The sequence below is a fragment of the Mytilus galloprovincialis genome, chromosome 3 (genome assembly GCF_965363235.1).
Source record: "Mytilus galloprovincialis chromosome 3, xbMytGall1.hap1.1, whole genome shotgun sequence".
Taxonomy (NCBI): Eukaryota; Metazoa; Mollusca; class Bivalvia; order Mytilida; family Mytilidae; genus Mytilus; species Mytilus galloprovincialis.
Window position 1 is genome coordinate 53,473,474 of NC_134840.1, and position 50,745 is coordinate 53,524,218.

Here is a 50,745-nt window from a genome sequence, read left to right on the forward strand (position 1 = left end):
ATAAGAGCATCAAGATTATTTTTTACATGTTTTATGGGCTGTTTTCTGTTTGACAATCCGTATTTTCATAGCTAGACCGGCCATCGGTCCAGAAATTAATGTAATGTTTACAAACACTTTTTTTCTACACGAAGTTTTTGACGCAATTTTACAAAAAAATGAGACGAAAGACATATGATTTTCATTGGATTTGCTGAATGATATGACGTTACGCACGGTATTGCGTCGCAAGACGTAACATGTATAATTGACAAATTTGACGCCATAAACTAACTTTCACATTTTGTTATCAAGAGCGGAGTACCTACTCGGTCGACTTTTATCAAAATACCATTAGCTGAAGAAATGTTTCATGTATAAGGCAATTAATTACGTAAGGATCGTTTTTATTTTCTGATCTGCGATTAGATGAAAACAAATGCAAATTTTTCCAATTTTAATTGGATAGAAAACATAGCAACCTGGCTTGAAAAAAAATCTTGCTTCCGGAGGGACACATGAGAAGATAAATTTAGCCTGAACATTTTTTTGACAAATTGACATAAAAATTCATGGTATTTATTTCATTAAAATGGGTCATATACTAATTTAGCAATATTTCTTTTTATAATGATTTTAGTTGAAATGATTTTTTTTGTTGAACCCACTTTTGTCCAATATCTGTATGTGTCTGTGACTGAGTTTTCCGACTATTTCTCTATCTTTTTAGCACTGATGGTTTCATTTTACAAATACGTATTTATATAGTTGTTTAAATTTTATAAGACCATTGTAACTCGGATTCTAATCGGTTTCTAATCTATAAAGGTGTTTTAGATTTGCGTGAAAACTTTTGTCCATAAGAAATTATCCCTCGGCCCATCCCCCCTTTTCCCGTGTGTCTATAAAGGGTTTATTCCTTATGTGTGTATGTTTTTCTAATCTGAGTGTTATTTTGATCCAGAAGACCATTTTGGAATGAACATTTCCCAGCATAATTTTAACTGCCTAAACAGTTCGTAACTAGTGTGTATTTGTATAAAAGACGCCACTGTGCAGAAACGTCAAAATGACACCATTGGACATAATGGCTAGACATAGGGAATGCTTTCCGAAAAAAAATGTAAGGTCATAATGTTTGTGAAAACACCCGACTCATTTAGCCATTTGTATGAACTTATAGTTTGTATCTTATAAATATGTTAGTTTTGTATTATAAATGCACATTTAGTATTTATACAACATGTTTCACGTAAGGAATGGACAAAAATAACGTTTGGACATTGTGGCTAGACATTCGATTTTTAAAAATTCTGCTTCAAGAAAAAGTTTTTTTTTTACATTTGAAACTTTGAAAATGTTTATCTTTTTCTGAACTTTCTATTGAGTATAGTTTTAATATGATTTGATTATTTTATAGGGATAATAATAAAACTGAAATTTTGATAAACTTTCCTCAAAACTCATTAAGACAGGTTCCTCTGCTGAATATTTCGTTGAAGGCTTGCTTCAAATTTCAGCCAATACCAAAAAACGGGTATGATGTTATAATATAAATCTAGTAGGAAGCTGATATACTAAATTTCGCAGATTTTATGTGCAAAATTACAACGGAACATAGAGAAATGCATTTTATTTAATCTGAAATGTTACGCCGGACATTCAATTTTTAACTCAAAAGTAAGATTTGTGAGTTCAATAAAATAAGTTTATGGTGCAAAAATTTATAGAATTAACTTAAAATAAGAAAAACATGTCCGGGCCTTTCTGTAGATATATGGATGTTGGTGATTTTATTTCTTTATGGGCAAATGGTTGCTGTTCTAAAATCATATAATAACGTAATTTTAATCCGAACGCATTACCGTGCGTAACGTCTATATGTACACAGTTTCAGAAAAGGTATTACTTCAAGCGATTGAAATTCTACTTTTAGCCAAATTTTGGGGAAATATGTGACATCTTTTCCCCCCTTTTTGCAATATTTTATAACAAATAAATGCAGATTGTTGCCATGGATACACCCAAAATAAATTATATTTTACCATTTTATATACTGGATATAAAATCTATGGAAGATTCTGATTACATACATATGCCCATACATGACACAAACAGTAAGCTTGATATTGCAAGAAAGCAATGAAAAGGGGATGGTAAAATTTATAAGGGCAAATTTTAATATTTTTTCCTAACTGTTTATTGCTACCAAAAATACGGAACTCCAAGTAAAATACGGAACTCGACCAAGTAAAATACGGAACTCCAAGTAAAAATACGGAACTCCAAGTAAAATACGGAACTCCAAGTAAAATACGGAACTTCAAGTAAAATACGGAACTCCAAGTAAAAATACGGAACTCCAAGTAAAAATACGGAACTCCAAGCAAAATACGGAACTCCAAGTAAAATTCAAAAAGGGAAGACATTAAAAACTGACAAAATTAAACTCCATCAATAAACGGAACAAATAAAAAGCATCTGTCATGTAACTTCGATCTGTTTGAAGAACAATTAAGAATTTTGAAAGATGTCCAAATTAAAATCTGACCGTGTAGCTGGTTTAACGGGTCTATGTATACTAAGTTTGTTTCCCTTTAAAGCGACCTGGAAAGGCTGATAATCGATTTCACACTCTTTTACAATAAACTCTTCTGTTTTTTGCTTAAATTACTTTCGGACCGAACAAATTTATATATCTTAATATTACCAATGGTAGTTGTTATCAAAAAGTCCGTTGTTATGTAATTGGCGCTTTGTTTTGTTGCAGTTCAGTGTTTCGGTTGTTCTGTATAGTTTTCCTCTTATATATAGTTGATGTGTTTTCCTCGGATTAAGTGTGTAGCCAGATTTGTATTAGCTTAATCTATTTATGATTAACGAACAGCGGTAAACTACTGTTGATTAAGCATACAAGAAATGTCGCATGAAAACATGAAAAAACAGTTTTCTCGATTCGCAGTTTCCATGGACTGTAATGTGTCTGTTGTATTTTTCGCGACAAGTTTATATTCTAGAAGTGTTTACATGATTTACATGTTTATAGTTGAAAAATTATTTCACATGAACTGGTAAATTGTAAATTATTATGTACTTAGACTTATATCTTTAAGTACATTGCTGTCAAAATAAGTATATAACCGAGTTTCGTGCATCAGTAGGACATACTTTACTTTTGGATTCAATCATCATCTTTCATGTAAATCATCTTCATTTTGATAGTACTATAATGCTACAACAAACTAGCAGAAAACATATCCATATTAAGTAAAAAAAACCTGAACCTGGATGTGCACCTTTGAAAGTCTAGCAATCGTATCATAGACACGAACATTAATTACAACCAATCTCCCTTTTGTACAGTAATGTTTCCAAAATCGACAGTAATGTTTCCAAAATCGACATTAATATTTCTGCAAATAGTAATTGTGGAGTTTGCGCCTTCTTTGAATGCGTTTCGAAAATATTTTGATTTGTATACAAAATGCATGCTCGAGTTGAATTTAATCTAGAGGCTCTAAGGAGCCTGTGTCGTTTACCTGCATCTTCAACAATGGCCATTGCAAAAGTCATTATATATAAATATCCTGCTGGTAACTTTACCTTTCTACAGTTTCTATTTGTGTATTATAATTTTCAGGATGAAATGTTAAACATGAAAAAAACGCTAACCAAAGAAAAGAAAACAACCCAATGCTAGCATCCATCTTTCAAATAATCACAAAGGCATTTCAAGCTGAAAAATTACCACCCCACATTCATTAGAATTATTTTCAATTGAAGAAAATCTTCCAAAATAATGTCTGGTTTAATAGCAAATGAAATACAAGCAATACAAACGATATACATAGGTCTCCGTTTGTAATAAATCACCAAGTCGGAATTATTTGTCATGAGAAAAATAGTAAAACTGGAAATGTTTTCTTTACCGTGTTTTTATATTGGGTTCCATGTTGTTTTTTATCAGTTATCTTTTCAATGTTCCTGTTATACCGATTCTTGTTTTAAAATCGAATATGCAAGAAATGCAATACGGGAATATACGGGACAAACCAATGAAGAAAAAGGAAATTACATGACATTTATTAAGAAACCTGATATACAAGTATTACAATATAGTGGTTAATACGATAATAAATGATAAGATTATCATAGAGAAATATATTTTTCAACTTATGAAGCTTATTGCGTCCGTCGTCAATGTTTGATGATTAAAACGATCCAATGTCACTTACTAGTATATAAATATCAATCATAATATCATATTCAATTATTCTATGTTCCATTAAAAAAAATGGAGTGTAACACAATTTCTATAATAAGCATATTTCGTTTTGGTAGAAAATAAATCAGGAAGTGATTCTTTTTATTGGTGTGATGCAATATTAGTACTCTAGCTCTAATCTGATTGTGCTCATTACTAATACTATAAAATCATTTTTCGCTGTCCAAATTTTGCTTCTGATCTTTCGTGATGAAGGTAAAAACAAACACACATAGTAAGAAGAGAAACATTTGGCAATATTTACATAGATATACAATTTGATTTCAATAATACATTATTATAACAACATGAATATGTTCAATGAAAAATGAAGATTATACAAGTTTATTTTCCCTTTACCGGTAAGCAATGCTTTGATTATGCATTGGAATAATGAATAAAGATTACCATCAGTAACATACTGGTACTCAAGATTATCAGTAAAAGGTAAATATTAAAGAAAACTCTGTCCATAATAACTGATAACTTGTGCCAAGTAATCCCGTCGCCATTTTCATCTTCCGTGGCTTCTACAACGGGGAATTCACATTTCTCAGATAGCTTTAGTTTCTTGATCTCTGTTTTGTCGGACATGGATGCCACTTTCGTTACTTTAGAATTTCTGCAACATTTTCCACAGCTTTTCATTAATGCCATTTTAAGGAGAACTGTGTTGGTAAGAGATTTCACCCATCGTGGTATTTCATCTTCTTCCGGTTTGTGATGTAAACTGAGAACAAAGATTGTAAGGACAACTGATATGCCTCCCAACGAAAAAATAAATGCCAGGTACAACGCTGAAAAAAACGTAAAAAAACGATATCATATTGGTATGGGAATATTTCTAATTCGAATAAAATACGACTGGAACTCCTGCCGACAAAGTTGAACTTTCACGTCTTGTTTGTTCCTTTAAACAAAATACTAAGGTTTAAAAAAAACAACCACTTAAAAAGTTCCTGACTTTGGACAGGACTGGCATACATACATGAGGTGGAGCCAATATCCGTGAGTGCTCAATCCTCCCTTTTTTCCCGAACAGAAGCGAAAAGGTTCAGAGAAAACCAGACAATACAGACCAGTTCAAAATCAAACCTTAACTTAATGACATCGATATATTACACGACAAAGCTAGTTTTCAATAACTGAAAGAAATGGACTTTGAGTCTTAAGTGTTTCTTTTTTAATTTTTTTTAACTTGGTATAGAGCTAGGCCCTTTTCAATTGATTTTTATAGTTTGTTCATATGTATTGCCATGTAAAAAGAGGGTTGGGCAACATCAACAAGTTTAACCCGCAATATTCTGTATGTGCCTGTCCCAAGTATAAGGATCCTGTAACTCAGTGGATATAGCTCGTTGCTGTGTACCGTATTTGGTTATTTTTCGTTTATTTTTTTTCAAAAAGAACCAGACCTTTAGTTTTTCTCGTTTAAAATGTTTTACATTTGTCATGTGGGATCCTTCTTTTATAGCTTCTTATGCATTGTGTGTTTTCCTCGTAGGATGACCTATAGTGGCTAACTTCTATGTAATTTTGTCCTTGGTGGAGAATTGTCAAATTGGCAATCATACAACAATTTTACCTTTTAAAACATGCAACGATAGGAGGTTAAATTACTTTTCCAGATGTGTTTATATGTTGTTTTTGGTATTTTGGTATTGCATATTGAATTCTGAACTCTGAATTTGTTTAAGGTATTTCTATTACTTTATCTACACAATATCGATCATAAACACTTTTATAGCTTTAAACCGTCCATTAATTTTATCATGGTACATGTATCTGTATGCAAGACACCATTGTAAGCATTCGAAACTAATATGGTAAAAAGGAAATATAATTTAACAAAACATAATGGCATATTATAATGAAAACTAAGGCTACATTCAAAACATTCTGTTTTTGCTCAATATTCAATATCTAAACCTTCTTAAATTAATAACATACTTTCCAAAAACGGAAGCAGATGTGATAGGAACATTATACTTACACAGATAACAAACAGTTACTGATGTACTTGGAACACTATATTGACACAGGTAACAAACAGTTACTGCTGTGCTGGGAACATTATACCTACACAGATAACAAACAGTTATTAATGTACTGGGAACACTATATTGACACAGTTAACAAACAGTTACTGATGTACTGGGAACACTATATTGACACAGATACAAAACAGTTACTGGTGTACTGGGAACACTATATTGACACAGATAACAAACCGTTACTGATGTACTGGGAACATTATAATTACACAGATAACAAACAGTTACTTGTGTACTGGGATCATTATACTAACACAGATAACAAACAGTTACTTGTGTACTGGGATCATTATACTAACACAGATAACAAACAGCTACTTGTGTACTGGGATCATTATACTTACACAGATAACAAACAGTTACTGATGTGCTGGGAACATTATACTTACACAGATAACAAACACTTACTGATGTCCTAGGAACATTATACTTACACAGATAACAAACACTTACTGATGTACTGGGATCATTATACTTACACAGATAACAAAGAGTTACTGATGTACTGGGAACATTATACCTACATAGATAACAAACAGTTAATGATGTACTGGGAACATTATACTTACACAGGGAACAAACAGTTACTGATGTACTGGGAACACTATATTGACACAGATAACAAACATTTACTGGTGTACTGGGAACACTATACTTACACTGATAACAAACAGTAACTGATGTATTTGGAACATTTTACTTACACAGATAACAAACAGTTACTTGTGTACTAGGAACATTGTAATTACACAGGTAACAAATAGTTATTGATGTACTGGGAACATAATAATTACACAGATAACAAGCGGTTACTTCTGTACTGGAAACATTATAATTACATGGGTAACAAATAGTTACTAATGTACTGGGAACATTATACTTACAAAGATAACAAACAGTAACTGATGTACTGGGATCATTATACTTACACAGATAACAAATAGTTACTTGCGTACTGGGAACATTATACTTACACAGATAAAAAACAGTTAATGATGTACTGGGAACATTATACTTACACAGATAACAAACAGTTACTGATGTACTGGGAACATTATACTTACATAGATAACAAACAGTAACTGATGTACTGGGAACATTATACATACACAGATAACAAACAGTTACTTGTGTACTGGGAACACTATACCTACACAGATAACAAACAGTTAATGATGTACTAGGAACATTATACCTACACAGATAACAAACAGTTACTGATGTACTGGGAACACTATATTGACACAGGTAACAAACAGTTTCTGATGTACTGGGAACACTATATTGACATAGGTAACAAACAGTTACTGATGTACTGGGAACACTATATTGACACAGATAACAAACAATTTATGATGTACTGGGAACACAATACTTACACAGGTAACAAACAGTAACTGATGTACTGGGAATGTTATCAGATATCATTGTCAAATACACAGCATAGGCCAAAAGGACAGTCAAGGCAAATCCGATCTTTTCACCAGACTCTACATCTAGCTTGAATACCATTGCTATTAGGAGCGCCATTAATGCGACCGGAAATAAGGTGTTGAGAACATGGAACATAGGTCGTCGCTGCAATTTGATCGTAAACGTTAAAGATGAAAACGAATCTGAGCCTCTTGTTTTATCACCAGATTTAGTACCACTAGATCCAATTAGATCCCATTCACCGTTAGCTGAATAAAAACTCAAATCAATCGGCGGATCACCCAATGTCAAGTGTACTTCAGTTGACGTGTAAGCCCACGAAGAAACCTTAAGAGAACACTCCTGTGAGTCGAGGGGATAATAGGTAGTATCCGATTCACAACTAACTACGTAAATACCAGACGGATTCCAATAGATAACCCCTCTACTGGTTATACGCATTGGAATGGTTTTATCGCTTATGATACTTATATCGTTCACTCTGAAATATACAATGTGATATTAATTTCTCGTATTATCGATTAACATTGAGTTCAACAGAAAGTTAGTACAGAAAAGATCTGATATTGTATATGCTAAATTTTTTTCAGTTTCTGTTTCCATGCATAAGTACCAGTGATTTCTACATCGCGGGAAAAGCTTTGTTAATCATACTTTAAAAACGAAATTTGTAAACGAGCACTTCTGAGAATCAAAATTGACTTGAAATGGCTGTATTAAATGTTTCATGGTTTTTTCTCTGTTAACGGGGGCGCGCAAAGGGTGTGACGTAGTCTGAATTCTCATACCCATATACATGTATAGAACCTTTTTATGAAGAAATTGTGTCGTGTTTGTGATAAACGTATTTCAATTATTTTAAAATAACTAAAGCAGTATCTGAATGTCGAAGATATTTAACGAATGACCAAGTAAAACATCGATTTCGGAATATACACGTCATCACATGATTGAGTTGTCAGTATTATTCAGTCACATGTTGTTCAGTCACATGTTGTTTGGAGCAATGGTTCTTTTCTTTTAACATTTAATGCAAATTCGTTGACATAGTCTTGAAATACCTTTTCTGTATATCTTCAAAGAAGGGAAATTTCATTTGTAAAGAATTGCCGGGGTTTTATTTGACTGTCTTATCTCTTTAGAAAACAACACGAATTTAAACCGCTCACCGAGTTAGGTTTTCAATTATAGTGATACGCAAACAGATACATGTATTTTCATCAAGATGCTAAATTATAGTTTTAATTTAAACATATTTTATTTTTCAAAACAAATCGATTAGACACAAGTTTTTCCATTTGTCTTGAACAATAAAATATGTTTGAACTAAAACTATAATTTAGCATCTTGATTTCAAGATTCAAGATTCAAAGTTTTATTATCCTCAGACACAACAGTGTACAAGAGGTCAATTTACATACATACATAAATAGACGAAATATCTGTACATGTATCTGTTTGCATATCACTATAATTGAAAACCTAACTCGGTGAGCGGTTAAAATTCGTGTTGTTTTCTAAAGAGATTTAATTAGACAGTTAAATAAAATATAGTGATGGTGTGATGTGATAAACATATACAGGATACACTTACGAATTTTCTATAATAAGGGCTGGTCTCCAAACATATTCTTCAGTACTGAACAAAAATTTGACATTACTATAGTCTTGCACAGTCGTGGAACTATTTGACCAATCAAGTCGATCATCTACCCAAGCCTGTAACAATTCAGTTATACATGTTACAAGTATAATCACACAAATACACTTTGATTTGCATTAATACATCCTTAGAATAGTACATAAATGTTCAAATGTCAATTTTCTGTCCAGTCTTTTGCAATTGCTTTAATAAGGTTTTCTCGAGGACTGTGCAATGCAATGACACTTAAAATTTCTGGGGTTATGTATCGGAAATTTGATTTACTGCCATTGTCCGTTATTGGGCAAAAACTTGAATAAGGGTGTTAGTAATGACAGTACAAACAATCTTATTAAGGTAGGGTTCTGTTCACGATTTACTTACAACACGTATATTTCATTTTAAAGAAGAATGTTAAATGGAAAAAATTAAGTGGTTATTGCCCTTAGACAGAAAAAAATATGTGCTTCTGAGGTGTTTGGACCGAATTTATTTATTTGTAAATAATCGGATAGAAAGTTATACTTCTATCTAGCAGTTACTAAACTTCAAGTTCACTGATTGATTTCACCAACATACCACCTAGTTACTTAAAGAATGGCAATAGTTACGAAATTCCTGGAGTGTTGCATTTTAATTGTATTTTTCAGTGGTCAAGAAATTCCTGGTGTGATGCATTTTAATTGTATTTTCCAGTGGTCAAGAAATTCCTGGTGTGATGCATTTTAATTGTATTTTCCAGTGGTCAAGAAATTCCTGGTGTGGTGCATTTTAATTGTATTTTCCAGTGGTCAAGAAATTCCTGGTGTGATGCATTTTAATTGTATTTTTCAAAGGGTCATGAAATTCCTTGAGTGATCTCAGTATTTTGATCGTGTTTTTCAATGGTCAGGAAATTCCTTGAGTGATCTATTTTGATCGTGTTTTTCAATGGTCAGGAATTTTTTTTTTTTTTTAAATCGTCAAGAAATTCCTTGAGTGATCCATTTTAATCGTATTTTCCAACTGTTTCTCAAATCCTCAGTGATATATTTTAACAATGCATTAATGATGTTTACAAAGAATGCGTTAGTAAGATTTGCTTACATCTATCCAATACCATACTTACCACATTTAAGTAGCCTGATATTGAAAGTGCTTGGTCTTTAATGCTCTGAAGAATACAATATTGTTATCTCTATTGAAAATGGACACTCTTATAATATACATTTTAATCTTTCAATTTACTATTTATCTTTCATAAAATATAGGGAAGTCTTGCGTTTCTTGAAATTATAAAGAATGAAAAGCAAAATGAAGTTATTCAAACTGCTATATTTTAATTTTTAAAACTGCTTATTGAAATATTGTATATTGTCATAAAACACATGTCACTATAATAAACAATCTGGTTTTGATATTATATTGGTATATATATTTATTTTTTTTAAATAAAAACACAAACAGATGACAAAATGCATAAATAGGATAATACTACTTTATTGTCTTCAGAATTTTTTATTTTTTTTGCCAAATCAGAGCATAACACAACGCACAGGGCAACCTGGTGAGACGGAGGAGGAGGTGGTTCAGGATACAAACCACAGCGACCACAGCCTCCATGTGTTGTACAATGAGGAGGACAGCATGGTAGAGGGGAATCAACAGGAAAAGGAGGGCTTAGACAACAACAGACAGCCACAAGAGCCAAAAAGAACACCAGACACAAGTGAGAACATAAGAAGAAAGAAAGTAAAATGGCCCAACAATAAAAGTAAAAGTGAATGGCAACAGTTTGATGAGGATGTGGATGCAATTTTGAACACAACATTGGCAGGTAACATAGACAGGAAGATAGAATCAATGACATCATTTATTTACAACATAGGTATGGACAGATTTGGTGCAGATGAGAAAGAGGTGGTGAGGCGAGAGGGTCAAAAGAACAGAAGAGAATCCAAAATAGCAAAGATGAGGAAAGACCTAAGGCAACTTAAGAAAAGATATAATCAGGCATCAGAGGATGAAAAACCAGCATTATCTGAGCTAAGGGACACCATCAGGAAGAAACTCAAGATCACAAGGAGAGCAGAGAGAACTAAGAAAAGGAGGAAAAAGAGAGAGAAAGCAAGAGCTCAATTTACATCAGATCCTTTCCAATTTACATCAAGATTGTTGGGGAAGAAAGAATCAGGACAACTAAAAGCTAGTAAAGAGGAAGTAGAAGAATATTTAAGAGAAATGCACAGTGATCCAAAAAGGGAAGACGAACTCCCAGATATAGAACAACTTATACGCCCGGAGGATCCAGAGCAGGTTTTTGATGAATCACCACCAAAGTTGAAAGAGGTAGTAGATGTTATCAAGAAAGGAAGGGCAGCATCAGCACCAGGTCCAAATGGAGTACCATATAAGGTATACAAGAACTGTCAGAGAATTACAAGACGTCTATGGAAGTTAATAAGAGTCATCTGGAGAAGAGGTCGACTAGCAGAGAGTTGGCACAAGGCAGAAGGGTGCTTTATACCAAAGGAAGAGAAGTCAGAAACATTAAAACAGTTTAGAACCATCTCACTGTTAAATGTAGAAGGAAAGATATTTCTTGCTATTCTTGCTAAAAGGATGACAAACTACATGCTGAGCAACGAGTACATTGACATTGCAGTACAGAAAGGAGGGGTACCAGGTGTATCAGGCTGCATTGAACACACAAGCGTATTATCACAGATAATCCGAGAAGCGAAATATTCAAAGGGAGAGCTCGCAGTTGTCTGGCTGGATTTAGCGAATGCATATGGGACAGTACCACACAAGTTAGTTGAGTTGATGCTGGAGAGATACCATGTACCTGACGGTGTAAGAGAGCTGATAAGAGAGTACTTCAACCATCTGCAGCTGAGATTTACCGTTGGGGATTTTACAACATCATGGCAACGTTTAGAAGTGGGAATAGTGACAAGATGCACGATATCTGTCATCCTTTTCTCCGCAGCAATGAATATGATTGTGAAGTCAGTAGAGAAGAAGAGCAGAGGTCCATGGATGAAGTCAGGAGTACGGCAACCACCAGGAAGAGCATTCATGGATGATATGACAATAAGCACAAAGACAGTTATCGAAGCTAGGTGGACACTACAAGAGCTTGATAAGATGATCACCTGGGCAAGAATGAAAGTGAAGCCTAGCAAATCCAGAAGTTTGGTAGTGAAGAATGGTAAAGTCAAGGAGGAAAGGTTTAAAATAGGAGACGAAATAATATCAACAGTCTCAGAGAAGCCAGTTAAGTGTCTCGGAAAATGGTTCAACAACACCTTGTCAGATAAGTTGAATGTGGAAGATACATATAAGCAGTTGGACGACTGGTTAAAGGCAGTAGATAAGAGTTGACTACCAGGAAAGTACAAGGCATGGATTTACCAGCATGGGATATTGCCTCGGCTGCTGTGGCCACTTCTTGTGTATGATGTACCAATGACAACGGTAGAGGGAATGGAAAGAATATCAAACAGTTACTTACGTAGATGGCTTGGAGTACCACGCAGTTTCAGCAGTGTGGGCCTATACAGTTTAGGAACCAAGTTACAGCTACCACTCAAGTCAATCACTGAGGAATTCAAGGTGACCAAGGTTAGACAACATCTGACGTTAAAAAACAGCAGGGATGAGAAAGTACGATCAGCAAAAGTAGAAATAAGAACTGGAAGGAAGTGGTCAACAAAGAAGACGATAGAAGATGCTGAGTCACGATTAAAACACAGTGAGATAGTGGGCAGAGTTGCAGTTGGAAGACAGGGGCTGGATGTTACACCTACAGCAAAATGGAGAACAGCATCAGTGGAAGAAAAAAGACATCTGGTACAGAAAGAGGTACGATCAATGGAAGAAGAAAGTAGAATGGTAAAGGCAGTGAGCATGAAGAAGCAGGGAAGCTGGTTAAACTGGGAGGGAGCAAGACAGCAGAAGTTAGGATGGAATGAGATCTGGAAGATGGAGCCACATAGGTTGCAATTTAAGCTGAAGTCAGTATATGATGTATTGCCAAGCCCAACAAATCTAGCAACATGGGGATTGATAGACGACCCAAAGTGTGTTCTTTGTGGTAAGCCAGCAAACTTGGAGCACATATTATCATCATGCTCGAGTGCTTTGAAAGACGGGAGGTATACATGGCGACACGACAAGGTATTAGGGACACTAGCAGACACCCTAGAGAGAAACATCAGGAAGCCAAGGAAAAACAAGGAAGGACTTACTTTTGTCAATTTTGTTAAGGAAGGAGAGAAAGTTCAGAAGAAGAAGGTGGAAGGAAGTGGTTTATTGGTAACAGCAACTGATTGGCAAATGTTGGTAGATCTTAGACAGAAGTTACAATTCCCTCCACAGATTGCAGTAACAAACCAGAGACCTGACATCGTCATTTGGTCCGCCTCAACAAAACAGGCAATCCTGCTGGAACTAACTGTACCATGGGAAGAAAGAATAGAAGATGCCTACGAAAGAAAGAGACTGAAGTACCAAGATCTACTTGCAGAATGTAGAGACAATGGATGGCGGGTTTGGTTATTTCCAGTGGAAGTGGGAAGCAGAGGGTTTGTTGGACAGTCTATGTGGCGAGCATTGAGAGCACTTGGTATTGTTGGAGGGGAAAGAAGTAAACTGATAGGGAACTTGTGTAAAGAGGCAGAGACAGCATCAATGTGTTTATGGAGGAAAAGGTCAGAACAGTGGAAGCAGTAAAGTGTAGAGGCAGGGATGGATAGCCAAGTGGTTTCGGGCTGGGACTTGATCATCCCAGTCGGCGCACCTCTGGAGGTTGTAGTGGACAGCGCCGAAACAGCCGAGGAAGGAGGATTCACCTGAAGACGGAACCACGCATCTTTCCAACAGGATGTATTAAGGTAATACATTCATTTATGGTTAGATATTAAACAAGTTCGTTCATTTAATTTTACCACACATTTTAAACAGATAAAAGTCTATCAATCTATTTTACTATAACTATTTTTCTCTCTCATCCTTTAAAGTAATACAATATTGTGTAATTAATATAGATATATAAACATAGAAAACTCATCTAATTCTAAACGGAGACTACTACAACACATGCCCCGATGTTGCTTTTTTTCTATAAATAAATAAATATTGAAATAGCCAAATATAAAAATAATACGACATGGTATGATGCCAATGAGTCAACTTTCCACAAGAGACCAAATGACACAGAAATTAACAATATAGGTCACCGGACGTCCTTTTAGAATGAATAAAACCAATACCGCATAGTCCGCTATAAAAGGTGTATTACATATGTTTTTTCGTTTATTGTTGTGTACATAAATCATACAGTTAGTTTCGTCCTTTTAACTGCTTATATTTGTCGTATCGGGCCTTTTCTAACTTAATTTGCGGTATGTGTTTTGTTCATTGTTAAGGGTCGTATGGTGACCTATTATAATAGTTTACAATAGTAACTTTTGGTCTCTAATGGAGATTTGTCTCATTGGCAGTCATGCCCGACATCTTCCTATATTCACAAATTATATAAAATAAAAATAATTCGATCTTTTAAAATAAAATGGAAAAAAGCTGGTGGAAACTGCAAAGTTAGTTGATATGAGTGGCAGTCACCATTATGCCTACATGTAATGTTCAGAAAAGTAATAAAAACATAAACTACTATAGATATATATATTATGAAGCAATATATATAATTTGAAATAGTAAGACGAAGGTCTATGTTCTTGTCAATGCACAAGCAAAGCTGATCAAAGCTATCTTCACAGCATCTAGTATACAGATAGTATCGAATTCATAACAGTGTGGCTATGGACATTGATTGGCGCACTTTAATATCCCATTGACTGGGACAGATTAGGTGAACGTTCGTCTATAACGCCCATTGCTCACGACGTCCTTAATATAAACATTTAAACCGTGGGGTCACCAAAGGTTCTCAACGCCTATATAAAATAATTCGAAATACTAATCAGGAATTTGTGTTTTGATTTATATTGATTAATTAAACAGTGGCGGATCCAGAGGGGGGCGTAGAGGGCGTACGCCCCCCCTTTGCTCGGACTTTTTTTTTTTAATTTTTGGTAAAATGATTAATCAGACTTTGCCATTTCCCGTGTACCTTAGTACTCTAGTATTTAATTTTTATGCGACAATTCTTTACTTAGAAAGATATAATTTGCTGAAATTTACTGATTATCAAAGTCATGTGATTCGCTACGGTGGAGTTGACCAGTGCGTCGCTCTGTAAAATTACAGTAACACAATGCTTAGGCTAAGTGAGGATGACAATCATGACACCTTCATAGCAACAAAGTATTGACTTCTGTTTCACTATATCACAAAACAGAAAGTAATACTCTATAGACTCTCACTCCACAGCAAATGGGCGTCATCTAACTACGAAAAAACCCAAACGCCCCAGCCTATTTTTAAAATAACATAGCTGAATAATGATCCATGGGGCAGTCATTTTAAGCTCTAGATAGATTTAAAGTCGTAAGTACGAACCAATGGATTTAAGGAGACAGTCTTAGATATTTGAGAGAAAAAAATTTACTCTGTTTTTTGCCGTAATGTCTGACCAGAATGTCTGATATATGGAATACTTTTTTCAAGACCAGACTGCTACCTGCCTGCTGGGTGTGGCCTTTATGAAAAATTCTGGCCGTATCTGGATTGAAAACAAACATTTTGTCCACCTTTTTGCTATTAGAAATGAATATTTTCCAACAGAATTGTATGGCAATAAATAAACATGATGAATAAAACGGGCATATTTTTTTGTAGCAGGGGTTTTAATGTCTGACCGGAATGTTCTTATATGATAGACAAAAAATAGGGAGAATACAGCATCGAAAATGTCCAACCCTATAAACACCTTTACAGCAACTACATAATATGCCCCACACCAGGAACGGTTTTTAAAACAAGAGCATATTACTTATTTTTTTTCTTTTTAGCCCAAATAAGGGCCCAAAAAATTTTACGCATCGCTCCGCTCGGCGATCTTTAAAAATGTCGACCCCCTTTCCAAAATCCTGGATCCGCCCCTGTTAAACGTCCTTTACTTGTGTTTTTGTTATATTTCAACAATCAATTTTCATAATAAGATATCGCAAAGCCATGTTCTTTCAGAAAAAAGAATGACTTACTGAATGCATGTATTGATTGATTATCTTTTTCGGATTTAACAATTGCGATTGTCGAGTTATGTAATCTTTTAACTTTATCTGGTCTAATTTTATTTTAGAACGAATGCATAATCCACTTTCAAAAGTTGTGCAAATACGAAACATAAAGACAAAATATACTTCTGTTCTGTCTTTTTCGTACTTGAAAGTTATTGGATAGTAAGAAAGCTATTTGGATTAAACCTTGTGAAATTTGCATGCATTTACGTTATTGTATTGGCAAAATGTATCATTTGGTGTATATAGGAAACTTAAACCGTTCTGCTATACTGCTACTATACTTGTTAAAAACACTTGGCAACAGAAACGCATTCATCTTATCTATATAAAAAAATCGACCCAATTTACATAGAAATGGACGTCTTCGTGCATTTGTGATCGCAAATAAAATATGTTCCGGACCTTATGAGTATTTGGACCATACGTGTATGGTTGGACCATATTAGTATACCCTTATGGTCATGATATATGCGTATGGTCCAAATACTCATATGGTCCGGAACACATACATGATATTCTGTGCGTTGTCGGTCGTCTGTTAATTTTTTTCTTTTGTTGATGGATTTGACGTCTTTCTGTGAGTGATTATTTGTTCATGACTTAAAACTTACTTGCAAATAATTTAAAAACAAGACTTGATTTATAAAAATGTCCAAACAAACTATGATTTTTTTTTTAAACATACATCACATCCATTGCAAAAGGCTAAAATTCGCCAGGTCTTTAATTTCAACTAAGTGAGTTGACTAAATTAATGTTGCGGACCATTTTCCAATTTCCATGCGGTATCCCTATTTTTTTTCTCGCTCATCTTTTATGTTTGTTTTTTTCATCCCAAGACCTCTTGGAGCTTTCATTCTATAAAGTGTGTATTTTGCTAATGGTCGAAGGCCATACGGGGACCTATAGCTTGATAACGCCTGTTGGTCCCTGGAAAGAATGTGTCTGATTGCCTATCACACTTCATATTCTTATTTTAACATGCAGTTATATCTATGATAAGAATGAAAATTGAATTGTCATTGAGACAAAAACCCAACCAAAGAGCAAAAAAGAAAAAGAAAAGAAAAGTCCAAGGCAACATGTAGATCTTTCGTATCAAGGGAATTGCTATAAATATATTTATTTCAGGTTAATAGTATTAGGCCATACTCAAGTTATAAAATAGATCTTGTCGTCAACTTTTGCAACCAGCTTCTATGTTTCTATAATGCACTGTTCATCCTTTTTGGGCTTCGACTTTTCCATTGGACAGACAATTTTGTTTTCGACTGTTTTAAAAAGATGCATTTTTTTACAAAATCATACAAGTAAGGAGTCTCTGGCCTTTGGTAGTGTTGTATGTTAATTAATGTTTGTTTATTTATTTGTTTAGGAAATAAGTATGACGTACATTTTCACTGAACTAGGACACTTTTTATAATAGTTTTTCGATATCGCTCGGGCAAAAATAATCACGAATATAATGCCTACCCATGTTAAAACTACAATAAAGTATAGTTTGCATCAATTATTTCTTGAACCTACCATTTTTTTTTGTCTGTGTTGGATTTGTGTGGCATTGAAAAAAACGGGTATAAACTACACAGTGCAGCTTCCAACAAGAATACAAGATTTATTGATTTTCAAAATGCGACCAAAATTAAAAATTTGCTCGCAGCGGAAAAAATTCAACAGTTTGATTTTCATTGAAATAAAATAATTGTTATGATTTACACACCGTTACTTTTTCCAATATAAATATTCGAACTATTTTGTTTGTTGTTTCCTTTATAAATTTACATCATTTTTAAAAAGACCACGCGTCTTCGATATTTAGAAGACTATAAAAGCGATGTTCATTATCTTTCTTCTGCTGTAAGTTTAATTTAGTTATTTTGTGTCATAATTGCCATCTCGTATGTTTTAAATTTGAATAAAGAAGATTCAGGTTGTCTTATACGTCAATGATACACACAAAAAAAAACGATAACAAATAAAATAAGGTGCAACATTCATTCTCCATGAAAAGAATACATCACATGGATGTAATTTTTGTAAGAAAAATACCAATTTCGTGAGAAGTTGTGTGTTGGACTTGAAGAGCCAAGGCAAACTGACAAATATCTGAATGAACGAATCGATTTATGGTATATAAAAAAAAACAAAGCCCACATGGTTAGCATTGAATAAATAGAAGGCCACTCTTAAATGATCACAACGTAGAAGTTTTTGTTCTCTTAATCAATAAGATATTTTCTTTGTAAGTGATGGTATAACAATTATTTAAAATAAATTCCTTAAATGATATGTGAAAAGAAAGTTTCATTTTATGTATCAAAATGTGTAACAAATGATTATTTAAATCCCCACTTGAAGGCCTCCGATAGACTGAGTGAGCATAAAATCATCGCCCACGACAAACAAGTTAAAGGTAAACTTTTCAGTACAATTACTAATAAACGTTTTACTGTCGACCACACTGTTATGAATTTCGTTCTATACGTATATTATATATAGAAATGCAAAAATGGTCTGAATATAAAAAGTATTTACATGTATATGTTTAAAAAAGAAAAATATATATGTTTAAACTAAACTAGAAAGTATATAAATATTCAAAAAAACGCATAAAAGCGATAGTAAGCAATAAGCGAAACAACTACGCGTATTTGATTTACTATACCAGGTCGTTCACGGTCAAAATGGTCAAGGTCACAGTAACATTAACGTTTTGTTGTGGTCTTTGAAGGACCTCGTATTGGTAAAACAGTTCAGTTCGAAGCGCTGTCTCCAGATCCGGACTGTAATCTGGTTTGGATGGTCCAGCAGCATTGACAAATAATATCTCTATGAAAATAGATTTAAACAATTGAGATCAATATTTTATACTAATTTGTAATCATTACCATATCATTAACAGTTAAAATAGTAAGACTCATTGATATGAACATCTGATTTTGTGGTCTTTGGAGAACTTCATAAGTGTTGAACAACTGGTTTCGAAGTGAGGTTTCAAGATTTGCGCTATACGCCGGTTTTCCATACACTTCCGGTAACACAGCCCACAAACCTGAAGTGTATAATGAAATTAGCTGAAGTAAAATGAATAAATTAGGAGAGGCTGGTACACTCAATATAGTATGTCCCAGGGAGAGGCTGGTACTGTCAATATTGCAGTATGTCCAAGGGAGAGGCTATTAACAAAGTACTTGTCACATTTGTTCCAAGTCCATCAGTTGATTATCTAAAATAGTTCATTTAGATTCAAAAATGAAAATTGGTGTCCACCATAAGAGATATAAATTTAACATTACCCTTGATATTAGCAGTTTACATTAAGTGAACTGTCATTATAACATTTTTTTTTAACGATACATGTAGGATGATCCGATTAATATGTTGACTAAATTGACAAATACAAAGTAACATTGGTAAGGCTAAAGATAATGTTTGTGTTGCTTATTGAAATCTTCAATTTTTTTTCAGAATTTTTCTTTAGTATGGCCCAATGAACATTTTTTCAGTTTATACTAAAATATGTGTCTCGTCTTCATCTTGAGAATAATGAAGCATTTATTATTACAGTCCTTATATGAAAATGTTAATGTACAGTTCGTGTCAATCACAGACATACACCATGGTTTAGTGTGGACTGCGGAGTTAAGTAAGGCTGTTTATTGTCTCACACATTATTTGCCGCCTATATCAACGACCTTGCTGAACGTATCAATAATCTACATAGTAGTGTTCGCATCGATGATACTATGCTTAGTATACTTTTATATGCAGAGAACATTGCACTGATTGCTCCGGACGAGGAAAGTCTCCGAAAGATGTTAGATACTGTTGCGGAGTGGTGTCGTGAATGGAAAATTGATATAAATCCAACCAAAAGCAACGTATATGCATTTCAGTCGAGACGTTACGCACGTTATTGTGTCAATGTGTTCACACTAATAAACAGCTTTTCTATAAAATCATAACAGTTAAGTTATACAAAATTTATATCCAAAGACTAGACAGGTAAATACTATTCCGAAAAATACTACAAATTGTTCTATCATATTTTACAATATTCAAAATGAGGACAACATATTGACAAAACGTCAAAAATATGCGTGTCAGACGTAAGAAACTATACAGATAATAACTTTAGCAGGGGTGTTTGTGTTCTTCAAAACAGTGTTAAATCCGCGAAAATTTGAATGAATGATATGCTTTATTTATCGTCCTTCCATCTGCCTATATCACCCTGCTCTGTTGCTCCGTAATTCTCGTATCAAGACTTCAAAACGAGACCAGGGTTGAGTTCAATATCGTAGCAGCTACGTAGCGGCTACGTAGCTGCTCTCAATATCTATGTAACAACTAGTCTATAGCTACACGTTCAATAGTCAAAAGCTACGTAGCACTACGTAGCCGCTATGATATTGAACGCAACCCTATCAATATCAGCGACGTCACAATGTGAGAGGAGAAGTTATCAGCGACGTCACAATGCGAGAGGAGACGTTATCAAGCTTGCTTTTGTCAAGCGTAAAACTGCCTTAGGGAGAAAGAAACGACCAGTAATAGAACGATAAAAAGATAATCGGGTTTTCTTCGTATAGATATCGTAGCTCGCGGCAATGTGTAGAAAACCCGATAATCTATACATATAAAGTATTACAATATTACTAAATATGCGTTTCTTTAACGAACAACGATATTTTTTGGCAAAAACACTGTTCATTTTGGTCAGATTTAGGAAAATGTAAAGTTATCAAAATTATAGGTTTTAAAATATAAGATTATATAAAATAAGATTTTTTCCTGCAATAAGACTCATATGAATAGAACTTGAAAGTGAAAATAAAATTGGGCCTGAAGCGTGGCTATATACCTCTCCATATCATACAAAGCTTTAAAACATACGAGATAAATATAATTAACCTTTTTTCTGACAATCGTTTCATTTCTTAAACTAATTGTTCCGTTATTAAAGAAAGTCGAATGAATTTGCTATCGGCTGTAAATACTATTTTTGGTCTTATATGATCTTTTATGATATGTTAGATTTCAAATACCATGGATTGTGATCAAACAGAACATGTGTCCATTTTAATATATACACTAGTTGTTAAGTTATTGAAATAAATGTTTTCAAAAGTATTTAAACACAACATGTCCTTTCTTTAATAACGAAAGACACAAATCAAGTCTGACACGAAGAAAACTCCTATTCATCTTAACATACTTATCAATTTTACTTTGACTACAATTGAACAAAAGTTTAAATCTACCATGTTTGTTTTTCGAACAATATATTTGTTTAATTTTTTTATAAGTTATTCATATATGTGATAAAAAAAATCGAAATGAAAATAAACTGCATGAAAGGAATATGATAACAAATGATGTTGGGTAAACGCAAATTAGACATCAACCCCAAACCCTCCTCAATATATCTACGCTCCTCCACAAAAAAAAGAGACGGATTTATAATAGTTTTCAAAACTTGATTCCGAACCTTACATGACATGTAAAATTATACTGTTATAGTTTTCAATAATAAATTCTGCTTAACCAATATATTTCGCAATGAGGAATAGGACACTATCGGTTTACAGATCAAACATTTTTTTTATATACTAGAACATGAAATATTTGCCACTGGACGTTAAGCAGCCAACAAACAATCAATTATATACTAGAATTAAGATTTATTAAGAACTCGAATAATGTCTCAATTGAGACACACACTACACATCGTGACCATCAAACCACTCGAGATGGTGACCGTAAAAAGTGTGTAGTGACTATTTTAGTTGTTCCTCTTTGTTAGTGGAGTTATTGTGTTAGGATCACAACACTGGTAAAAAAAGTTTGCATAGTGTGAAAATGCATGTACTACACATATCAGTGGGATAAATATACAACATACGACTGACAAATGGTATACTGAAAAGTTGACTTGAGAAAGTTGACAACCTAAAATCGTCACTTTCATCATTAATACTATGTTGAATTCGTCCAACTGTGTCAATCCCAGAAATATCTCGATATGAGCAGACCTTCTAGTTTCGTTAGTATTCTTAATATCAAGTTCACTGAGATATCCGGTAAATAAGATACAAGCACCTGCTGAAATTTAGATAAAATGTTGACAGGACATATGAATATATCTGAACGTGAAACTATAAAACTTTGCAAGATGATTTTCCTCTTTATCTTTAAGAAGGGTTTGTATGAATTTTAGGTTATATGATTATGAAGTCGGTCAGTAGAAGTGCAAAAAAAAAATCCCTTTAGATTACCGTCTTTTTGTTATGAATACCATTCTACCAAACTCGACAAAGCTGGGTCATTAAAAAATTTCAAATTATTTATTACATCATATTTGCTGTATGCGTTGATGAAATCAGTGTGATTCATCACAAAATATGACTGATTTTTCGCGGCCTGAAACAGCAAATGTTCGTACATCGATTTCCATTTTGAAGAAAAAAGCACTGTTTGATAAGAAGAAGCACTTTTCGAGAAATAATGTTTGTTAAGTAATGCCCAAGACCTAACTATTACGGTAAAAAAAACCCCACAAATTCATGTTTTGAAGAGCCAATAAAACCAAAACAACCCAAAAGATTCTTCAATCTGAAAATCATAGCTATGCATGCGGGAGAAACATTCCTTAATTGAACATTATTTCAAATTTATAACAGAGAAAAAAGATATCAAACTAAATTTGAATAACGGAAATAGTAGTGTAAAGTTTCCCGAAAAGAATAGCACGATCTGTTAGTCATCCTAAATCCGTCGTATCGTTTAGTTGTTACAAATTGTTCTGAGTTAAATTTGGATAGGACTTATTTGGAAAATATAGGTTATATAAGGTGAAGGGATGGGGGAGTGGAGATTGCTGACTTCTTCATGTACCTACTAAGGTATCATTCCGTGTCCTTTAATGAAACAAAACACAGATACTGTACAGAAAACTAGGTTTACAACTGTCTTTTAAGTTCAACTACAGACAATGTACAGAAGTAATAGAAGCATTCTAGTGTGAATAGCTGATGTCAAATTATTTAAATATAGACGTTTAATATCACGATTCAATTCAAATTAGAGCAAGTACTATCAGTTATCATAAGAATATGAGATAGAACAAACTTTTAAAGTGTTTCGATAATCTAAAAAAATCAATGAGTTGGAATTTTTCTTTTATATGTTCAAAGTATGACGAGGATTATTTGTAGGGAGCCAAAAAAATATTTTTTATGAAGATGTTGTAAAGATTATTGTGTTGTTTTGATTGAACACTTGGTTTCTTGTTGAAATTTCATTTTAAAACTACCTTTTTTGTTTCCAATAATATTAGCAAAGTGAGACAACTCTTAAGGGGGCTCCTGGGTATAAATCTTTTTTTTTCTAATATAGGATTTCGCTATATTTTTTTATAAATAAAATTTATCATATACTTAAAAGAAAAATGAAATAAAATTAAACTGTCAATTGTTCTTGAACAATTGAGAGGTCTTTCCTTTTGAAATGTACAATACATGTTTCAATAGACGTAGAGTGTATTGAAAAGCTTTAAAACACACTAAAAACCCTTTAAATAAGGTCAAAAACACATTATCCGCTATTTGGGACAGGACCTTGACCTTTGACCTTTTGACCTTTATCAAGGTCAATAGTCCCTAATGTCCTGAACATTTTGCACTATTTACTATTTCTGTAAGTATAATAGTTTTCAAGATATCCAATAAAAGGTGAAAGGTCAAAGGTCAAGGTCAACCTTAAAAAGCTTGAAAACACACTAAAAATCCTTTATATAAGGTTAAACACACTAAATTCGCTATCTGGGACATGACCTTGACCTTTGACCTTTTGACCTTTGTCAAGGTCATTGGTCCTCAATGCCATTACTGAAGACCCCAAGGGTCATGGACCTTTGGTTATATAGTAAAAGCTGATTTTGTCTTTTCAGAAACATAAAACAGGGGTTATTCCCCTTATAGAAAGGTCAAATCTCTTTGGTCAAAATGTAACAAAGTTGCGCCATAATGACCCAAACATTTTCCACTATTTAAAACTACTGTAAGTATAATGGTTTCTGAGATTATCCCATAACAAGGTGTTAGGTCAAAGGTCAAGGTCAACATACACATTTGACCTTGAGGTATTTTACAAAGATACATGAAATGATGATGAATGGTGAAGATCCTAGGTGTCTACGACTTACGGTTTCTGAGTTTTGGTGGTCAACCGACACCGGTTAATTTTCATAGGGGCATAACCCTACCAATGAGTCGTTGAATCTTTTCGATCCAAATGTAACGAAGAACCGGTGTCTGGTCCTGAACAAATTTCACCCTTTGTTTTTTTTCTACCTATTACGGTTACGGTGTTGGAACGATAACAAGGTTTTTGGGTTTCGGAGGGATTACTCCGAACCGACAAAATATTTCGACTAACAGGGTGAGTTCCAGATAGGTATTCATGACACCGATACAAAGTGTGAACATGAAAGCGACACGTCTTACGGTTACGGAGGCTAACTTCGTCAAAGTTTGGCGGAACAAAAAGAATAATAATAATAATTAAAAACCAATTGTTCAAAGAACAATTGAAGGTCTTTCAACTAATAAAGATCTAATTTGATATTAAAATATTAAAATTCAGTTGAAAATGTCAGTTCCTATGGCTTTATGATGTATAAATATGAATTTAGAGCAAAAGTCAAAATCTAGAACGTCCAATTAACCTTTGACCTTGACATCAATTTCAAGGTCATAGACTAAACATCTCGAATCAAAAGACACTAGTTCCTTAATATGTATGGTTCATGAGTAATATCACTTTACGCATAATTCTAAATATACGAGGGTTGAAAACTCCCATTTATTGTCTATGTACCCTTGCAACCAAAATTTATAAGTTACGACATGTCGCAACTAACAATTTAGGAAAAATAATTTGTCGATATCTTATAAGGTTAATGAAAATAAGTGAAAATAAGCCAAAATCAAAATTTAGAATTTGACCTTGACCTTTGACCTTGACCTAATTTTCATTTTTTTGGACCAAGGATCTTAAATCAAAAGACCCTAGGTCTGTATCACTTATGGTTTACCAGTTAGAAATGCATATCACTTATATCATATACAAAAGGGGGGATAACTCTCATATGGAGTCTCCGGATAGGCTTCGGTCAAATAAAACAGAACATCCTGAGGATATAACGAGCAATTTGGAAAAATAAATTTGTCGGTTTCTTATACGGTTGCGAAGACTTAGAGATAACAAGGAAAACAGTGTTCGGGGAGATAACTCTTATTTGGGAAAGTATTCGGTTAAGCAGAGTTGGTTTCAAAAGCGTATAAACTGTTCGATATCATATACCATATATCTAAGCGACATCTTGCGAAACAAAAAAACAGCGAAGGTAAAAAAAGTTGGCGGAAGAAAAAAAAAAATAATAATAATAATAATTAAAAACCAATTGTTCAAAGAACAATTGAAGGTCTTTCAACTAATAAAGATCTATTTTGACATGAAAATATTAAAATTCAGTTAAAAATGTCAGTTCCTATGGCTTTATGATGTATAAATAGGAATTTAAAGCAAAGGTCAAAATCTAGAACGTCCAATTAACCTTTGACCTTGACCTCAATTTCAAGGTCATAGACTTAACATCTCGAATCAAAAGACACTAGTTCCTTAATATGTATGGTTCATGAGTAATATCACTTTACGCATAATTCTAAATATAAGAGAGGCAAAAACTCCCATTTATTGTCTACGCACCCTTCCAATCAAAATTTATGAGTTACGACATGTCGCAACTAACAATTTAGTAAAAATAATTTGTCGAAATCTTATAAAGTTAATGAAAGTAAGTGAAAATAAGCCAAAATCAAAATTTAAAATTTGACCTTGACCTTTGACCTTGACCTAATTTTCATTTTTTTGGACCAAGGATCTTAAATCAAAAGACCCTAGGTCTCTATCACTTATGGTTTACCAGTTAGAAATGCAAATCACTTATATCATATATAAAAGGGGGGATAACTCTCATATGGAGTCTCCGGATAGCTTCGGTCCAAATGAAACAGAACATCCTGAGGATATAACGAGCAATTTGGAAAAATAAATTTGTCGGTTTCTTATACGGTTGCGAAGCCTTAGAGATAACAATAAAAACAGTGTTCGGGGAGATAACTCTTATATGGGAAAGTATTCGGTTAAGCAGAGTTGGTTTCAAAAGCGTATAAACTGTTCGATATCATATTTCAAATATCTAAACGACATCTTGCGAAACAAAAAAACAGCGAAGGTAAAAAAAGTTGGCGGAAGAAAAAAAAAAATAATAATAATAATAATTAAAAACCAATTGTTCAAAGAACAATTGAAGGTCTTTCAACCAATAAGGATCTATTTTGATATGAAAATATTAAGATTCCGTTGAAAAAGTCAGTTGCTATGTCTTTATGATATAAAAACATGAATTTCGAGTAAAGGTCAAAATCTAGAACGTCCAATTAACCTATGACCTTGACCTCAATTTCAAGGTAATAAACTAAGGATCCCAAATCAAAAGACCCTAGGTCAGTATTATGTATGGTTAATGAGTAATATCACTTTACGCATAATTCTAAATATAAGAGGGGCAAAAACTCCAATTTATTGTATACGCACCCTTCCAATCAAAATTTATAAGTTACGACATGTCGCAACTAACAATTTAGTAAAAATAATTTGTCAAAATCTAATAAATTTAATGAAGTAAGTGAAAATAAGCCAAAATCAAAATTTAAAATTTGACCTTGACCTTTGACCTTGACCTAATTTTCATTTTTTTGGACCAAGGATCTTCAATCAAAAGACCCTAGGTCTCTATCACTTATGGTTTACCATTTAGAACTGCAAATCACTTATATCATATATAAAAGGGGGGATAACTCTCATATGGAGTCTCCGGATAGCTTCAGTCCAAATGAAACAGAACATCCTGAGGATATAACGAGCAATTTGGAAAAATAAATTTGTCGGTTTCTTACACGGTTACGAAGCCTTAGAGATAACAAGAAAAACAGTGTTCGGGGAGATAACTCTTATATGGGAAAGTATTCGGTTAAGCAGAGTTGGTTTCAAAAGCGTATAAACTGTTCGATATCATATTTCAAATATCTAAGCGACATCTTGCGAAACAAAAAAACAGCGAAGGTAAAAAAAGTTGGCGGAAGAAAAAAAAAAATAATTAAAAACCAATTGTTCAAAGAACAATTGAAGGTCTTTCAACTAATAAAGATCTATTTTGATATGAAAGTATTAAAATTCAGTTGAAAATGTCAGTTCCTATGACTTTATGATGTATAAATATGAATTTCGAGCAAAGGTCAAAATCTAGAACGTCCAATTAACCTTTGACCTTGACCTCAATTTCAAGGTCATAGACTAAACATCTCGAATCAAAAGACACTAGTTACTTAATATGTATGGTTCATGAGTAGTATCACTTTACGCATAATTCTAAATATAAGAGGGTCGAAAACTCCCATTTATTGTCTACGCACCCTTGCAACCAAAATTTATAAGTTACGACATGTCGCAACTAACAATTTAGTAAAAATAATTTGTCGATATCTTATAAGGTTAATGAAAATAAGTGAAAATAAGCCAAAATCAAAATTTAGAATTTGACCTTGACCTTTGACCTTGACCTAATTTTTATTTTTTTGGACCAAGGATCTTAAATCAAGAGACCCTAGGTCTCTATCACTTATGGTTTACCAGTTAGAAATGCATATCACTTATATCATATACAAAAGGGGGGATAACTCTCATATGGAGTCTCCGGATAGCTTCGGTCAAAATAAAACAGAACATCCTGAGGATATAACGAGCAATTTGGAAAAATAAATTTGGCGGTTTCTTATACGGTTACGAAGCCTTAGAGATAACAAGGAAAACAGTGTTCGGGGAGATAACTCTTATTTGGGAAAGTATTCGGTTAAGCAGAGTTGGTTTCAAAAGCGTATAAACTGTTCGATATCATATTCCAAAAATCTAAGCGACGTCTTGCGAAACAAAAAAACAGCGAAGGTAAAAAAAGTTGGCGGAAGAAAAAAAAAAATAATAATAATAATAATAATAATCAGAACAATACCTATAGGTCTTTCAACGAAAGGTTGAAAGACCTAATAATAATAATAATAATAATCAGAACAAAACCTATAGGTCTTTCAACTGAAAGGTTGAAAGACCTAATAATAATAATTAAAAACCAATTGTTCAGAGAACCATTGATGGTCTTTCCACCACTTACAACATATTTTGATGTGAAAATATTAAAAATTCAGTTGATATGTCAGTTCCTATGACTTTATGATGTCTAAATATGAATTTGGAGCAAAGGTCAAAATCTAGAACGTCCAATTAACCTATGACCTTGACCTCAATTTCAAGGTCATAGACTAAGGATCTCAAACCTCAAGACACTAGTTCCTTGATATGTATGGTTCATGAGTAATATCACTTTACGCATAATTCTAAACATAAGAGGGGTGAAAACTCCCATTTATTGTCTACGCACCCTTTCAACCAAAATTTATAAGTTACGACATGTCGCAACTAACAATTTAGTAAAAATAATTTGTCGATAAGTTATACGGCTTTTGAAAATCAGTGAAAATAAGCCAAAATCAAAATTTATAATATGACCTTGACCTTTGACCTTGACCTTATTTTTAATTTTTTTGGACCAAGGATCTCAAATCAAAAGACCCTAGGTCTCTATCACTTATGGTTTACCAGTTAGAAATGCATATTCTTATATCAAACATAAAAGGGGGGATAACTCTCATATGGAATCTATATACGGCTTCGGTCAAAATAAAACAGAACATCCTGAGGATATAGCGAGCAATTTGGAAAAATAAATTTGTCGGTTTCTTATACGGTTGCGAAGCCTTAGAGATAACAAGGAAAACAGTGTTCGGGGAGATAACTCTTATTTGGGAAAGTATTCGGTTAAGCAGAGTTGGTTTCAAAAGCGTATAAACTGTTCGATATCATATTCCAAAAATCTAAGCGACATCTTGTGAAACAAAAAAACAGCGAAGGAAAAAAATTAGGCGGAAGAAAAAAAAAAAAAAATAATCAGAAGAAATCCAATAGGTCTTTCCACGGAAAAGTGGAAAGACCTAATAATCAGAACAAAACCTATAGGTCTTTCAACTGAAAGGTTGAAAGACCTAATAATAATAATCAGAACAAAACCTATAGGTCTTTCAACGAAAGGTTGAAAGACCTAATAATCAGAAGAAATACAGTAAGGTCTTTCCCTTTAGTAAAAGGAAAGACCTTAAAAATGGGGTCACCGTTCATTTAAGCTCATAATCTGCCTCCGGCAGAAGCATACATTTTTGTTAATGTCCTTTTTTTCTGTTGAACTAATAGGAGAAATAGAGGTAATATCGAAATAAAAAAATAACCTAATTACAGAAATCGCTTAAATTTTACAATAATTTAGTTTGTGTACAGCTTATTTGAAAACAATAATAAAAAATATAGATCACCGATGAGTTAAAAAAGATATTACAAATTAAATGCCAAAAAATGTCATTTTTGCACCAAAGGGAGATAATTTGGAGCTTTTTCAATGATATAAGCATTTTAAAAGTCATCTGGGGGCAAACCGAATCGATTTTTTTGGGTTGATTTTTGTACCATATCATAAAGTGATAACTAATAGTGTAATAAATAAAATTTGTAATGAAAAAATAAAGGTTGAATTTTTTGCTGAAATTTTTGTACCCACGAGCCACTTTAAATGGGTAATTTCAAGAATTCCATTGAGAATGTATAATTCAACATTTTCCAAGGATTCATCTCATCAAGCTAGAAGACTAGTGTGAAGCTAGCCGGCGTTAATATTCATGAGGCTAGCCGTCAATAATATTCATGAGATGAAATGTTAGCTAGAAGGCAATGGAAAAACTTAGAAAGTAGGCTTATAAAGATAAGACCGTTTGATTTCCTGTTTTATTTATTTTACACTTTTCATTTTGTGACCCTTTATAGCTTGTTGCTCGGTGCGAGCCAAGGCTCTGAGTTGAATGCTGTACTTAAATATGTATATAACTTTGTATGCATTTTGACTTGATTGAGAGTTGTCTCCATCGCACTCATACAACATCTTCTTATTTATATTGGTATTTGATAAAGTAATTTTTAGACTGATTATTTTGTCAAGTCACTGAAATTTTAAGGGTTGTGTATACTAACTGGCTTGGTTTATAAAAACCCTGAATTTTGAATGGGGTTTTAGAAAATAATTGAAATCATTGAGAAGGTTTTTTTTACACTCTTTTGTTTATTTGGGAAAATTAAGACAAAATAAAATGATTTATCAACAGAAATTGTTATTATTCACTCCTTTTTATTAGAACTCGCTTTAAAAAGTTGATATTTCACGCCAAGCTTCTTGTCATAAGAATTATAGAGATAATGAATAATATTTCTGTGATATCATTACTTTTACCAAAATCTTTGATTTTCCTTATGAGGTAAGAAAAAAATTAGATTATCAAACTGGAGCTAATATCTAGTTTGTTCCACTACAATATATTGCAATGACTACAACTTGTTATGAAAAATTTATTATTTTTTCCCCTCATTTATATTGTAAAGTTCAAAATTTGCTTTATCTTAACCTTTCCATGATCCACGCTGGACCTAATACAAAACGGTTTACTTTCCTTTGTTTCTGGAATGGATCAAAAGATAAGAACGTCAGTAACACAGCAACCCAACAACAATAAAGACCTCAAAGGACATGTAGAAGTCAACATACAGTCATCAACAATAGACAACGCTACACAGTTGTCTAAATCGCACAAAGTTTGGAAAGTTTGTTATACATGGAATATATATCATCTAGTTCTTTCCCGTCTGCAAAACTCTAAGATAATATGAATTTCAAATATAACAAACCTTCCCAATATGTGTAATATTGACGATGTTTTCTCATCAACTTACTACAATGATACCATGATTTTAGCAGCATACAATGTAAGGTTGAATTTCTAGTGCTTCTCGCTTTTTTCCCATTTTAATATTCTTTTTTTATATACATTTCTTCCAGCTTCTTGTAACCAATAATGTTTGTTTCAATTCTTATATTCGAATAGAGCATACTCATTCAATGCATAAAGTCCTTTTTTTTTTATCATAATTGAGTTAACAAAACTGTTAAAGTATTTGAACAAATGATGGACATTAAAAATACACAAGGATATATATTATAAAAAATACCAGAAATTGAAAAATTCAATTTAAAACTAAAAAAAAAAAAAAAAAAAAAACAGCCGAGGCCTTTTCTTTCACAAAAACATGCTTTGAGAAAGAAATTCAGGGCCGTGCTATTGTTTCAGAAACGGTTCAAATAATTAAAAAAGACAAAACATATTTAGCAGTTGTGCTTTCATCTTAATTTTAGGACCCGATTGGGTTTTCTTTCTAGAAACTGCCGTAATTTTGAATTAAGAATATTGACTGTTATTACTGTTATAATATTCTTTTGTAACTTACCAAATAATATTAAACTCAAAATAAGCCTTTTCCGCGTCATGTTAATATATCTTTTCCGTTATGCTATCCTATAACTCACGACAGAGCTTATGGTACGTTTGTATCACGTGGTTTAAATACAAACGTCTTGGCTTGTATTTTCTTTCAAAAAGATCTATTCGTTATTATATCTACTTTAAGGGAAAACATTTTCATTGTTCGTGTGTAAATATATTAGCTCGATTGTTGTCGAAATATTATTGAAAATTTTGTTTCTTCTTTGACAATATATCATTGTTGTGGTATCAAGTGTTTAAATTTGGTGAGATTATTAAAATATCAAATAAATACAAGTATATTAAGGTTGACAGAAAACTTCATTGACCTTGATATATAAAAATTGTCGGTCTTATTTTAAAGTTGCAGCATTAATTATATAATAAAATTTTAAACATTTTGTTTTGAGATATGTGTGCTAGACGTTCGGGAATACAGCCGGTTACATTTTCATAGTTTCAGCAGCAAAGATCTGTCAGAATAATTATAATGGAAAATAAGAGTCACGTGATATCGTATCAGCTTTTTTCCCTAAGATTGTTGCTAACAAGGAAGATGTTAAACAAAGGCTTCCTATGGGATTTAGGACGTTCTCATGATTTGGTTGATATTTATGGAATATTTGTGACACAGATGACCTCGGATATATTCAAATAGGCTATTTGCCAATTCCCGTTATTGACCCTGTAATTAGAGATCCCTTTTTTGTTAAAAAAAATGGAAAACAACATGTTTAATAATTTCTTGCGTAGGTAAAAAGTATGTATTAACAGAATCAAATCGGTAATTGGTAAATGGACTATTGTTGTAGCTATATTCCACTGAGTCATCTTTTCATGATAAAAGCATCAACGTATACGACTTATCACATCTGTTCCATTTGCACATTCCCTTACAGAGCACATGAGATCGCTCGAAATTTCTTGTAGGGGGGTTGTGTTGTTCAGGCTTTAGTTTTTGTGTTTTGTTTTGTAAACTGTTATTTTTCTTTTTGGTTATATGGTCTTGTCTATTTAACTTCGACCAGTGATATTTAAAATGATGTAAATGATCCTTGATATCTGCTGTCTCTTTTGTACATTACCATGGAAAGTTTAAGAAGCTGAACCATTGGCGGATACAAGGGAGGTCCAGTGGATGGAAACCCCCCCCCCTTTTATCCTAGGTTGGGAACCCCTCCTTTTTAAAATGGGTGGATCCGCCCCTGAAAAACTGTGTTATATGTTGTCGTAGACGTTTAGTCTTTGATTGTGTATTGGAACATGTATTCGTGTTTCTGTTAACCACGACTTTAAGTTACCTCCCTTGAAATTTTCAGTATTCTTTTCTTTATCATTTGGGAGTAATTAGTTATCTATAATACTAAAATTACGAGGTCCAATTTATCAGCCGGCATCAGGTAAAAACGACATATCAAAGAATTCAACTTTATATATAGCTAATATAGGACAATTGTGTAGATTAAAAATTACACCACTCCAGACCCTTTTGTTTTCCACATAATTAATATTGCCAATAATTAACAAGTTCCGGGTCGAATCCGGTACCGATACCAAAAAGTATATTCACCTGTTACCCATTACCTTATCTGTACGTTCCGCATCTAACAGGCGCACCACCAAATGGTGTATTTGATTTTACCATATACACGGGTCATAATCACAAAGTCGACACAACTAAATTCAATCATTGTCAAATTGTTCCCTATTGTAGTTTTTTAATTAGTAAAACTTTCTAAGATAACAATACGAATACTAAAAATTTGGACTAAGGCGTATAGGTACAGTTTTCAATTTGTTAGCGGGCATGACGCAAAACAGCGAATCAAAGATTTGAACTTTATTGGACAATGCTGTTGATTAAAAAATACTCAATTCCAGGACCTGAATATTACCAATAATTGAAAAGTTCCAGGTCGACGGGTTCAAACAGAAAGATTTGAAAGCAGAGACAACTGTGTATCTTATAATCGGCACGACTTTGTCAGATGACAATACCAATACTAAAATAAGGCTTACGCATAGTTATATACTTTAATTCAGTCACGGACCCGCGATATCACGGGTGTGTTCTAGTTTACTTTTATAAAAACATCAACTCTATGCAGCAATGCATGTTAATGTGTGTATAAAGTTACCAAACCATGCAAATGGACTTTATCAGATGACAATACCAATACTAAAATAAGGCTTACGCATAGTTATATACTTTAATTCAGTCACGGACCCGCGATATCACGGGTGTGTTCTAGTTTACTCTTATAAAAACATCAACTCTATGCAGCAATGCATGTTAATGTGTGTATAAAGTTACCAAACCATGCAAATTATGTAGGCCTATATATGTTACAGGGAATTTGTAAAAAACTGGACTAATTAGTGATTTTGTAAAATCACTAACAGTTTCAGTGGTTTTGTAAAATCCCTGAAATTGTTAGGGATTTTATAAAATCACTGAAAATAGAGCTAGGGATTTTGTAAAATCCCTGATTACAAGTTCAACTTGCTATTATAAATGTTTTGATCTTAATATAAAAAATAGACTAATAATTTTGAAATGTATTTGTTTAATAAACACTACGTGCTAAAACTAGTGTATAATGATACTGTCTTAATGGCATATAAACAGATATTTAGACAACAATTTACTTATTTTTGCATTACAAGTTGGGTGACATCTACTGTTACATAACTGTCCAGCTTTTCTACATGCACACCTATTTTGTTCACATCGATTCTTTCCAGAACACCCACATTTTAAAAATCCTTGTCCATCACAAATGGAAGACAGTTTAACAGCTTGGCGAAAAGATATAAAGTTTTCAATTGAAACAGCTAATGGACTCAAAAACAAGGAATCAATGGGTTCAAACTGGTTTCTTGTGTATGACCCTCACATAATACCATGCTTGGTAGCAAGCCGATAGCCTTTCTCTGACTTTCCATGGACAATAGCCATTATATTTCGGGGATCACCTTTTCCACGACCAACGACTGTGATAGGAATAACAACATTACATCCCATGTCTACTTCTTCTTAAACTCTATTAGACCGACTTAACAGTCGATTGGCTTGCTTTACCATTGACTCGGAAGCGTCTCCTTGTTCTTTTTCAATGACCGTTTCTGTATCACACAGAAAGCAAATTATTTTTGACAGAAAGTTTTTTGTTGTGATAGATTTTCCACATAAAGCATGGACAGTTTTCTTGGTATACCATTAAAAATCTATAGTCATTGCATTTGAATGATTGTATATCTATCAAATCAACCTGTCCTCGGGAATTGCTTATTATAAGTTTAACAACAATGCCTTTACTAGCAGTTCTACGTTTTTAAGTTGACATTCCTCGCAAAGTTCTTTGTAAAGTTCTAAAGCTTTGTTTGAAATGTTTACATACTTTCTATTTGTTACCTTTACCATTTTGTCCCGACCACCATGACCGATTGATATGTGAATTTTCTGTATTATGCTGTACATGTCTTCACGACATACATAATATTTTACATCTTCATCTGACGAATTCCGTTTTTTAACGATTTTTTTCACATCTCCACAATGAAGAACTTCATACCTACATTAAACAAAATATAATTTTACTTTTATTTTGATTAAAAGATATGAGAAAGTTTAGAAATTTGTATAAAATTGTTATCACTTTGTGATAGTATACATGCATTTGAGATATGACCAAAGTTGTCGTGTTTTTTCGTCATCAATATTTATATTGAGCTCCATGTTTGCTAAAAATCTGTCTATTTTAATATCGTTTTGTCATGTTTGTGAAAAGAAATGTTTTTTGTAGGCAGCAAATTATTGTACAACTTACAGTTATTTGCTTTTTATATATCAATTTTCATGCGACAATAAGATGCTCTAGCCCCAATATGCACGACTGTAATATTTGCCACTGGATCAAATAATTGACCCCACTCAATTGGTTATTCTTTTAAACGTATGTGTTTTTTTCTCTTATGACAGCAATCAACCTAGTATTCTGTTTTTATATTTGATTATGAAAAATGAAATAATTGGTTTTATTTCAAAGTAATTATAGAAACAACTTTAACAAACTGTAACTTACTTTCTAACAAGGTACAAAGTAATTAGAGCTTGTTTTGTCGGATTTCTTTGGCTCTGTGACAATAAGTTCCAAAATTTCATCATATTTTTCCCGGTTCCATAGTTGCACTTTAATTTTCTCTCAATTATTTGGAGTAACTTTTGTGTATATTTATTATGTTTGCTCTTGATTTAAGGACATCTGTGTCTGAGCCATTCTACAGTATGTCAGTTGTTAAGTGCATTGGTATTAAAATAAATAATGCTGTAGCCTTTTTTCACAAAATTTTTCAATAAATAAGAATGATTCTATTTTTACATATTCCCTGAAAACAATCAGTGAATCTGTAAAAATTATCTTAAATATTTCAGGGATTTTGTAAAATCACTGGTCAAAATCAGGGATTTTATAAAATCACTAATCAGTTCAGTGATTTTACAAATTCCCTGTAACATATACACAATATTTTTTTTTTTATGGTAGCCAAAATTATAGGTAATATAATGTTTTGTACTATAATTGGACGGTGTCAATGATTTGCAGCACAAATAAGCTATTATCAGAAACTCAAAAGTTAAATAAATTTTCATATCATAACAATAGAAAAAAAGCTTTCCTCACAAATATCAAAGATAAGTTAAAAGCTACTAGGTAGGTCAAATACTAGGACAATGTTCATCCATTATTTCTAAGTCACGATATTCTCCTTATTGGTAATAAAAAAATGTTTTCGTTAATGGAAAAAAGGTGTAATGTAATAATAATCCGGGATCCCATAGCAGTGTACAAATTGTCTGACTTTAAAGTTAGCTATACAATGGCATGTTTTTAAATGTTATTATATTTGACCCTTATAATAAGTCTGTCAAACCAAATACTATCACAAATATGACTGTCCTTAAATGGATAAAGCAATATTGTGATTTCAATGTTATTTGTATTCATTTTGTTATATGTATATACACACAATTTATATTTTATATAATAAACTTATCATATAAACATGTAAAGTTGTTTTGTTACAAAAGTTAATGTTTTCAAAATAAATTGACCGTAAAATTAGTACTAATACATTGTTAAGTCCATTAGTTAACCATTTTTCTAATATTTAAAAAACAACTAAAACTATATCTCCTATATGATTTAAGTTCCTTTGTATGCATTTAAAAAAGTCGAACGGGCCACGACCTGTCGTAAACCCTAACAAATAAACGAAAAATAAACGGTACTTTGTAAAATAAAATCAAAGAAGCTTCAGCAAAGATATGTAAATGCAGCATGACTGCTAAAGAGACAACCAACTCTGTACGAAAGAACAACTTACGAAGAAGTTAACAACTATAGGTTACCATACGACCTTCAACAATGAGCAAAACCCATGCTGCATAGCTATGAAAGCCATGCATAAAATGACAAATGCAAAACAATTCAAAAGCTTGTGATCTAGTTTGGGTTTCGTTTGTATATAACTAATCATTGGCACTGGAAAGTAACGAAGATAAAGATTAGGAGCATTCAAACTGAAAAGTTCTGTGAGATACAGGATAGAACAATATAAGCATAAAAGACGACATGTTTGGTTTTTTTTTTTTTTTTTTTTTTTGTTTGTTTTTTTTTTATCAGCGAATTAGGTACTTAGAGCTTGCTTTCAGTAACTTCTAAGTATGCTTTTCCTGTACTGGTTTTCATCTACTGTTCGAGACTAAAGAAACTTTAACTAATCCAAATATTTACCATAAAAATTGATATGTTGTAGGAATTTCTGTTGTATTTCTATAAAACAGGACTAATGCGTTGTTTATGCAATGATTATTGTATAGATGAAAGTAAAAAAAAAAGATTTTTAAGGTTATAATTTTCAAGAGAAGCTCTGCTTTGAATGTTGTATACTATGACGAGTACGTGAACTGTAACGTTTGTCCGTACGTTTAACTAATTCTAAACCAGTGACTTGATATCTATGAAACCCAAAGACATTTCAATACATAATTTTTGCGCACCGCATGTTAATAGCCTTATTGGTGAACGAGCCTATATTGTCAAAATTTGATATAGAAATTTTAAGTCACGAACGAGTTGTGCCTATTTTTGATTCAAACATACGACTGAATACACAAAACAACCTTCTTCTCGTTACCTTAGATATGAGTATTAAAATTGTCAATGTTAGTTTGTTTGTTGTTTTGATTTGTTCTTGGGTTCTTATTCTTATTATATGTCTTTTTCTTTTATTCTTATGTATGCAAACTTTAATACAAGCGTTATGGTAAAGTGTTATTCTCTTATTTCGCAAAATGTTTAATCCATTAATCAAATGACATTAATAGAAAAGAAAACATACAAGTTTTCATAAATTTTGAAATATTGTTTATTTAATCTTTTTTCAATACAAATTTAATAAACAAAAGTTTTCAAAACGTTTAGTACTTTCATTCGTGTGAAATGCAGCAGCTCGTCTCGTTTATATACATTGCATCTGTGACTCTGTTCATGTTTTGGGTTGGATAGTACTTGTTAACATGATTGGCCTAGATATACTTCAAACGATCAGTTTAAATATAACAAAAAACAATTTTATAAAGTGTCTTTCAATTATATTCAAAAGTGATACTCTATTTTCTTTGTCAGCAAAAGAAAACGAACCACTTGACAAAAACTTTCCATTTCTACTGACAATTAAATCAACTATTAGTGTGAAAAGAATATAAGAGAAGTGACGTCCTCCTTGTCACGGAATTCTTGGTGATTTATAAGAGTAATAGTAAATGACAAAGTACTACATTGTATTAATAATTTCTTTCAAGTACAGATCAGTACAACACCTTGTTTGACTGATAGATTACTTTATAGTTATATATATTGTAAATATTCATTACTTTTTGTAGTTTGTTTAACTGATAAAAAAGCAATAGTTGTATTAAATTTAAAAAAAAAGTGTGATTCGATAGCATTCACATCCGATTATCATTTTATTTTTCTGTTTACAAATTTCACCAAAAAATATTTTTCATTATTCATTTTACTTTTTATCAAAATAAACAACCAAGAGGGATCATTGATCTGTCTATATTGCGATTTGCAAATAAAGAAAAAAATTTGAAATATTTACAACTTAAAAAAAGGAGTGAAATAGACCAGATAAGAAAACGGAAAATATATTGTTTTTTAAACAAAATACGAAATAAGTTTTCAAATATATGATAAGTCTTGTAATGAAGATCAGATACATCAAAGACATATCTTTAGAATCGCCTGAACTGGGTGATCTAATCAACGGCCATTAACTAACATTCAAGAAGGACCAAAATCAACCGCGTTTTTTTTTATTCAAAATCCCTTGTATGCATACTGTAAGGTGCAAGTCTGGGTATGTAATCAAGTTCTTCCGACTCAGTCGTTGATGTGGTTCGCAGCGTGATTTGCGGTCTCCTTGATTTCCTTTTCTCAGGTGATGGCCAGTATATATCTAATTTAAGTGTGGGATGTTGTGACATTTTCCGTGAAGGCATAAAACCACTAATTCATAGCCCCATTGTTTCTGTGTTAAATTCTGTAATTTCAACATTAATGCATGGCTACTTTGTCTTAAGTTCAAATGAAGTGGCAGCTTTTCATGTAAAACCTGTACCTTATCCTGACTTGTGATGAAAAATCAGCATACCTTAAATTACATATTAGAGCGTACTGTTTCCCAGAAGTTTGATATTACAAAAACAGGAACTTCTGATCTGAACAAATGTCAAATGAGCCCTTCTATCAAAATTTCATATACTTCTTTATTGTTCAAATAAATCTTTCAACAAGGGTTCTACAGTGATCCTAAGTCCCCAAGTTTTCATTTGATACCACAACTAACCAAATATACCTGCTATTGACAAAGATACAGCTTTGCGTATGAACTATTTTGTGTAAAATGTGTACTACTTTCTTCTTTCCGACCGGGCCTGAATTAGTGGTTCTATACATGAAGGCCATCTACAACTTTGTTGTTGACTTTGTCATTTGGTCGTTTAATACAAAAAGAATATATAAAAACGGCAAACGCATCTTGATTTCGCAAGATGATGTTTTACTTTGACAGAAATCAAATTCATTCAAAGAGTACTATACGTTGAAGTATAGATATGTATGAATAGCAAATTCTGGTCAAACAAGATCATAAAAAAAATCTTTTAGACAAAACAGCAGTAAGAAGTTATGAAATGAGGTGATATATGTCATAGAAGAATGTAATGTATGGTATATTTTGATATAATTAAAGGTAAGTAGTGGAATATGTTGTCCTCGACATGTGTTTTTTATGCATCCTTTGGATTCTTTCTTCCCTTTGAAACCATTTCAATAAAAGGATATCCGTAAAGTCAGTTTACTAATTATGAAACACATGATTACTATATATCCAGTGACGTATCTGGTAAAGTTTACCGTTTCGGTAACCAATAGTTCAAATGACTTCAAGGATGAACCTTTAAAATATTTGTTAGTTGGTTGTTACGATTTCTAACTGGATTCAACATTTTCAAATCATTTTGAAAGTTTACTTAAATTTACTTCTATAAAAAAAAAAATCTCTGTGCAGAATGTTTCTACACATACGATAAGTCAGAAATAGCATTTGAAGCGTTAAACAGTACACTCCCACAAAAACACACTTGTCTTCAGTCGATATTCCTTCGAGATTAAAAATTGAATTTGATAACAAATGACAAAACGCGTAAATCCTGTCTTATCATAGGTACTGACTATTGATCAGCAGTGATACCAGTTCAAAGGTAGTAAATGAGAATCCGATGTACGGATTCTGTTGTATTGATTTTTTAAACAAACGATTTCACAAAAAATAGTATGAAATTCAAAACAGTGTAGCTGTGGCCATTGATTGACCCATCAAAATCGGAAATTGACTGGGACAATTTACGTGAACGTTTGTCTGTAACAACCACTGTTCATGACGTACCTACGATAGACATTTAAACTGTGGGGTCAACAAAGGTTTCTTAACGCCTTTAATTATAAAATAATTCGAAAAATTAATCAGGAATAACCTTTGTGTTTTCATTTATATAATTGATATAAATCAAAATATCGTGTTATTTCTGATTAATTTTTCGAATTACTTTATTTAGGTGTTGAGAACCTTTGGTGACCCCATAGTTTAAGTGTCTTTGAAAAGTACATAGTGAGCATTGGTCGTTACATACAAACGTTCACCTAAATTGTCCCAGTCAATGAATGATTTTAATGTGTCAATCAATGGCCACAGCTACACTGTTTTGAATTTCATACTATTTCTTTTATAGCTGAAGAATCATAGATCATCATAGAGTTATGGCGCTTTGATTTGGGATCTTTTAAAGAAGAATTTCATGGTCCGACAAAAGGATCTTTCAGCATTTCCTTAAATGTTTTGATTAAAATTACTCCATTACTATCAACATCAGTAATAAGAATTAAGGCTTGTTCTAAGGAGTGTAAGACCTAATTGTACTTCAAATGTTACTATTTTCTTGGCTTTCAACAGAAGCCTCAAGTAACTTTTTTTTTAGTTTTCTTTTTTATTCTAAAATAGAATGAAATTCAAAACAGTGTGGCTGTGGCCATTGATTGACACATTAAATTCATCAATTGACTGGGACAATTTAGGTGAACGTTTGTATGTAACGACCACTGCTCACTATGTACTTTTTACAGCACTTAAACTATGGGGTCACCAAAGGTTCTCAACACCTTAATAAAGTAATTCGAAAAATTAATTAAGGAATGACTGTAATATTTTTTCTGTCTATGAAGAAATAACATAAAAAATGTGGTGCACACTGAATAACGCGCGTAGCGGGTTATTAACAGTGTGCACCACATTTTTTATGTTATTTCGAATAGACAGAAAAAATATTACAGTCATTTCTTATAATTTAATTCTAAATTCCATTTTTAACCGTAGAAAACCATGAAAAAACGTTGATGACGTCGTGGTCACATGACTAAATTATGTCTATGGGCTCATAACAAAATAACCTCAGCCAATCAGAAGACGAGTTACATCCAAAATTAAATTATTCAGAAATAACACGAGGTTTTGATTTATATCAACTACATAAATCAAAATATAAAGGTTATTCCTGATTAATTTTTCGAATTATTTCATAATTAAAGGCGTTAAGAAACCTTTGGTGACCCCACAGTTTAAAGGTTTATCATATGCTTAGACTAAATAACATATGATTTTTACTGTATGATAATAGCATTAAATTAACGTAAATTCCATATTTTTCGAATTGGTGCTTAGCGGGCTGATATGAAAAGTTTATCACATGCTTCGATTGTTATCACATGCCTTTCCGTAACGTTATCACATGGCATTCCGGTGATACTCGGCAAATTCCGGAAAATACACCTCAATGCTACGTTTTCAGTGAAAAACATTACGAAATAGTGTACAAAACAATTATTTAGATACTGAATTGTATATTGTGTAAAATAATAACAAAAAAAATAATAAAAATAAAAAAAAACAAACAAACAAATTATTAAATAAATGCATTCTTTATAAGTTTCAAACATAATTTAGAAAGTTACTTTGAATAGGTTGACTTTTCCAAACAGTGTTCAGTATGTATATTGTTGGGGTTTTTTGGGGTTTTTTTTTTTTGGATTGTCGAGTCGTCCATATTAAAAATGTTATCTCCTCTGTTGAGGCATATGGTAGAAAGATTTGATATCGAATGTACTAAATTTGGGTCCGACGTCCGTGAACTTTTCAATCTTTGAACTTCTATTTGGGAACCACGTAAAAGGATCAATATATGAATCTGTTATTTTTCTCCATTGTTGAAGCATATGATAAAAAGATTATTACATGGCATTTTTCATATCGCAAGTATTATCAGCCCTAGGTTCAATATCAGCCCAAGAGCCGCATGGTGAACAGTGTTCGTTACAGACAAACGTCCCAGTCAATGGATGAATTTAATGTGTCAATCAATGGCCACAGCCACACTGTTTTGAATTGCATTCTAGATTCTAGCTAGCATTGTTGTCATCAGTATTATGAGTACTTTCCTTATGATAAATTTAACCCCAAAAGAATTTGTTTTTATAAAACATCCCGAAAAAAAACAGAAATTTTATAATATATAATAGTATATCATATATCTTTCATCATTAAATTAAATGTAATAGCTTTTTTCAAAAATCAATTATAAGTATATGCGTGCTATTTTTCGTTCTCGTCCTCTTGAGTTTTTCTCTGTAGAAAGTTTGAGTAATGGTAAACATTAGATGTTAAATGAACGAGAATTACAGAAAATGGATACATTACACAACCACCAAAAACACACAAAAATCTAAAGGTGTCTTCCAGGAAATAGTTTACAGTAGAAAAGCGTAAAATTCATGTATCAAAATAATCTAAGATCTGAATGACTGCTTTAAAATGAATATTAGGAGACGGAGTTTTAATTTCCAACGGAAATCCATCAATTTCCTTTTTTCTTATTCGGTTTTTCTTCTGTTCGTAACAATGCGACTCTTCCATTGCTGTCTATAACTAATGCTTCATATTATTTGCCTAATCTACATATATTGTATATATATATATATATATATATAATTGTGTCCAGTCGTATAACTTGATCATTGCAATAGAGTATTCTGAAGTAAAAGACAAAACATGTAAAAAATATTTTCAGACCCGAAGATATCTTGGACCACTCGTTATGAATCTACAGCTAATAACTCCAACTAGCCCAGTATGTCTTGTATCGTGATAATGGAGGATATATAAATTGCTGTGTCCATCGTGATCCATTCAAAAAAATTTGATGTGTCTTACACTTGTGTTTTTAAAATAATTTCTATCGATATGAAATTGAGAATGGAAATGCGGAATATCTCAAAAAGACAATGTTTTTCAAGGAGTAGATAACAGCCGAAGGCCACTAATAGTCTTCGACGCAGCGAGGAAATTCTGCACCCGGAGGTGGTATTCACCTGGCCCCTAAATTAAAAATGTGTACAGTGAAAATTGACGTCATACTGAATTCGTTTTTAAGTTTATATTACTTTCAATGTTCCTGAATTTGATACTTACGTTCTACTTAATAAGAGACCTTTGAATCAAATGATTGAGTGTTGCTCACTATCTTGTGACAAATATTTCATGCATGGTCTGGGACGAGACCAAACTAACAACAAATACAATAGCTATGTCATGAATATAAGGTCGTCCGGGATGAAGGTCGGGAAATTTAGGATACCACTGAAAAATAGGGTATATTGGATATAGAAAGAAATATAGATGACGGTAACATCCCACCTGCGGAACCTTCAAAGAGTTATTGTTAGGCGTCTAAACGTGCGAAGACCGTGGAATTCTATTTACACGAACCATCAGATTCAACGTCTTCCTTCTGACCAAACGTGGCTGCGTTCTTGAACATCTCGAACATCCAAACGGACGCCCAACTTTCAATGGTTTTACCGCCGTTCGGATAAAAAGACCTAATTAAGTGACCATATTTCTGTTCCCCAGTCACCCATGGGGTTGATTATCATGTGAACGGTGATGCATAAAAAAGATACTTACCACGTCGTTGCAATTGGTCTCAATCCACTATATAATTTGAAATCGTTGCAATTATGTTCCCTTTTACGCTTGGTATAATCATACATTATACATGTCATATATATCTATGCTTAAAAAAAAACCACCCGAAACCCTCCTTATAAATACATGTTGTGATTTAATAACATATTACGGTCTTAATATTCCATATTTTGACTTTATTCCTATTAAGAAAAATCTCCTCGGGTTAAAAAAGGGTGTGAATTATAAAATTTTGCGTGTGAATGATGTGATATTAAATATGTTGTTCATATTTCTGTTTTAATAATGAATTGTCCAACAGACTTAATCCTGACGGGCTTCAATAAGTTACATTTTATAACAAGTGTAGGGTTCTTATGCTATAATATGAAGTAACAATTATCTTAGATTCAAAACACGAATTTAATTTCTTGTTAATGTCATTTTTTTTATTATATCTTACAAGAAGTGTAGCCTGTAGGGTTAATATGCTATGCTATAATGTAAAGAAACAATTACCTTAGATTCAAAACACGAATTTAATTTCTTGTAAATGTTATTTTCTCGCTAAATCATATACGGCTAGTATAACTGAAAATGTGGAGCTTTTCTGGTTCAACCTTCATCATGAATAGGAACTCCCTAAAATTTGAAAGCCAAAGATGCAGAAGTACCTGAACACGTGAAAAATTTAATTAGCAAAAGTTTAAACTTTATTTCTCAATAATTTCTATATCATTCCACGAAGAATTTAAGAATAGTATGTTATAAGTTAAAATGGAGTAAAGTTGTTCTGTTTATACCAATTTGGTATTTGTGCTTTCAAACGTTGTATATCTTTGGCTCTTTGAATTTGAAGTCAGAAGTGTAGGTAAATGTTGGGTTTTTTTTCTTCAGAAAAAAATGTTTTAAGTATGCACGAACTGAAAAAAAATAAAATGTTTATTTTGTAGATACAAAAATTAAATGAAATCCTTTCATTTTCATTTTTAAGTCTTTATATATCTAATCTACAGGTTAACTCTGTAACATGGTTTCTGAATTGAGTTAAAAGATCTTATTAAAGACAAAATATGATATAAAAGGCAAACTCCTATCTGTGACTTCTGTTATGAGCTATGTATAAAATTTAACTGTGTGGACTAATTTGCTAATTATAACATCACACAAATGACAGTTGTTATCTTATAGTGTGTTGCATTGTTGTCTGTTTTTTGTTGCACTTCAGTGTTTCTGTTTTTTTTTTTCGTTGTTTTCCTCTTATAGATGATGTGTTTCCCTCGATTTTTGTTTATAGCCCGGATTTTTTTCCCCCAATCGATTTATGGCTCTTGAACAGAGGTAAACTGCTATTGCCTTTATTTACATATCTTAGAGTTAAATAAAAACGCAGCAAATTTATTTCTTGGCAACAACATCGGATAATTTCTTTATTTATATGACTGTTTATATCCTTTCATGATATATTTTTGTCTGAAAAACTGGTTCGAGTAGTAAAGACTTACTTGATAAAACTAATAATGTAGGCGCAAAAGTCAAAAGACCATTCAAATTTTCAGATCTCATAGAAAAAGAAGATGTGGTGAGTTGGCCAATGAGAATTGTCTCCACAAGAGACCAAATGACATAGAAATTAACAACTATAGGTCACCGCAAGGCCTCCAACAATGAGCAAAACCCACAACGCATAATCAGCTATAAAAGATCCCGAAATTACAAATGTAAAACAATTCAAACGAGAAAACTAACGGTCTAATTTATGTACAAAAAATGAACGAAAAACAAATTTGTAAAACATCAACAAAAGCGACAACTCATCAGATGGATACAAATAGAAATACATCCAACAAAAAAAAACCACAGAGTGGACGTGGCCGGGTACTTGTATATCCCGACAACAAAAATACACAAAGTACTAATATGAGAGTGCTCGCTGTTACTGACAGCTTGTTCAAAGCCCACTAACAACTAATAAAAAGAAATCATGCATCTCAGACTAAATCTTGTCATACTATAAGCATGAATCATAAACCAAATAGCCCTTAGAGTATTTCCCAGTATTTTCGACTAATGTCCATGTTGAGATATATACTGATTAACAATTCATATCAGCGTAAAATGTAAATTGGGGTTCGAAACAATTTCCAACCAAAATAATTGTATTGTAACCCCAATTTCTATCTCTAATGTCTTCCGTTAAGACAAATTTGCACTTTTATTTCTTTAATTTATGCTTTTATACAAACAACTTTTTAGAGGTCATTGGGTATATGTATACTTCTACTGGTTTTTGTCAACGTAAATGGATTCGTATGTAGTCATTTTTTTTATTAAACAGCTATACAAATGAGACCCTAAGAAGCATGTAAGGAATAAAAAAAAAACTGAGTAAGCGGAATCTGTTAGTGCAACTATATTGACCGACTTATTCTAGAATGAGTACCGTTTGTTATATGCTGAAATAGGCACTGTATGTCATATCATTGTTTTTTTTCTCCCTTTTGAATTAAATCTGCGCATGCTCGGATGGGAAAGACGTGTTTATATATCAGGTCGAATCTTCAGTAAAATAATGTGACTAAGCATTTTGTTTTGAATTATCTAATGACAGGAAAGAATTGGTAAGTCATGCAAAAACAAACTGTTTAAACTGTATTAAATTTGAGACTTTCAAAAGACATATAACTTGTTAAAACATAATGCACACCTGATACTCAGTCGACTGGACCGAATGCCAACGTGACCATTGTTCTACAAGAACTTTTATTTTATAAATGCCAGCAACTTATTCGATCATCTGTGTATTTAACTATGTAAAAACTGATCCTAAGCCCTCGATGCAGAAATCTAATACCACAAACAGTGAATTTAAAAAGCGAAGACGTCGCCAATCTTCTCAACCATCCCCCCAAAATCTACAAACAGATAAAAGCAAAAAACGTTTGATACAGACTCTGCGGATATATCACACTCTTCATCTGATGAACATTTATTTGAAACTAGCATGAGTAATACCACAGCGGCACCTGTAGTAAGCATTAGTCAGGAAGACATTGTAAGGATAGCACAAACTGTGAAAGAATTTCTTATTGGTGACTTACATAACCTTATTGATGAAAAACAAAACCTGTTCTACTCGAGTTAAAAGAGTTAAAAATCAAATATGATGATCTTGACAAAAAAATGGAAAGTTTTCAGGATATTATTACTGTTCATGAAAGTTCTGAAGTCAGCAACAATTTAAAGGCAGAAATAAAATATCTTAAAAATAAATGCGATGAGGAAATATATGGTCCGTTTTACAGGGGTTCCTTTCTCTTATGGAGAAAACACTGACAACAAAATACTCAAAATTGCAAGCCAAATGAATGTCCAAATGTCGCAGAGTGACATAGCAATAAGTCACCGCACTGGGAAGCAACAATCTGATCGTCCGCGCCCAATCATCATACGTTTAGCCAGTCACGGAGTTAAGGAATCTCTACTTCGCCTGAGCAAATATAACAAAAATAAACCCGCAACTTGCTAATATCTCCATCAATCAAGAGTTAACAAGGCTGAGAAGTAAACTGGCATACTATGCAAGATTTCTAGTACGAAAAAAGAAGCTCAAATCAACATGGGTGGTCGACGGCAAAATATATATTGTAGACAACAAAGATGACAAACACATAGTACGAAATAATGATGATTTTAGTAAAATGTTAAACGAGCTTGAAATTGAACCCCCAACCGAATGGTCCGAACAACCAGATGAAGCCACAGGTGCTACTAGAGAACGTGCACTAACACATGATGATGGTACTATGTCTGTCAGTAACGGGGATGTTGATAAAGAACTGGTGTCAAACTATAGACCGATATCACTTTTGTCAATCATTGGTAAGAGTATGGAACGTTGTGTTTTTAAGCATTTCTTTCACTTTTTGACAAAACATAATATAATAACAAGAGCCGGGTCAGGTTTCATGCCTGGAACTTCTACATTTAACCAATTCTTACACACATTTATTTGGCAAAGCTCTTGACGCAAGAAAAGAGATTCGTGTTGTCTTTTTTTATTTAAGTCGTGCTTTCGATCGAGTCTGGCATGAAGGTCTAATTTAAAAACTTAAAAATATTGGTATAAGAGGAAACATATTAAAGTGGTTTATGAGCTATTTATCAAATCGGAAACAAAAAGTTGTTATTTCAGGTCATCCTCGGATTCTTTTGGTGTAAATGCTGGCGTACCTCAAGGATCAATATTAGGTCCCTTACTTTTTTTAGTATAGATAAATGACAATGTAAACGACATAGACTGTAATATAAAACTATATGCTGACGATACTTCCCTTTTCATAGTAGTTGAAGATGAATATGCAGCAGCGAGCAAACTTAATTCTGATATAGAGACTATATAAACAGATATATATGTAAACATATCCGCCGCCGGTACACACACACACATATATGTATATATATAACGCCTAAAAAAGTGTACACAACAACTCCAAATACAAAAAAAAGGTTACTATAAATGTAATTATTTATAAATATTTCGGATAACAGATATCCTTCCTCAGTGAGATTCTGATGTTAAATGAATCATCTTTAAGTCTTCTTAGATTAAACTGTTACAATCTTGAAATTTATACAACAAAAAAGTAAAAAAACCTAACATCAGTTAAGACGCTTGCACCATTCTAAAAATTTATTAAACGTGACAAAGGTTATATGGCTTATTACAACAGAGAGTTCAAATATATGCTTTAAATACAAATAATAATGTATGATATGAACTAGCACAATTCTAAAACTTTAACGGGAACGACAATTATGATGATACAAGAATGATTACGTCAATAAAATTACCAAATAGACAGCACTGAAAGATTTAAATTGATAAATATTTTAAATTGACAGAGTAAAGTAGCTGCAACAGACTCTGATTATTTAAACATCGCGAACAAACAGCCGTTACATTGTAATAATAAGTTTTGAAGAGGTATAACTAGAAGAACGTGGCTTGGTACTTATACATCCCTAAAAAAATAAGCAATTTAAATTGGTATCTTCATCAAGTTTATTTAATGGATGAGAAAGGTTAAGAAATAGAAACAGAAACTGTAATAACTAGATATCATTGAGATGGGAGCCATCTCTGTGGGCCCCGCTGTCAATAACGTGGGGTAAATAAGTTGTATGGATAATCTGATATGAAGCATTATTTGAAGTTATTACATAGTCTCATGTGTGATTTTGATCTAAGATTTTAAGTTAAAACTGATAAATATTCTCATCTTACTTTCATAGTATAATAGTGATATGACTGCATGATGTGAACTCATTGTTTACTACTCTAAGGTGACTTCTGGATATATGGATTGATGTTTGAACAATATGTTTAAAGGTGCTGCCCAATTGATATTTGTCACATATTTTTAGAATTATGCCTTCAATATATTATGACCCACCAAGTATAAAGTATGAAATATTAATGGTTCTCGAGAGGTAGAGCGAACACAATTTGTTAAGAACAACGAACGGATGGACAGACCGACAGACTGATCTTAGACCTAGGATGCATACATTATGACACATTCTCTTGTGTTGGTTAATATATATGTTAAGTTGAAAATGTTTGTCAGGTATAAAGTATGAAATAATAACAGCTGTCCTCTCAAAATATAATGTGGATCAAATTTGTTAGCGATGGACAGACCAACAGACAGACAGACCTTTGACCTAGGAAGTGGTACATACATCATGACACACCCTCTGGTGTTGGTTAAAATGGATGTCAAGTATAATATTTGAAATCATAACGGTTCTCAAGATATAGAGCGGACACAATCTTCACCACAGGACACAGGGTTGTCAACTGAAACCAAAGTTTTTTTGACGTTGACCTTTGACCTAGGAAGTTGTACATACATCATGACACGCCCTCTGGTGGTGGTTA

General features: G+C 32.7%; 1 protein-coding gene across 2 annotated transcripts; it reads right to left on the reverse strand.

Annotated features, from left to right (window-relative positions):
- Window positions 1-4,046: 4,046 nt before the first annotated feature.
- Window positions 4,047-32,241, reverse strand: LOC143068305 (neuronal acetylcholine receptor subunit alpha-7-like). 2 transcript variants are annotated; one of them, XM_076242245.1, is made up of 6 exons: window positions 32,119-32,241; window positions 19,226-19,389; window positions 10,482-10,526; window positions 9,326-9,450; window positions 7,677-8,212; window positions 4,047-5,040 (listed from the first exon to the last, which is right to left on the reverse strand). In XM_076242245.1, exons 1-6 carry the CDS (start codon window positions 32,156-32,158, stop codon window positions 4,622-4,624), a joined length of 1,329 nt encoding a protein of 442 aa, XP_076098360.1. In that variant the 5' UTR covers window positions 32,159-32,241; the 3' UTR covers window positions 4,047-4,621. The 2 variants fall into 2 exon arrangements, with proteins under 2 accessions (XP_076098360.1, XP_076098359.1); XM_076242244.1 differs by lacking the exon at window positions 19,226-19,389 and adding an exon at window positions 19,449-19,612 and having other exon boundaries at window positions 32,119-32,222.
- Window positions 32,242-50,745: the final 18,504 nt, after the last annotated feature.

Excerpts from the sequence above, each read along its gene's own strand:
- LOC143068305 (XM_076242245.1), bottom strand. The coding sequence starts at position 32,158 with ATGACGCGGAAAAGGCTTATTTTGAGTTTAATATTATTTG. Across the intron at positions 19,390-32,118 it reads TTTGAGTTTAATATTATTTG|AGATATTATTTGTCAATGCT; the intron begins GTAAGTTACAAA and ends CTATTTTCATAG. Across the intron at positions 5,041-7,676 it reads AGTTACTGTTTGTTACCTGT|CGTTGTACCTGGCATTTATT; the intron begins GTAAGTATTGTG and ends CGTTTTTTTCAG.